Raw genomic sequence first — 72,089 nt, 5'->3', positions numbered from 1 at the left:
AATTCTGCAAAAGGCACTTTACTACAATTTTATTCGCATAAATTTACAATGGAAAAGTACTTTAGACCAGATAAACTAGAGGTTGATCCAAACTGTCAAACTTCCACCAAAGAATTCAAACATAGGTATATAACATTCAAGAATTTCTTAGAAAGCAATTAATTTAAAGATAAATCCCTAGAAGGTAAAGATAAGTATATGTTTTTAATAAATTTAGTCTATGATTACATAAGCGAAGCAATCAACCTGGAAAACCAATTGCTTTTTTCACACGTGCCCTCACAGATTCTGAATGAAAACATTATGCAATTGAAAAAAAATACTTTTTCACTTATTTACATGGGCGAAGCATACACAAGAAAAATGACCCCGGTAAGAATTTACTGCTAACATTTTATATGGTTGCCGTTAGCGTTTAGTTCAATTTGTAGATTCTTCTTCTTCTTTAGATGCAAATCCACTAATGGATGTTAGCGATCACATTTTCCATTAATTCTCTATTTCTTGCAATATGTATCAGAGATTGTATGTCGTTAATCCCTGTCCATTGCCTTATGTTTCGGAGCCAGGACATTTTCTTGCGTCCCATTCCTCTCTTGCCTTCAATTTTACCCTCGATTATAAGTTGGAGGAACTGGTATTTTTCATTTCGCATGATGTGACCTAGATACGACGTTTTCCTTTTCTTGATGGTTTCGAAAAGTTGGCGTTCTTGGTTTATTCTTTTAAGGACATCTATATTTGTGACTTTCGCTGTCCATGGTATTTTTAGGATACGGCGATCGAGCCACATTTCGAAAGCTTCTAATCTGTTTATATCCCTCGTTTTGAGTGTCCAGCCCTCTACGCCATATAGCAGCACTGACCACACGTAGCACTTAGTAAACCTTAGTCTCAGTTGAAGATCGAACTCTGAACAAGTCAGTACCTTCTTGAATTTTACGAAAGCTTGTCGAGCTTGCTCAATGCGACATTTTACTTCCCTGTCCGATGCCCAGTCTTCAAAAAGCCACGATCCCAGGTATTTAAATTTACTCACTCTTTCAATGGACTTAGTATTCAGTGTTATGGTGGAGTTTTCAAGTGCATCCAAGTTTCTGGAGATGATCATAAATTTGGTTTTTTTGGTATTAATCTCTAATCCCATTCGCTTACTGTATTCTCCGATTATAGTGACAAGTTGTTGAAGATCGACTATGTTGTCACAAATTAAGACACCATCATCAGCATATCGTATGTTGTTGATCAGTACTCCATTCACTTTGATTCCCATCTTTGCATCCTCCAGAGACTCTTGAAATATGGCTTCCGAATAAATGTTAAATAAAAGAGGGGAAAGCACACATCCCTGTCGAACGCCGCTTCTTATATGTATGGGTTTGGATATAGAATTGTCTATTTTTAACTGTGCCGTTTGATGCCAGTACAAGTTTTCAATGCATCTTATGTCTTTTTGGTCTATATCAACTTTCTTGAGGATCTGCATTAACTTGTGGTGTTGGACACGATCAAACGCTTTTTGGTAATCTAAAAAGCATAGGAACACATCCTTCTTCTGATCGTAACAATTTTGGACCAGCACCTGTGTTGCTACTATTGCTTCTCGTGTTCCTAAACCTTGCCTAAACCCGAACTGGGAGTCACTGATGTCCCATTCACATTTTTTGTATACTCTTTGATGTAGTATTTTTAAGAATATCTTTAAAGTGTGACTCATCAGGCTAATGAGTCTGTGATCCTCACATCTTTTTGCATTGACTTTCTTGGGCAGGGGAATAAAGGTAGAGCGTAACCACTGTTGAGGATAGCAGCCAGTTTCATAAATTAAGTTAAATATTTTGTGTAGTGCTGAAATTCCCCTTTCATCCAGTAATTTGAGTATTTCTGACGGGATTTCATCTGGTCCAGGTGCCTTATTGTTTTTTGAATTGAATATTGTATAGTCACTTTATATTGTATAGTCCTTTATTTGTAGATTAGTCACTTTTAATTGAAAATTGTTCAACTATAAATCAAAATTTTTTTTTAAATATGGACAAAATTCCTTTGGTTGTGCAAGATCTGATCAGACACAATGATGTATGGAAACTCTTTTAAAATAGTAAAAATGTTTTTTTATTTAGATTTTCATGCCAAAAATGGATTCATTTAATCGTTTAAAAGAATTTTTAAACATATTTTCAAATGTTTGTTCAGATTACCTCGCTGTGAAAATTGCTTAAGACAAATTTCACACTTATAAGGTTTTTCCCCAGTATGTGTTCGCAAATGTATTTTTAAATCATTGGCTCTAGTAAATGTCTTAAAGCAAATTTCACACTTGTAAGGTTTTTCCCCAGTATGTGTTCTCAAATGCATTTTCAAATTAGCTGCCCCAGTAAATGTTTTAAAGCAAATGTCACACTTGTAGGGATTTTCAGTATGATTTCGGACATGAATTTTCAAACAATATGCTCTGGTAAAGGTCGCAAAGCAAATTTCACACTTGTAAGAATTTTCCCCAGTATGTGTTCGCAAATGCCTTTTTAAATCACTGGCTCTAGTAAATGTCTTAAAGCAAATTTCACACTTGTAAAGTTTTTTCTCAGTATGTTTTCGGACATGAATTTTCAAATAATATGCTGTAGTAAATGTCCTAAAGCAAATTTCACACTTGTAAGGTTTTTCCCCAGTATGTGTTCGCAAATGCTTTTTCAAATGATATGCTAAAGTAAATGTTTTAAAGCAAATTTCACACTTGTGCGGTTTTTCTCCAGTATGTCTTTTCTTATGTTCTCTCAAATGGTTTTGCTGCGAAAACTTCTTAAGACAAATTTCACACTTATAAGGTTTTTCCCCAGTATGTGTTCGCAAATGCGATTTCAAATTATATGCCGAAATAAAAGTTTTAAAGCAAATTTCACACTTGTAAGGTTTTTCCCCAGTATGTGTTCGCAAATGCATTTTCAAATTATATGCTGAAATAAAAGTTTTAAAGCAAATTTCACACTCGTACGGTTTTTCCCCAGTATGTCTTTTCTTATGTCCTCTCAAATGGTTTTGCTGCGAAAACTTCTTAAGACAAATTTCACACTTGTAAGGTTTTTCCCCAGTATGCGTTCGCAAATGAATTTTCAAATGAATTGGTTTATTAAATGCCTTAACGCAAATTTCACACTTGTAGGGTTTGTCTCCAGTATGTGTTCGCAAATATATTTGTTGATGATTGTGGTATGAATGTTTAGGTGATGTTTTTTTAGTTTCCATTTTATTGCTGATTTGGGGAAAACCTAAAATATAAAACAAACTATAAAACTTTGTTTTTTTGCTGCAAGGAAAAATTTTTTGTAGAAACTAACAATAGGAATAAAAACAAATGTCTATAAGAAATAAACATAGTAATATGCAATCTAAATTAAGCAAGTTTACCTTTTACAATTTACTATTTTAAGATATAAGCAATTATATATTCACTTAACAACATACATAAACAATATAAAATATTTGTCAATAAAAGATTAGATTACTGATTGTCAAAATTTAAGTCATAAACGTCATCAAATGAATAACAATATTAAATCATCTGTTTAAATTTTTTACATACTCCTCATTTTAAAATAATATATAAATACAATCATTATTTTTAAATATATTATTTAGTTTGTATAATAGTTAAATTTATTATCAAATGATATTTATACTCAGTGACATTCGAAGTGTTACACCCAAAAGGAATAATTACTTGAACTTAATTTTTTGCAACAGAATGACTATATTTAAAATATGCTACGATAACACTATATATATATATATATATATATATATATATATATATATATATATATATATATATATATCGTAATATTTAAAGTCTTGGTGCGCCAAGCAATAATTAGCTAATTAATTTTTTAATTTTTTTGATTAATTAAAATTATTTAAATGATATGATTATGACTCTATCACAATTTTTAATTCTTTTATCTCAGGGTTAAATTCGTGCTTCAATATCTATGCTATTACATGTGAAAGGTAAGGTCCAGAGAATACCGGAATAATAAAAAACACATATGATCTAACACTATATATTGAAATAAAAATAATGAAATAATTCACACTCAAAAGTTTTCAATAAACAAATCTCATATAAGGATTCTCAAAATTTTGTTCTCCGTACGTGAACAATCAAAATTAATGGTACAAACAATATTAATTGAAATCTCAAAATCCCAAACTATTCTAACTCTCCTAATCAAAATATTTATATCCTTTCTAAATTACGTGTAAAAATTGTGTTATCAATAAAAGAAAAAACTGCAGAAAACAAAAATATCTCTCTCTGATGATGAGTGGTCCAAATCCTTGTTCCTTGTAGACTGTATTATCTCCTCTCAACCGCTCCCTATGTAATCAGCAATCTTACAACAGATTGTTGCAAGTATATCGTCCTTAATGATCTCCTTCAAAAGCAACAATCATTCAAATTATGATAGCCTTTCTCCTCTCGATAAACTGAATCTTTCGTTGGCCCGAGTGAAAAATGACTCTTGGAATATCTTCTCTTTACGATAAACTGAATCTCTCGTTGGCCTGTACAGTGACTCTTGGAATATAAGTAGGAAAATATGACTTACAATATTTTGCTGCTTCAGCTTCTGTCAGATACACTAACTCCACAAAAACTCACTAACATTCAACACTACTGCTTGCTACTTCTTGGGAACCACCAGAGAACAATCACTGTTCGTCTTACAGACTTGGAAAACCAACTGATTATCTTTTTTCTCTCCTAAATCTAGCCAAACTCTCACTCCTACATACCTATCCCACCTTTTTCAATCTCCGCCAATCAAAACTCGTCACAATTCCCCCATTTTTTCATTTCGATAACAAACAAATTTTTACCTATAATTATAAATTTCCTAAAACTTATTTACAAATAATATTTTTCTATAATTCTTAAAAACTAACAAAAACCTCTTTCTAAAATCCCTTCTATTGTCTTTAATCACTGCATTTAATGTATTTGGAAAAACCCGGTTCAATTGTCTTTGGATTTCACTTAAAATTATGCGGGTCACTCAAGTATAACAAAGAAATAATTTATGTATAGCTTACATTTTGTTTAGTACAAGTAATCCAAGAATTTAATAACTTTCCTTCTTCGAAATGTTTGTTGTTTATTATCCTACTTATCTGAATTATTTTAATGTTTTTGAACTTTGAAATATTTTAATCAACCCAATATTTTTCTCGATTTTACATATCATAACAATATATATATATATATATATATATATATATATATATATATATATATATATATATATATATATATATATATATATATATATATAGCTACCAAGAATCGAACAACAAGCAAGGAAAACATTCATGAGCATGAAAACATTTTTTACAAGATCAGACCTTAGTCTGTAGCTTAGAATCAGAATGATTAGATGTTACGTTTTTTCTGTCTTACTGTATGACTGAAAGTTGGACAATGGACTCTGAAATAGAAAAAAGAATAGATGCCTTTGAGATGTATATATACAGACGAATGTTGAGAATTCCATAGGTACAAAGAGTTACTAATGTTGAGGTACTTCGTCGCATGTGTAAACAAAAAGAATTACTAAGAATAATCAAAGAGAAGAAAATGCAATACTTGGGTTATGTGTTTATAGACGAAAGATACGAATTACTTCAAGTTAGACTGAAAGGAAAAGTACAGGGCAAAAGATCAGTAGGAAGACGCCAGAACTCATGGCTGGAAGACCTGGATCGCCAACCTTCGAAAAGAGACGGCGCCATGAGAAGGAAAAGCGATTTTGACAGGGGTAGAATTATTGCGTATAGAGATATGGGATTGTCGTATCGCGAAATTGACAGTCATGCGTGTCTGTCGTGTGTTGACAAACGAAGGTAGTGGAACACGAAGAAGACGCAACCGAGGCGTACCACAGAGCGTCAAGATAGGCGCTTTAGATTACTGGCTCTGCGAGACTGTTTTGCTACTACGCGTCAAATTGCTGACCAATGGTTTGGAGTAGTAGGTAGACCTGTTAGTATGCGTACACTATACCGTCGCATTCGAGCCTTTGGACTGGTTTCATTCCGTCCACGACTAGTGCTTCCTTTGACTGCGGACCACTGTCATCACCGTTTGAATTGGTGCAGAGAACGGCAGCATTGGGTGGCAGGAATGGCGTAACGTAGCATTCAGCGATGAATCACGATTATGTATAGGAATGCATGATGGTAAGACGCTGCCGTGGAGAGCGACGAGATATCGGGTTTGCTGTTGAGAGGCATGTACACAGGAGAGTTGAAGTAATGGTTTGGGGGGCTATTGCCTAAGGTAGCCGATCACCGTGTTTATTCGAGGCAATATGACAGCTGCGCGTTATGTATGTATGTATGTTTAAATTCTATCGAACATGTATGGGATATGATGGGAAGGAGACTGTCCACTTTGCACCATTCTCCACAGACTATGGCACAGTTAATACATGAAGTTCAAGTTGCTTGGAACGAGGTGCCACAAGCAGACATCGATCATCTCATTTTGTCAATGCCTAAACTTGTACAGGAGTGTATTCAGCTACGGGATCGGCAAACACATTATTAATTTTTTTGAAGTTATACTTCTATACGCGCGTTCGACGTTGGAAATTTGTATGGGAGTGAATCGGCAAAATCATTACATATGTACGATATAGGTAAGAGAGAGACAGAAGATATATTTTCTCTCTCTTTCACGAGAATAAAAATGTTCCTTAAATAAATATATTTAATCATGGTAAATTAAATATATGCGTAAGTAAGTTATGTAAATTGTCATTTTTTAAATACTTATGAATATTGCATTTTAATTTGTATTGTATTATTATATTTAATTATATTAATAACAAAATAAACAATGAATTTTACTGCAGAGTATGTGTAAAAAAATTTTTTTTCCTTCAACTCCTTTCATACATATATGAAAATAAAAAAATACATTTTCATCAAAATATTGATTCAATCTTTCATTTACTATACTCCTATTACAGGTCAAATGTTTATATACAGCAAACGATGCATCATATATCTATATACCTAATTCTGTTTCTCTTTCTGCTCTCTCTTACCTATAGCATTACATATATAATGATTGTGCAGATTGACTCCCAAATAAATTTGTAACGACGAACGCGTGTATAGAAGTATAACTTAATTAAGCTTAAATTAAGCTCAAGAAATTATTCCTTCTGGGTGTACCACATCTAATGTCACTGAGTATATTTATATTATTTTATTACAATTGAATATAAAAGGCTATGATAACAAGTCACACCGTTTGTCCAGTAAGGTAACGCCACGTAGGAAAGAAATCTGAACTACCAACATTTGTCATTTCAATCATATTTTGTTCTTGAAACAAATTGATGATTCAAATATTAATCAGAAATTTTACTACTTCAGAGTAATTAATTTTTTCGCAAAATTGCTAAAAGTATATGTCACTGTAATGCAATATGTGTAATATACGGTGTAGGTAAAAGTTTATGGTCGGTATAGTAGAATTTAACAGGATATCTAACACAGATATAGAATCATATTTTCAGCGAATACACAAAGATAACAATCATATTTCTCCTTGTTCTCCCCTCCACATTTCTCATAGACGCCCATTAGTGAGACGATTATTTCCGATCCAGCTTATACCTAATGTTATGCTTTTATTAATTCTAATTTATTGTTTTTATTTATTTATTAAAGGTTCGACACTTATAACACTTAAAAGTTTATTTAAAGTCTTTATTTGTACTAATTTATTTTACAATTAATTTATTATAATACGTGCGTTACAATTTAAAAACGCGGCGCGCGATGTTCAGAAATTAACTAACTGTTCTTTAAAAACTTTAGTATTTATACAGGGTGTCCCAGACTAATTTACCCACGCTATATCTCTTAAACGAATAGAGATTTTCGAATGAGACAAAAAGTGGTCTATTCTACTTTTAATACACTTAAATACGGCATAGAAAAAATCATCCCCTAAATATTAGTCCCTCAGTTACAACCCCTAACTTTAATTTTTTTAATAGCACCCTGTATATTTTTTTATAGTTTTGGATGTGGTCTTCTATCGTCTATTCAACAGATTTATTAAAAATAAAATCGGTTTGTAAATAATCAAGAAATCAATATTTTTTATTTTTGTTAATGAAGTGTCCCAGATTAATTTATCCAGGCTATATTTATTAACAAAATAGAGATTTTTTTAAAGGGACAAAAACCGGTCTATTCCATTTGTAATACACTTTAATGTGGCGAAGAAAACATCATCCCCTAAATATTCATCTCTTAGTTACAACCCCTAACTTAAATTTTTTAATGGCACCCTGTACATTTTTTATAGTTTTGGATGTGGTCTTCTATCGTCTATTCAATCGATTTTTTTTTAAATAAAATGGGTTTGTTAAGTATCGAGAAAATATCAGTTTATTTTTTATTTTTGTTAAAATATTCAAGATAGCGTTAAAAAATAGAATAGAAAAGAAATATTATGCTTTATTATCATTGAAAATTTTACTATTTTAACTACGTAGTATAACTTCTGACGTGCGTACGAAGTACACAGTCTTTTTATTTAAACGTTATTTTTAATTTTTCAAAATTTAACTAACTAATCTTATTTACATTAAATGTTCGAATTCTACCCACCTGCTGCAACACACATTTCGAATCGTTCCAGAAGATTTCTGGTACATGTGGCTCGAATCATTTCTGGAGTAATTTGGCGACATGCTTTTCTTATTTTTTCTTTTAATTCCTCTAAATTTTGCGGTTTTGATTGACAAACAATATCTTTTATCGCTCCCCAAAAGAAAGAGTCAAGAGGTGACAAATCACATGAACGTGCGGCCCACATAATTTCTGGAGAGTTGTTTGCTATCCAGTAGTTATCAAAACGGTTTTGTAGGTGGTCGCTAACGATTCTCGCATTATGTGGAAGAGCTCCGTCTTGTTGCCACCACATTTCTTGACGCTCATGAAGAGGAATATCTTCTAGCAAATCGGGTAGAATATTTTCTAAAAAGTCTAAATATCGAACACCTGTTAGAGTGCCGTTAAAAAAGTAAGGACCTATAACACGGCCAATAAATAAACCGCACCACATATTTATACCCCAAATATTCTGAAATCTTGTTTCTATCATCCAATGTGGGTTCACGGGAGACCAATAATTGGAATTGTGATGGTTGATAACACCATTATTGTAAAATCTAGCCTAATCACTTCACAATATTTTTGATAAAAAAAGTGGATCATCACTGATTTTTAACATCATTTTTGCAATAAACTCAGGACGTCTTTGGTCATCACCAGGCTGTAATCCTTGAACTAGGTGCACTTTAAAAGGATGGTACTTAAAATATTTGAGAATTCTATGCACAGAACTTTTTGGAATGCCACATTCACTGGCGAGGGTTCTAACAGACACCTTGGGATTAAAATTAACATATGCTAGTACATTAATAAGGTTTGGGTTACATCTTACTGTGCGTTCAATTGTACCTCTTTTATTATTAGGAAAATGTCCCTGTCTAAGTGAGCGTTCCAAATTCTTAAAGGTTTTTTCGTTTGGAATGTTTCGATTTGGAAACCTTTCTTGATATAATTGTCGGGAAATTCTCCTATTTTTTAGGCATTCTCCATAAATCAAAATGATATCAACGTACTCGTCAGGCGAAAATAAATAAGGCATATTGAAATGTTATAGATACAGAATTACAACAAATATAATTATTACTGGTCTAATATCAAACGTCAAAAATAATAATTGTTGATTTGACAGATCAAATCATGGCAACCTGAATTAAGGGTAATATCCAAGACGTAAAATAACCGCAAAAGTTTTTCAAATATTGTATTTTGTTAATTTTTGCACACTGGAAGATAACGTATGCTCCTACAAAGACCAAATTTTGAAAAATTAAAAATAATGTTTAATTAAAAAGACTGTGTACTTCGTACGCACGTAAGAAGTTATACTACGTAGTTAAAATAGTAAAATTTTCAATGATAATAAAGCATAATATTTCTCTTCTATTCTTTTTTTTTTAAGGCTATCTTGATTAATTTAACAAAAATAAAAAATAATTTGATATTTTCTTGATACTTTACAAACCCATTTTATTTTTAATAAATCGATTGAATAGACGATAGAAGACCACATCCAAAACTATAAAAAATGTACAGGGTGCCATTAAAAAATTTAAGGTAGGGGTTGTAACTAAGAGATGAATATTTAGGGGATGATGTTTTCTTCGTCATATTAAAGTGTTACAAATGGAATAGACCAGTTTTTGTCCCTTTAAAAAATCTCTATGTTGTTAATAAATATAGCCTGGATAAATTAGTCTGGGAAACTTAATTAACAAAATTAAAAAAAAAATTGATTTCTTGATTATTTACAAACCGATTTTATGTTTAATAAATCTGTTGAATAGACGATAGAAGACCACATCCAAAACTATAAAAAAATATACATGGTACTATTAAAAAAATTAAAGTTAGGGGTTGTAACTAAGGGATGAATATTTAGAGGATGATTTTTTCTACGCCATATTAAAGTGTATTACAAGTAGAATAGATCACTTTTTGTCCAATTCGAAAATCTCTATTCGTTTAAGAGATATAGCGTGGGTAATTTAGTCTGGGACACCCTGTATATAAAGCACCGTTAAACTAGAATCTCGTCGAAGGATGTCGACCTGACCCTTGGCGAATAGACTAGAAGGGCACGCCATACTGGTTTTATTCGGCCTAGGGAGACCCGTCGATCTTCTTACTAGAAAATACTCGAATGAATAAGCATATTAGTAATAAACATGTTTACAGTTCTGAATCATACGACACGTCACCATATATCGTAACACTAAGAAACAGCGGCAAGGTTGCCTTATTAGATATTTTAATTAAAACACTAAATTAATTCAAAAAATTGGCGATCAGTGGCGCGGTTATATTGCAATTCAAAACTGGATGATGAATTTAAAAACAAATTGACACAAATACTGGTACAAAATTTCTTAAATCCATGAGAAATTTACAGATTCGCATTATTATTTGACGAAATTGTAACAATTTCTAATAAAACAAGATAATTTTTGCAACATCGCCATTCATACATCCTCTTCAACGGTAAACAGAGTTAAGAGGCAGGTTGAACGGTATGCTATGTATTTTAGAAGTGAGTCATGTACGTTTTTATCGTTAACGAAACTGACTAGACTGATTTCGGTCTAGTACAATTACTAAAATCGGGTTTAGCAGAAAGATTTACAGGGATAGAACAGAGTGGCACATTGTCATTATGTACATTTATGGATTCGCGGTTTAAAATGCAGGGATTTTCTGATAAAAATGAAGCTAAAAAAACAAAAGAAAGAGTTAAGAAACTGGTTACTTCTATAATTAAAGAAAAAGAAGATTGTACTATTGAAAATCAACCCGTACAAGAAAAAAAAACCGATAAAGATGACGTAAGTGGTGTATTTTTGACGAATTAATTGGACATGACTCATCTAAACGTACACCTGTATCGAGAGATGCATAAGAAGTCGACATGTATTTGTCTGATGATATATTACCCAGAAAAAATTCGAACGGAAATTGGAACTGTCCATTACAGTAATGGAAAAACCAACGCCATATATATCCTAACTTAACTACTGTATTCATAAAATATTGTAATATTGTAGCCATCTGTTCCTTTTGAACACATGTTCAAAATCTGATTTAATTTTAAACAAAAGAAGAACACGGTTAACAACAAGTAAAGTGGAAAAACTTATGTTTTTAAATGTCAATTTAGCCGATTCGCCATTTAATAATAATATGTAATGTAAATTTAAGTACGATTTACTATTTGTATTGTTTAATTTATTTTTCAAGTTATAATAAATATATCCTTCATTAGTTTCTTTCACTTCAATACATATAAACATAAACGATAATAGCCACTATGTTTGTTTATGTACTCTTTTACTTGAAACTACTGTTAAACAATCAACTAGTGGAATAATTGAACGTTACTTGTTTACGGAAAACGGTTCAGTTGCGTTAACGCTAAAAACGTCAACTACCCACCTCTACTCGTTAGCACAGTACTAAAATCAAAAGGTCCTTACTTTAACACCGCGACGTTGCCAAATAATTATGTATGAAGCTTTTTTATTGTGGCGTCATAATGCAGTTTATTATTTTTATTGCGAATAAGGCACAAAGTGACTTTAAAATAAGCTTATTTTGATGTTTAGATTTCCAATTCGGAAATTGTACTTAAAATACGAAACATGAATAAATTTTATTTATATAAAATATATTTCCGAAGTGGAAATCAAAATATTAAATTACACTTCTTGTAAAGTAAAATTGTGGCATATTTCCAATAAAACACAGTAAGCTGACATTTAAATAAATTCGCTCAAATTTGATTATCTTAGAACATTGTTCAAATGCTAAAAAGACAATAGGTCAAATAAAACCAATAAGTTTGGCAACGTTGAACTTCCCCTCTTTTATTATTTCCACTAATGCATTTTCGACGATATAAAGGGCGGACCTAATATACCTCTCTCTTTTTAAACAGATGTTGCTCACTCCATCTCACGTAAGGTCCACACCGACCATAAACTTTACCTATACTGTACAATAATTATTAATGAATATACACTTCCTATTATTCATGATTATTCTTCCTTTTTCAGTGAAAGAAGTCTGAATAGTAAGTTTATTTGAGCTGTTAATAAGGTGTGATAGAAATTTTGAAATGGGTAGTAGTGTATTAAGGGGGTATGATTTCTAGGGAAATGAAATCTGTATCAATGAATTCTGCGTTACTTACTGACAATTGTACAATGTTTATTTTACAAATGTTTTGTGCTTGCTCCAAAAAAATATTGATAGCAGTAATATACACAATAAATTTGTCAAAGTTTGGACATCAAGGAACAAAAATTTCACATACAAGAGACATTAAAGTTGCATGAAAATTAAAACTGCAACTAGGTAAAGTATCTTGTTTATATTTGACGTCACATTTCTCATGTTTAATTTAGTGTCTCACCTGAATCATTGTCTTGTGTTTCCTTTTTAACATCTTTTATATCTACTTCTGTGGATAACTCACTCTGCATATATTGTATGTCTGTACTATTAAATCCATTATCATGTTCCTCAAGTTCTTTCTTAATTTCTACCTTAATATCCAGTTCCATTATACAGTTATGCGGTATTTAGTACCAATTACCAGTGTAGTCAGTGTAGTGTTTAAAACAAAATATATCTATGGTCTGACTACATAAACATAACCTACTTTATCTTCTTTTGCTTCTTCCTTTATTGGGTAATATACCAGGGGATAATTTGCCCAGCTAATTCAGGGGGGATATTCTCAACTTGCTCTAGACAATCAAATATTCCCATATAACACTAAACTGAAATTATTTTATATTTAATTGAAACTTCTTCTTCTTGGGCCAAACACTATAGGAAATACAATAAAACACAGGATAAAACTTTTCTCGCTTGGGGGTAGCAACCAAGCTGGATACATACCAGAAATGATAGTCAGAGAACTCAGGTCTAAAAAAAAGAGAGGAATTTGTAAGGTTATGTTATAGTAGAATATAAGAAAGGAATATATATTATAGGTTGATTTTGGCTAGATTAAGAAAAGTAATCAACAAATTTAGTCTTTGAGGATTAAGGTTGGATAGGAGAGAGCAAATCTCTATAGGAGTTTGTAGCTTTGTTTTAACCAATTCTTTGTAGAGCTCAAAATTTGGAGAAACATTTATTGGACACTCTAGGATAATATGATTTAGAGATCCAATTTGACCACATTCACAGTATGGGTTGTCCAGAGTACCTATGAGGAATAAATGAATGGAACAATGTCCTGTTCTCATCCTAAGGTGATATGCCATCTGTCTTTATAAGGAAATTGACTGAATCATGGTGATTTGTTCCATTTATTGACTATTTTACTATAAAACGACCCTTTTGATCTTTTTAAATTCCATTCTTGTACCCATCGAGTCCAAATTAGCTTTTTAATAGGAAATAAATAGTTTGAATAATGCAATTTAACTTTGGCCGGCATTTTTAGTGATCCTCCTATGTTTGCGAATTTGTCTGCAACAAAATTGCCTTTAATATCCGAATGCCCTGAAATCCATGCCAGAATAATACTGATGTTCTGTTGATTGGCTTCTATAATGCCCCTTTTGGCCATGATAGAGGTGTTTAGTTTCCATTGAGTAAGATTTTTTCTCTATCTTTTGGATAGCACTCTTAGAATTAGACAAGATTAAGGCCCTTTTGATATCCTTCTCCAAGATAAATTGAACCGCATGATTAATTGCAATACTAGGTTATGAGTATTCAAAGTCAGGATAAAAAACACCAAATCCTGCTGACATGTACTATCAACTGACCCATCTGTAAAGATTATAGTGTGAAGTGGATTGTCAAGTGAGATTCTTTGAAATTGAATTAATGCATGTTCATCACCTTTATTAGATTGCACATTCCTAATAGGGATAGAAGTTAGTTTATATTCTAATTCAAAATTGTGACATGGAAATAAGGCACTAGAAAATAAATTTGGTGTATGCTGGAATTCATTCATGATGGAAAGTAAGAGGGGAATACTTTTTTGTTCCAGTAATTATGATTTGATTGCATTGATATCTGTAATTGATTTAAATAAGATTTTTTAGGAGAAATTTAGAATTAAGCCATTCCCATCTGTACTTGAGAGGAATTTGACCACTTTCACCTAACAATGAATGAATACGGGTAGATCTCATACATCTTGTTATGATACAAATACTTATATTGTAATTTATCTAACCTGTTGATTAGCGCCTTGGGACAATCTGATAATATTGACATCCATAATCTAAATGACTCTGTATCAAACCATTATGAATTATCTGGAGAGTTTTAGGATCACTACCCCAATATGTTCCACATAGAGCTCTCATTACATTCAAGCTACAACTTACTTTTAATTCTATTAAATCCACATATGATTTCCACTTTAGGTTTTTTTGAATAACTACCCCTAAATATTTCACTGTATCCACCCATTTAATTGCATGACCTCTAATTCTTATGTTCAGAGGATTAACTTTACCATTTCCTTTTTAAAATATAATTGCTGAGGACTTATTGTAAGATATATTAAAGTTGTGTTCTAATAACCAGAGATCCAACTTTTCCATTAACAAGTTCAAAGAATTAATTAATTTAAGTAGATCAGCCCCACTAACCAAAATAACCAAATCATCTGCATGCATTATCAGATTACAAACGTTGGGAATAATCTCATATAAAAATAGAGAATAAAGATTAAATAACATTGAACTTAGAGGGGAGCCCTGAGGTAAGCCCTGAGTAGTTTTTCTTGGACCATGAATTTGACCAGTTTTAGTATGTTGACACTATCATAAGCTGCTGAAATATCTAGGAAAAGTTCTACAGTAAATTGATTCAATGAAAATCCATGTAGTATTTTAGAATTTACTTAGTAATGAAATGCATTCCATGCAACCTCTACCCCTTCTAAAACCAAGTTGCAATGGATTTAAAATATGAATATGTTCTAAAAACCACTCAATTCAGATTTTAATTAATGTTTCCAGCATTTTACCAACACATGATGAAAGAGAAATTGGTATATAATTAACTGAGTCAGTTTTATCCTTTCCATGTTTAACAATAGGTAATATAACCATTTGTTTCCAAGAGATAGGAACCTGTCCCTTCCATATACATTCATTAAAGAATTGAATTAAGAGTAATGATCCAACATGCAGTAAATTTTTTAACATAGAGTATAAAACCTGATCAGGACCCACAGCAGAATCAGTTTTAGAAAGAAGAGTATTATGATATTCATCAAATCATATGTGATTCTCAGAATACTGCAAGAGGACTGAAAAGTAATTCAAAATCTCCAGAAATAGGTAAGAGAGATGTTAAAATTTACTGGGCCTCATCTCCTCAGATAGCAATTGAGATAAAAGAGACAATTTACTACTAGAAACCTTATTAATTTTATTCCAAATATCTTTAAAGGGAGTATTTCTATTTAGTTTGCTACAATAAGATCTAAAGCTTATTTTTCGCTTTAATTTTAGAAATTTTCTAGCTTTCCCTATGAATTTTTTAGCCTTTATATAGTTTTCAACACTAGGAGAATTTTTGAATGTATTAATAGCTGAAACTCTCTTTTGTATTATATGAGCATATGAATCATCCCACCATGGAATGTGATATTTGTTATTATGAGAGGAGGTCCAAGGAATTGATGTGTCTGCCACTGATGATATATAATTGATAAAATTTTCATTGTCCTCAATTGGAAACGATAAGAAAATATACTCAAGTTTTTTATGGAAAGAAAACCAATCAGCCTTTTTGAAATCTAAGTCCTGGGTTGGGATGTCGACATGGCATAGAATGGGAAAATGATCACTAGATCCTGTATCTGGAATGGTAGTCCATCCACTAATTTTAGGTGTCACATCTATCGAAGCCAATGATAAGTCAACTACTGATTTGCTGCCACCAGGACAAACCAATCTTGTTGGAGAACCATCATTAAGAAAAATTAACTGGAGCTCTTCTGCAGTTTGCAAAATATTTCTGCCATTAACACTATCTCTTGAGCTTCCCCATGCTCTATGATTACAATTTAAATCACCCATGATAAGTAGAGATAACTTTACAAAAGGGTAGATTAGTAGCAGATAACACTTTAATTTCCTCTTCTGACAAAGATATAAAAACCCATCTGACAAAACCTTTACAAGAAATAAGATGAGTGGGAATGAAAACCTCATAACCTAATTCTTCTCAGTCCTTCCTAAGGATAAAGGAATTGGCAGATTGTCTGTCCTTGAATACTACCCCAACTCTATTTTTTCCTTTCTATCAAACTTAGCAATCTTTTTCAAACACTTACTTAGGATATGATAGTTACCCACATTACTATTTTACCCTGAACAAAGACCTCAAAGGGTATTTTCTATTGCATTGTTTTGAGACAGATTTTTACTTATATTAGGGTCCGGATCTGGTGGCTAGTCAAGAGGAATTTCGTTCTCCATAATGGCGAATGTTAACTAAATTTAAATCTACCAAAACGTTTAGATGTGGTTTGACTATATAAAAGATTAGGAAATATGTTAAAGGAATAGGATCACAAAGAAAATGTTAGTAAGGCGCTTACTTGAATTTTGTAGGATAAATCCAGCAATCTCTTCAAACACGAGGCAACCATCCACCATCAAAATTCCAAAAAAGATTCGAAAATTATGAAAAGATCATACAAAATTACAAAATATCAAAACCTGGGACGTCTTTCACATTTAGTATTTAGTCCCAGTGAAGTTAGCTATAATTGAGCTGTCAATTAAATTCACAGAACACATTTTTGACGTTTGGCTGTGTTGTCATGTCTTTATAATGTATATGTTGTAGGCTTCAATTACAAATAGAGAAGCTTTAAAAAATACATTTTTATTATATTATTAGGACGATTTTCACATTTGGTCCCATTGAAGATAGCTATAATTGAGCCGTCAATTTAAGTTCATAGAACAAATTTTTGATGTTTGACTGTGTTGTCATGTCCTATTATTATATGTATTTTATAGTAAAGTAGACTTTACATTATACACACTTTACACTACATGATTTATCATGTGATTTGTCATATGATTTGGTCATTAAGTGAAATTTACATGTTTACACTGTGTGATTTGTCATATGATTTTGTCATAAGCACTGTCATGCGGCTCGTCATAGCTTGTCACAGGAGAATAGGACGGTGCCTATTCCGCATGATAAAATCATATGATTTTCGGTAATAATACGGGTAACATTAACATATTTGAATATCGCGCCTTATTCTTATGTCAATTCAGCGACATACCTCTTACCAAGAGACAACATTCTTTATTTATTTATTATCTAATGTGTGCTATTGTATCGTATTTTTCTTTTATTATTTATTTAGTTTATTTTATTCTTAGTTTAGTGTTTTATAGTCTTCTTAGTCATACTTTTAGTTTAGTTTTTTTATTAATTATTTTTAATTTGGTATAATATCAACAATAAATTTGATATACCCTGTCCACAATTTTTTCGTAAGAGCCACCTGCAAGCCCAAAGGTGTCTGATCTTTTTCTTCTTACTGCTGTAATCTGTACGCAGTTGTTGCCGGCGTGTTATTATTAAAAGTCGGGAAGCCAATGCAATCAACGATTTATTTTCCATTATAATGGTTTCAAAATCTAATAGTTGATACCTATACTGTGTCTAATGTCTCTATGACCATAAACAAAAAGAAAAATCAAGAAAACCTCACTCATTGTCACTCATATCATAAGTCATAACTTATCATGCAGTGTAAACACGATTTTTTAAAACATCATAGAAACGAGAAATCATAACAAATCTCATATGATATTGTCATATGATAAAATCATGTAGTGTAAAGTCTACTTTTTACATGATTTTATCATATGACAATATCATATGAGATTTGTTATGATTCCTCGTTTCTATGATGTTTTAAAAAATCGTGTTTACACTGCATGATAAGTTATGACTTATGATATGAGTGACAATGAGTGAGATTTTCTTGATTTTTCTTTTTGTTTATGGTCATAGAGATATTAGACACAGTATAGGTATCAACTATTAGATTTTTAAACCATTATAATGGAAAATAAATCGTTGATTGCAATGACTTCCCAACTTTTAATAATAACACGCCGGCAACAACTGCATACAGATTACAGCAGTAAGAAGAAAAAGATCAGACGCCTTTGGGCTTGCAGGTGGCTCTAACATTAATTAATATTATATCGCATGCTCTTTCGTGATATGGCAACACTGCCAAATACAAATCTGTCCCTCATTTGTTGCTAACTTCATCGGTCCAGATCACATCACATATTCATTTTCAAATTGTAAAAATTTGACATTGTCAATTTGCTTGGTAAAGGGATGGTAAAGGTTAAAGTGGGTAAAGTTCACTTAACATTTTAACCTCAAAATTCTGATAATCATTTTGGTTCAAGTTCGAGTTATTATATTTTTTTCAAATTTAAAAAAATTCTAAATATTCAGTGTTCATTTTATTGGAGATAAAAAGTGAGAAAGTGAGCTAATTACGTACCAATAATATTTTCACCAAAATTGGAGCATAAATTGATTCAAAATACATCTCTAAATATACATGAGTGTTTCAAAAAGCCTTGTCTACAAAATCACCATTAATTGTAAATTGTAGATAATAAGCCAATCAGTTCTGTGAATGAACTGCATCTGAAGAGTTTGGAGAAAGAAATAGCAGCCAATTCAATGAGTGAAAATATAATGGATATTAAGATGGAAATTAAGAGAGAACTTGAAGAATATGATAATGGATTTAATAGTGCAGACATAGGATATATGGAGAATGGGTTATCTACAGAAGTAGATATAATAGATGTTAAAAAGGAAGAACAGGAAGATGATTCAGGTGAGACACTAAATTAAGCATGAAAATGTAGAGCCAAATATAGAGATGAATTTCCTAGTTGCAGTTTTGAATAACTTCTAATATTTTATTATGTCCTTCATAAGTCCGTATCAGAGTAATTGGAAAATGTGACTTTAATTTTAAACATAATAAATACAATATAATCTGCAATAGTATGTCTAACATCATTCTTGTATAATTTTATTGTGTAATAAGGGGGTAGGACCTCTACAAAATTAAAATTTATGTCAATGGATTCTGCTTCGGTTAGTGGTTATGTACAATGTGTTTGACTGTCTGCTCAACATTTTATATGATTAAGGTTTAATGATCTAATAGTTTTATTTCCAATTATCTGTAATATGTGAATTTAATATGGACTTGATGTCAAAACTTTGTCAGATATATTATATTTATTACTACTGCCATCAATAAATTTTTGTCCATATACAAAACAGTTGCAAAATAAGCATTTTTACTAAAGATTGTTAATCATAAGAAGAATAAAATATTTCTAGACTTCAGTTATAAATAATTATTTTTATAGTCTGTTCGCTTAGCTTGGTAATATTTTGACAGATTCATTGTTGGAAACATAAAACACAGAAATTCCTACCACATCTAATTAATAGCTCAAATAAAATTACTGTTGCAGACATCTTTCATTGAAAAAAAATCGGTTGCCTGTAAAGTCGGTTTTACGGGCGAAGATTTTACGTGACAACGTCTTTTTCTCGGAAGAATATTTATTGATATGAATATTATTAAATTGCACAATAGGAACAAGGAATTGAATGAAAATAAGAATTGCACAAATTTTAACTATAGAAATATATTTTGTCTACTAAAACATTGTACATGTAAACTTAAACTTAACTAATTTCTATTTGAGTGATTTTGTTGAGGATAGGACGATGATAGGAGAAATATGAAATGAAAGGAAGTGTTTCTGCTGTAATGTGTCTTGAACGCGAAGAACGCTCGAGAAAGACAGAGACACAAGCACGGAAGCACGCACCGATTCAACGCGCCTAATTCTCTAGTGCTGCGCGCGCAGCGGACCGATCATGTTTGAGTGGGAGAGAGACGCAAGGCATTCGCCGGTCCGGCGGGCCTCTCTCTCGTTCGGTGACTCACTAACAGACGTGAGCGGGCGTTACACTTTTTCATGAATGACTCCGAGCCACAACCTAATTTAAGACGTTGTCACATCAAAAGGAAGAATAATCGTGAATAATGGGAGTATATATGCATTACTTTTCATTCAAAACTTTTCATTATAAATACCAATTTATGTACAACTATACAATTTCTATATTAATTAATATATATTAATATATAATTAATACAGTTTAATTCTTTAAGGTACAGAACTCATTTTTTCTTTTTAGGACAAATATTTTTTAAAATTGTGAAATCAAATAGAGGTTAATAAGTTACCTGACCCATTGTTTGTTTTGTGGTTTGTTTGATGTCTTCGTTTTGGATGCTTTTGTTGTCCTGTTTTAGGCTTTGCCTCTTCAGCACGTGGTTTGTTTTTTTCTGTTTGGTATTGGCACTGGAGTGTTTGTGGGATCCCTGGTGTTTGTGTTGTGGTGACCTGGTCGTCGGAGGAGCGCCTGGACAATCAGAGGTGAAAGGTAATGGCGAAACGGTTCTTTGCAGAATTTTTTTGATCTAAAAAATAATTAGTATATATGTGAATTTGAATTTACTGAGTTTATGAATTGGTAAATTGGTAACTGTGTAAACCGATCCTCCCCCTGTCTAGAGCAAGCGCGAAGTGAGCATTTAACGTTGATGGCGACGGCGATAGTAGAGGGGAGTTCGTTGCTGGTGAGTGCCAGTAAAGTGCGTAGGAAAGGAAGTTTGGATTTAGATCTTCTTCTGAATACATTGCTGATGGATGAGCAGGTAGTTTTCAGAATGTTTTTAGCTCTGAGGTTTTGGCCCTAGATGGTGTTCATTGTGTAACTCCTGCTCAGAGAGGGAAGCCTCTCATTGATAAGCTGGATATTCGACAGGTGATGTATTAGGGCGGATCGGTAATCGTGTCGCTTGTAGTTTGCTCTATGCAGGATTCTCCTCTACAACGCAAGCAATCTTTTTATGTTGTGGTCGGGCAACATAGTATAGATATTGAATCTATACTCGATGACTGGCCTGATAAAGGTTTTTTATGTGTGTCTGAGTGATAGTGTCTATGTTCTTCTGAATTTACCACAAAGAGCATTGAGTAGTCCGAGTCGGCTCCTGGTCTTATTACAGGCTTTATCCAGATCGACCGCCCAGTTCAGTGTTTGAGTAAACACTACACCGAGGTACTCGATCCGGTCACGGAGCTGTAGTTGGTCCCCCAAAGTCTTAGATTGTGCCTTGCAGAACTTATGGGTGTGATAGATTGGCTTTGCTTTGGATGTCTGAAGAGAATCATTTGTGTTTTGTCTGGGTTGGGTGTTACTCTCCATCTCCGACACCACCTGTGGACCAGGTTAAGGTGATTTCGAGCAAACCCAAGTGTTGAATCAACATCCTGCACAGTTGTTATGCGAGCTGTGTCGTCTGCGTAGATCAAAGTGGTTGTTCTTGTGTATCGAGGGTTAGGGAAGTCACTGTTGTATATATGATGTATAGTATTGGAGCTAACACAGAACCCTGAGGTACTCCTGCGGTGGGAGTAAAAGAATCGGAGGAATGACTCCGTTCCTTCACTGTAACTTGACGATGAGAGACATATGAATAGATAAGTCTGACGAATGAGAGTGGTAGGCCGATTTTCAATAGGCTGAAGTTACCAGCTGAAGTCCGTTAGAAGAGGTCTACCCTCCGGACGCTGGTACTCACTTGAGGCATGGTTATATGTTGCCTGAAGTTAAATCTAATAAAATATTAAACATCATTCATTTTTAACAACATGTACATTTTTTATTTTTGTAAAGGGTTGTACCCTAATATTTGGTGACTAGGCATGTTAACCTGCTTTTAACCTGATGATGGAATTATTTTTCCGAAAACGTTTGTTATTTTGATGTAGCCCTTCTAAGGGTTTTTTAAATATACTTACATACAAAGATTTAAACCTCTTTTAGTTAATTTTTAGTATGTAATGAATGCTAGATTTTCTGTGTGTCTAAATCAATAATTTTCACTAATTACATGTAATTTCCACTAATTTTTACCTCTTGTTCAAGCTCTTACTCTTTACCAAATTCAGCATATTTTGTTTTACAATCTTAATCACTATTTTCTTTTTAAATCGGTATTGTTTTCTGATTATATTTCCAATTCCAAATCTAACTTTATTCAAACAAACAACAATAAATAACATACAATAATAACACCATTGACTGACAACCTGTGACTGAAATAATGACACTTGATATAAACATTTATTTGAAGTCAAAGAAACTTTTACGTCCAAGAAATTCACAAATTTATTGACACAGACATTCATTAACTTCTTCGTGAATTTATTTTTGGTGTAAAGTCCGCACACACAAAACCCTTATACAACCAGTGTTAACATATGGATCAGAGACATGGACCACTTCCAAGACAGATGTAAACCTCCTGCTTATATTTGAACGAAGGATCCTGAGAAGAATATTCGGTGGCATCTGTGAAAATGGTGTTTGGAGAAGGAGGTACAACTACGAGACATATCACAGATATAAACATATCTTCCGTGGTAAAGACGTAGTGTCCCTTATAAAAATCGGAAGAGTAAGATGGGCAGGACATCTGGCAAGATCACAACAGAACAACCCTCCTAGAAGAATCCTTATGTGACAACCTGTGGGAAGTAGAAGTAGGGGTAGGCCAAAACTCAGATGGAGGGATGGTGTAGATGAGGATGGTAGAAAAATAGACACAGCAAACTAGCAACAGTTGGCAATGGATAGAACTGACTGGCGTAATAGACTTGGGAAGGTCGAGGCTCTTTTATAGGACTGTAGCATCAATGATGATGATGTAAAGCCCGCATTAGACCATAATATATAACTACTTAAAACTTGGTTGTTTTACATTGTTTATTACTATATTTATTTGTTTTTATTCCTGTTGTTGAATTTTTGCACTAATTTTTCCTTGCAGTAAAAAACAATTTTTTTAGTTTGGTTTATGTTTTAGGTTTTCACCAAATCGACTATAAAACGGAAACTGAAAAAACATCACCTACACATTCATACCAACTAAGTCAACACGCTGAAGAAACCATATTAAGCAAAAGAGTAAAAGGTCAGATTGGACAAAAATCACACAAGTGTGAAATTTGTTTTAAGACATTTACTACAGCATATTATTTGAAAATTCATGTTCGAACACATACTGGGGAAAAACCTTACAAGTGTGAAATTTGCTTTAAGACATTTATTACAGCAGATAGTTTGAAAATTCATGTTCGAACACATACTGGGGAAAAACCTTACAAGTGTGAAATTTGCTTTAAAACATTTATTACAGCAGATAACTTAAAAAGGCATTTACATTCACATACTGGAGAAAAACCTTACAAGTGTGAAACTTGCTTTAAGACATTTACTGCAGCATATTATTTGAAAATTCATGTTCGAAATCATACTGGGAAAAAATCTTACCAGTGTGAAATTTGCTTTAAGACATTTGTTTCAGCAGATAGTTTGAAAATACATTTGCGATTACATACTGGGGAAAAACCTTATGAGTGTGAAATTTGCTTTAAGTCATTTGTTACAGCAGAAAACTTGAAAAGGCATTTGCGGACACATACTGGGGAAAAACCTTACAAGTGTGAAACTTGCTTTAAAACATTTACTATAGCATATAATTTGAAAACTCATTTACGCACACATACTGGGGAAAAACCTTACAAGTGTGAAATTTGCTTTAAGCGATTTAATGGATCAGATAATTTGAAAAGGCATTTGCGAACACATACTGGGGAAAAACCGTACAAGTGTGAAACTTGCTTTAAGACATTTACTATAGCAAATAATTTCAAAATTCATTTGCGCAAACATACTGGGGAAAAACCTTACAAGTGTGAAATTTGCTTTCAGCGATTTAATGCATCAGATAATTTGAAAAGGCATTTGCGAACACATACTGGGGAAAAACCGTACAAGTGTGAAACTTGCTTTAAGACATTTGCTATAGCAAATAATTTCAAAATTCATTTGCGCAAACATACTGGAGAAAAACCTTACAAGTGTGAAATTTGCTTTCAGCGATTTAATGCATCAGATAATTTGAAAAGGCATTTGCGAACACATACTGGGGAAAAACCGTACAAGTGTGTAATTTGTCTTAAGCAGTTTCGTCAGCAGAGCAATTTGATAAATCATGAGAAAGTACACACTGTAGAAAAGGATCACAAGTGTCAAATTTGTTTTAAGCAGTTTTCTCAGAAAAGCGATTTGATAACGCACAAAAATGTGCACACAGTAAAAAAACTTTACAAGTGTGAAATTTGTCTTAAGCAGTTTTCTCAGAAAAGCAATTTGATAAAGCATAACAAATTACACACTGGAGAAAAGGATTTCAAGTGTCAAATTTGCTTTAAGGAGTTTTCTCAGCAAAGCAATTTGAATAGGCATAAGAAAGTACACAATGGGAAATAGCATTAGTAGTACTATGAAATTACATTTGCGAGCACATACTGGGGAAAGCCTTACAAGTGTGAAATTTGTTTTAAGCGGTTTCACAGAACCAAATTTGAAAATACATGTTTAAAAATTGTTTAAACAATTAATTGAATGCATATTCAGCTTGTCCAAATTTAAAAATTTTTATTCAGTTTTATTCGGGTCTCGACATATGGCCGAACAGCTTTTTTTTTATTTAAAATGAAAAACTAGTATGGCTAACGAGTTATATTAATTACTTTAATTAAAATGAATAAGAAGTGAAGTGCGGGAGTGATAATTTGGGGTAGAACAGAATTTAGTTTATTCAAAACCAGCTTTAGTTGTTAGAAAAACATTAATCACTATAAGGAATCATACATAAAATTATTTTATGACAAATATTTAAATTCATTGAATTCCTGTATTCATAGAAATAAAGTAATTTAAAAATTTTTGAGTATTAGTTAATATTAACCTGTGAGTGTATAAAGTTCTAGAGAGATCGTTTTAATACCTCAATAATAATTTACATTAACTAGATTTTAAACAATATACAGGGTGTTTCAAAAAGGTATGTCATAAATTAAGTCACGCATTCCGGAGACAAAAATAAATTGGTTGAATCCAACTTACCTTAACAAAAGTATACACAAAAAATGTTACATCCCTTTGAAGTTACAAAATAAAAATTGTTTTTTTCATTATCTCCTAAACTACTTGATATTTTGTAATAAAAATGGACACGCTACTTTCTTGTTCTGAAAGCATTTTTCATAAAAAGAAACAACAAAATCTAAGGGGATTGTGCAGCCCTAAATCCCCCCAAACTTTTGAGTACGTTCAAATCAAATGAATTTTGTGGTATCATTAGTTTAACAAATTATTTTTAAAACTTTTTGCCTCTTCTCACTTTTTCGAAAAACTAGTTCTTTCCTAGTTGGCCATAAAATTACAATTAGTTTCTACGGATACAATAATTACAAACAGTTTTATCAATAATAGTAAATAATTTGAAGCTATCATTTATTGTGTGAGTAAGATTAATATTAAAAATTTTGATATTACAATGGCCTACACATTTCGGGAAATGGCAGATATGCATTTAACTTTTGGGTAAGTTGGATCAGATTAAATTATGATTTCAATAAACTATCGGGAATATCGTAGGTGAATGTCAAGGATATAGTGCAGCAGTCGTAAGGCGTTATGCAATAAAATACCCCAATCGAAATACACCCGATAGACGATTATTTCTGACCACTGAAGAGAGTAAAGAATGAGCAAAGAGGTTACAGCGACTCATTTTGAATTTTGTCTTAATATCAAATAGACGTTTTGGGAGCAAAAGCAGCAAAACAGATTATTAGCAGTTGGAGAGCTATCGAATGTTTGATTTCATGTTGTGATCAATTCATAGGAATTTATAACAACAAACGAACATATTAGCCTGGAGTTATTTTCAACTACGTATCCTGTGGCTTTTCTATTTTTAAGTTGTATTAAGTACTATTTCTAATGCCATCGCGGTTATGTTTTCTTTATTATTGGAATTGATTGTCGCATTCTGTTCTGATCTTAATTCACTTGTAGTTACATGTTCTTCTTTTGTATTTCTTATTTTATGGCTAGGTTTATTTTCCATTAAAAGCATACTTTTTGAATTTTGCCGCCTAAAATACAGAGCCTACGTTTTAAATTTGTAGCCAAATAAAATTAGTTTCGGCCCGTCCGCATTTGGCGCTAGAACCTCTGCCAAAACTTTAGATGGGACTTACCTTACTAGAGGGCTTATGTACTCTGCTGTGCTTCTGTTTGTAATTGTAAAGTTGGGTTATGTGTTATGTCATTAAAGATGATTCTTTCTTTAAAATAATAAGAGTTGGCACATGACTATAATAATGGATATTAAGGTAGAAATTAAGAAAGAACTTGAGGAATATGATCATGGATTTAGTAGTGAAGACGTACGATATATGCAGAGTGAGTTATCCACAGAAGTAGATATAAAAGATGTTAAAAAGGAAACACAAGACAATGATTCAGGTGAGACACTAAATTAAACATTAAACATATGTATTTGACTGTGTGCTCAACATTGTATGTGCTTAATGATAGATTACTGATCTAATAGTTTTATTTCAATTGTCTGTTGTGTGTGAATGTTTATGAACTTGATGTCAAAACTTGACAGATTTATTTTTGATATGTACTAATACCAAAGGAAAGAATATAGACGCTAATACCAAAGAATATAGACCGGGCAAATGTTTGCCCAGGTACCAAACTTTTGTAAAATTCCAAAATAAGCATTAATAATAAAAATCATAAATTATAAGAAAAAAAAAATGTTTATAATCTGGACTTTAGTTACAAATTGTTGTTAACAGCATTGTTTATTTCTCATTCACAAAATAGGAAACATTAGCTTATTCCCAATAAAAATAGAATGGAAATACCAAAAGGGGAACTTGCTTGTTTTAGATTGTTTATTGCTATAGTTATTTCTTATTGATTCATTGCAGTAAAAAACAAATTTTTTAGTTTGGTTTGTATTTTAGGTATTCCCCAAATCAACAATAAAATGGAAACTAAAAAAATGTCACCTAAATGGTCATACCACAAAGAACAAAATATAAGTCAACATGCTGAAGAAACTATATTAAACAAAAGTATAAAAGTTCAGATGGGACAAAAACCTTACACATGTGAAATTTGCTTTAAGACATTTACTGCAGCACATAATTTAAAAATACATTTTCGCGCACATACTGGGGAGAAACCTTACAAGTGTGAAATTTGCTTTAAGACATTTTCTACAGCAAATAAATTGAAAATTCATTTGCGAACACATACTGGGGAAAAACCTTATAGCTGTGAAATTTGCTGTAAGCAATTTACTGTAGTAAGTAATATGAAAAAGCATTTAAAAGTGCATACTGGGGAAAAACCTTACAAGTGTGAAATTTGCCTTTCGAAGTTTTCTCAGCAAAGTAATTTGAAAACGCATAAGAAAGTACATACTGGAGACAAATGTTACAAGTGTGATATTTGCATTAAGAGTTTTACTGCAGCCAATAATTTAAAAAATCACTTGCGAGCACATACTGGGGAAAAACCTTACAAGTGTGAAATTTGCTTTAACACATTTACTGCAGCAGATAATTTGAAAAAGCATTCTAGGATACATACTGGTGAAAAACGTTACAAGTGTGAAATTTGTCCTAAGCAGTTTTCTCACTCAAGCAATTTGATAAAACATAAGAAAGTACACACTGGAGAAAATCCTTACAAGTGTGAAATTTGCCTTAAACAGTTTTCTCAGCAAAACAATTTGATAAATCATAAGAAAGTACACAGTGGAAAATGTACACTAAACAGCATTTGAAAGCACATACTGGGGAAAAACCTTACAAGTGTGAAATTTGTCTTAAGCAGTCTTCTCAGTCAGGCAATTTGATAAAGCATTAGAAAGTACACTTTAGAGAAATCATAAACATGTGTCAAATTTTTTTTAAGGAGTGAGAGGCAAGATATTCCTAGTTGTAGTTTTGCATAGGTTTTAATATTTCTTAATAAATTTCCAATTGTCTGTTGTATGTGAACTTTTATGCATTTGATGTCAAAACTGACACATGTATAGTAATTACTATTTAAATGGGAATAAGCCACAATTAAAGGTTAAAGTATGTTTATTTTATGTTTCAATTTCCACTTCGGAAATCGTTCATAATTTATTTTTTGTCCCTCATAATTTAATATGGAATCACTAACAGGAGAATTTTATTGTCATCATGGCATGTATTTGTCTTTTTAAAGACGAATTACATGCTATGATCTTTTCTGACGGATATTCTCAAGTTAAAGTTGATTTCATGTAATCGAATGAACTATCTTATACGTAAAGTCGTCCCAGGAGCGCAACTCAACAATATTGACAATATCATTTAAAGTCGTCTACTTTAAAATGTATAATGTATGTCATATAAATATCAATGTAAATATATATATCAATGTAACATTTATAGGTCTTACTGCTTATATGCCTGGATCGTATCAGTACTTTAATAATATTTAGTTTCATTGTAATATACTTCAAATTGATGTTATTACTATCATCCATCAACTCAGCCAAATAGCAAATCGCTTGACCTAACTGATAGGTTCCTGAAAAAAAAAAAAATTTTTGGGTCCCTTTCAGTCATCTCTGGAAAGTTAATTATTTCTTGCCATGTCAGCTTGGTCGTTGTAGTAGGACGTCTTGACCACCTGGGTGTCTCAGTTTCTAATGCTAAAGTATCCTCACCTTGATTAGATTTTAACATTCTTTTGATTATTGTATCCTGTAACCCATCATTTTGATCACTATTCAGACACTAAAACTCAAATTCTTGATCTTGTGATAACAAAAACAATATATAATTACATGCTCTAACATAGGCTAGGGTAGCGCCTTATACTTACTGCAATTGATATTAGTAAGTAAGCACAATTTAACTTTCACAGATTAACCTCTGACGATATCTCAAAATTCACATCTAGTATGATGCACAATACTAAATGCGACACTCTTCGTTTCCTTAATGAATCGTTAATCACTCGATCGATACAAAACATTGATACATATTGCACTTTGATAATTTGAGTTTCAGAATTTCGAAAATGTTTATACATATTCAAATACAACATGTCCTTTAATATCAAAACGCATAACTACTAATACCAACAGAAAATGGGTCAATACTGAAATTCTTCAGCTTAGTAAAAAGCTGAAGGATTTATTTTGGCTAGCAAATGTTAATGGTAATCCAGATTTAATGTATAACTATAAAATACAAAATGCCAACTTTAACCGTAAGGTAAAGGATATAAAAAAGCCTCATATCAAAGTTATCTACATAATCAAAATAATAATAAAAGAAGGAAGGAGATATGGAAAACTGTGAATCGTTAAACGGGTAAAAATAAAAACAATTTTGAGTGGAGCATTACTGACAATAATAAATTATTGATATATCCAGAACACATAGCAAACAAATTTGGTGAGAATATTTGTACATCAGTCAAACGCACATTATTAAAACATTTCAATAACTATACCTTTAACGATTTCACAACTATGATAATTAACAACACATTCTTTTTTTCTGAGGTCTCACCATTTGATATTGAAAATGCTATATCTTCCTTAAACTATACCAGCTCAATAGGTATTGATCAAATCCCCACTAAAATAATTAAATACATTTCTTCATATATATCTCCTGTTCTGTCTCACATCATCAACCTATCTGTCAAGGATGGCAAGTTTCCAAGTGACCTTAAAACGGGAGTAGTTAGTCCAATTTTCAAAAAGGGAGATCCATGTTTGGTTGATAATTACAGGCCAATCACCGTAACAAGTGTACTCTCTAAGATTATCGAAAAGTGTATTTACAGTAAAATGTTAAATTTTCTAAATAAATATGATATTTTAAATAAATGCCAGCATGGGTTTCTTCCTAATAAATCTACAGAGAGTGAGTGCTTCTATTTCATTATTTAATTATATCCACGCTGCTTTGGATCGAAAAAGGTATGTGGGTGCACTTTTTTTGACTTAACTAAGGCTTTTGACTCTATTGACATTGAAATTATACTGTATAAATTAGAAGCCCTTGGTTTTCGGGGTCATTTCTTGAACTGGTTAAGGTCATACTTACAACATCGTAAATTCCTAGTAAAAGTCGATAATAAGAAGTCATCTATTTTTAATCTTGATCAAGGTGTACCGCAAGGCTCCGTATTGGGACCCTTAATATTTCTTTTATATGTCAATGATTTGAAAATTTTTTTAACTGCAGACCATACAGTTCGTTATGCAGATGATTCAACAATTGTAGTTTACGAGTCAACTGAAGTCGAACTCATTTCAAAAATGAACTTAGTAGCACAGGAATTTACAACCTGGTGTAAAAGGAACTCTTTAATGGTAAATGCAAAGAAAACTATTTGTATGCAGTTCTACTCGCGCTGTAAGCCATCCCATGGTTATAAAATCACAGTCAGTTCTGAGGAAATACCCTTTAGTGATACAACACTATTTCTTGGTAGCATTCTAGAAAGTAATATGAAATGGGATGAAAATGTCACTAAAGTCTGTAAAACAATGAATAAGGATTAATATGAGATCCTTCAGTTGAAAACTCTATTTAACACCAATCAATTGATAAGTGTGTATTATGCATTGGTTTATTCATATATGGCCTATAATGTTGTCTTTTGGGGAAACTGTAGAAACTCTTCTAGAGTTTTTATAACTCAAAAGAGAATTCTTAGATTGATATTCAATATTGATAATAGACAATCATGTGGTAAATATTTTATTGAACACAGACTGTTGACTTTTCATGCTTTATATATTTATAAGTGTATTATTCACGTCAAAACTAAATTTCAAAATTTTACCCTCAACTCTGACTTTCATAATTACCCGACAAGACACGAGAGGTTGATAAGCGTGTGTAAACACTCCACAACTATCTTTGAAACTAGCCCTGATTTTGCAGGATCTAAATTTTACAATTGTTTGCCACTTAATATAAGAAATGAAAATAATATTCAAAAATAAATTAAAAGCATGCTTGATCCAATTATGCATTTACAACCTAAATGATTATTTTGACTTAATAAAAGACTACAAGGAATGAGGACCGACGGGTTCAGAGACGCTCTATATCGCATATCTTTCTTTTATATTTTATTGATTTTGTTTTATGTAATTGTCCTATATAACTTGTTGATCATGCTTTATTTACTATATGACTTGTCCTATATCACAATGTGATCTGATGGGATTAATAAAGAATATTCTATTATATATATATATATATATATATATATATATATATATATATATATATATATATATATATATATCTTTGGACTTATGCGTTTTTATTCCCGTTGTTGAGTTTCTGCCCACATTTTTCCTTACAGTAAAAAAAAACAAATTGTTATAGTTCGTTTTATATTTTAGGTTTTCCCCACACCAGCAATAAAATGGAAACTAAAAAAACATCACCTAAACATCCATACCACAAACAACAACAAATAAGTCAACATGCTGAAGAAACTATATTAAACAAAAGTGTAAAATTTGAGATTCAACTTTACAAATGTGAAATTTGTCTTAGGCAGTTTTCTCAGAAAAGCAATTTGACAACGCATAAAAAAATTCATACTGGGGAAAATCATAATAAGTGTAAAATTTGCTTTAAGACATTTACTACCGCAAAAAACTTAAAAATGCATTTGCGAACACATACAGGGGAAAAACTTTACAAGTGTGAAATTTGCTTTAAAACTTTTAGTTCAGCAGATTATTTCAAATTTCATTTGCAAGCGCATACTGGAGAAAACCCCTACAAGTGTGAAGTTTGCTTTAAGACATTTACTGGAGCAAGTAATTTTAAAACACATTTGCGAATACATACTGGGGAAAAAGCTTATAAGTGCGAAATTTGCTTTAAAACATTTACTACCGCAGATAGTTGTAAAACACATTTGCGAATACATACTGGGGAAAACCTTTATAAATGTGAAATTTGCATGAAGGCATTTACTACAGCAAATTATTTGAAAGTACATTTGCGAATACACACTGGGGAAAAACCTTACGCGTGTGAAATTTGCTTGAAGGCATTTACTACAGCAAATTATTTGAAAATACATTCGCGAATACATACTGCGGAAAAACCTTACAAGTGTGATACTTGCTTTAAGACATTTACTAGTGCAAGTAATATGAAAATGCATTTGCGGACACATACCGGGGAAAAACCTTACGAGTGTGAAATTTGTCTTAAGCGGTTTTCTCACCAAGGTAATTTTAAAAGTCATATGCGAACACATACTGGGGAAAAACCTCATAAGTGTGATTAAGGCATTTACTACAGCAAATAATTTGAAATTTTTTGAACTCAAAAACTTTTTTTGTTTCATTGTACTACTCTCCCCTACATAAATTTTGGACAACTAAAAGTGTCAACCATGTAATTAAATATTTGGGTTTGGTAGTGTTGGCTGTTTTTATAACGCATTGTATGCTTCAAATATAAAGAGATAAATCTTTTAAAAAGTACATTTTGATTATACTATTTTATGAATTCTGCAATTTTTAATTTATATGAAACAATAACAAGTAAATATTTGTCTCGTTCGAGATAATTGCAAACATCTGGCAACTGCTGGTTTGACGATTGCCTAATCTATCAAAGCGCAATTGCCAAACAAATTTCTAATAATTAACTGCAAATGTCAAACAAAGAAACAAATATTTACTCATTCTTGTTTTATATAAATCAAAACTTGCAGAATTCTTAACATAATATAATCAAAATTTACTTTTATAAAGCCTTATTTTTTTTATAATATTGGAAGCACATACGTCATACATTATAAAAACATGCCAAGACTGCTAAATCGATTTTTTTTGTTCCTTGTTTGACATTTGCGGCTATAACTATAATCAACTAGTACTTTCGGTAAATCAACCAAATATTTTTTATTTAATAAAGAAATACCATTGCTTATAAACTAATAAAGACGTTAGAAAATTTATAAAATAATATATGTTTTGTCTTTAAATGATTTAGAGCGTATATCACAACAATATCGCTTCGTTTGTTAGAGGTACAAATTTTAACATTGATAGAATAAAAAAATTGATTTGCTAATTGTGATATTTTATTTTTTTCAATAACCAAATGACTTTCTTTGGTATGTTTTCTTTTAATTATCTATATTATTTATATTACTAACCTAACTTGTTTGTTTAAAAAATGGCCGACACTAGTTTTTTGGCGAAAAGCCATCGAGTTAGCGAAAAGCCCTATGGACTGTAACAACAATTTCTTATTTGTATATAAAAAGGGGTAAAATCGGCCTTTGACCTTTCTAGTTCACCTAGCCCAAACTTTGTGTAAAATCACTTTGTATTCGCCGCGCGAGGTGAAAAGTGTATTTTCTCTATCCTTCCAAAATATATAAAATCAAAATAGAAACACAGTATAGATAACAGTTGTTGTCTATACTGTGATAGCAACAAGCAGGTCAAGTAGAATATTGACTCGGTTGTCTGTGTATCGTGGACTCGGTTCGCGGTTCGCTATCTCCAGTCCGAACTGTCTAGTGAATTTAGTAATTTTTTTTTGCGAAGTTAGTTACTTTTTGACAGACTAAAAGTGGCTGGAAATTACTATACAACCAAGCACCCGTACTTATAGCCAATATTAATAGTAAACAAATTAAATAGTAAATAAAATAGAACTTTGCGAATTACCGACAATCAATATTTATTTATCTGCACCATATAATAAATAGTTATGTTAAATTATAACAATTAAAATATATATTTTAAATATATACTATCCAAAATGTTATGGGTTTAGTATACACTTCCACTATTTAGAATAATTCTTCTTTTTTAAAGAAAGAAGTGTGCAATAGTAGGATACTTGAGATATTAATACTGAGAAGTAGGAATTGTTGTGTTGTAGGTTTCCGACAATGAATCTGCCGAAATATGTCCGAGCTAAGCGAATGGAGTTTATCAGTCCTTCAATATGCACGCAAATAGATCCACAGAATAAATAACAATTGCTTATTATTCTGTGGTATAGCTGTGAAGGAAACTAACAAATGGAACTCACTGGATGTTGATGTTAATAGACAGGGGCAGGAGGCCATTGGCAATATGTTGTATGCTTCAAATATAAAGAGATAAAGCTTTTAAACTCGGTTCGCTAATCTCAGTCCGAACTGTCTAGTGAATTTAGTAATTTTTTTTTGCGAAGTTAGTTACTTTTTGACAGACTAAAAGTGGCTGGAAATTACTATACAACCAAGCACACGTACTTATAGCCAATATTAATAGTAAACAAACGAAATGGTATATAAAATAGAACTTTACAAATTACCGACAATCATTATTTATTTGTTTGCACCATATATAATAAATAGTTATGTTAAATTATAACAATTAAAATATAAATTTTAAATATATACTACCCAAAATGTTATGGGTTTAGTATACACTTCCACTATTTAGAATAATTCTTCTTTTTTTAAAGAAAGAAGTCTGTAATAGCAGGATACTTGAGCTATTAATACTGAGAAGTAGGAATTGTTGTGTTGTATTAATCTCCAATGAAACAAATAGTTACGCATTGTTGTTTTATATAAATCAAAAATTGCAGAATTCATAACCTTTTAAGAACAAAATGTACGCTTCTAAAGCTTTATCCTTTTATATTTGAAGCATACAGCATCGTCAATCTACATTATACAAAACATGCCAACACTGCTGTACCGAAATTTTTGTTCTATGTTTGACATTTGCGGCTATAATCAGCTTGTACTTTCGGTAAACTGAACGGTTAGTTTCCTCTCGTTTCTCATTTTTTTAAAATAGGAAGGAATGAATTAGTATATGACTGTGATGGATATTAAAGTAGAAATTAAGAAAGAACTCGAGGAATATAATGGATTTAGTAGTGCAGACGTACAATATATGCAGAGTGAGTTATCCACAGAAGTAGATATAATAGATGTTAAAGAGGAAACACAAGATGATTCAGGTAAGACACTAAATTAAGTACAAGAAATCTGATGGTAAATATAGACAACACACTTTTCCTAGTTGCAGTTTTGCATAGGTTTTATTGTCATTGTCTTTTGTATGTGAAATTTTTTGGGCTTATATGACAGTTGACATACTCTTAAATGGTGTCAGAGTTGCCAAGTCTCCAGTTTTTTCATACTCTCACATAATATAGAAATGCATATAAAAATTAATAGATTTTAGTTAATTAAAGATAATCAAATGCATACACAATAAAATTTATTAAAATGATATAAAAAATTAATAGTAATAATTAAATTACCGTATATAATAGAAATGCAATGAAATTATATAAAAATTCATAGATTTTAGTTAAATTAAAGATAATCAATACCTAATAATAAGGTTCTAATAGAGAAGATTTGGAAAGTGCTAATTTACAATATTTAACTGCATTTAAACAGAAAATATTTGTTTTATACTTATTTAAAACTTGTAGCTTCTCATAACACAAATTATTATTTCGTAAAAGTAACTTTATATTTGTAACATTCATATACATATTTTACTAAAATAAATACGGCAACACTTTGACGCGGTGCCTTGAGGAAATATATTTGGTTAGGTTGCACTAAAATGCGAATTGCCCCATAATTCAATTATTATAAAACATAATACAAAGTTATTTTATTAAAAAAATCTCTAATGTCGTATCAAAGAATATAGACGCTATATTCTTTGAAGCGTCTATATTCTTTGGTCGTATTATCAAATTAAGAAAACCACAGCCACAACAAATCTGAACAGACACTTTTATTACTTATGCGACATGCTAAAACGATCCTACTATATAAACCATTTATAGTCCATTCACTCAGTTTGAGAATATTTTAAGAGATTCATTGTAGGAGACATAATAATATATATTAGCACTTAAAGCCAAGTAGGCTCATGGCTTGGTTTACAATCTTCCTCCATCCTTGTTTGTTCTTTGCTTTTGCTTTCCAATTGAGGTAACTCAGGTCATCTTTAATTTCATGACTCCATCTGGTCATAGACCTTCCTTTTTTCTTTTTACCACCTATTGTAGTGTTTAACAAGATTTTTGGCGTTCTAACTTGGGTCATTCTTTGGACATGTCCTTTTTGGAAAAGCTTTCAGAGTTACAGTTATATATATTAAATATGGATACTGGAATGGAGAGAATAAAACACATCTTCACTTGGGCAACACAGAATGACAATTCCTTTCTTGTTCTGTCAAGATAGCCAAACTGATTTACATAGTGTTTAGGGATCGATAGCCAACATTTCAATAGTCCTAACCATCTTTGTGCTCTTTCTTACTACTGAAATTATATTATGCTCTTTAGATAATTCTTCTAACTGTTTGTTCTTTGTGTCCACTTGTGTATGATTTTTCTACCAAATATCCTTTGAAGTATTTTTCTTTCTCATACTTGTAGCATTGATCGCTCAGTTTTTGTCATAGTGGTTTCTTAGGCATACGTAACTATTGGTCTTATTACAGTTTAATATGTTCTTAATTTAGTTGCTTTGGATATATTTTTGATTCTGAGTATTCTATTGTGTGCATACATGCAACAATTTTCTAACCTTAATCTTTTGTAAATTTTCTCTTGGATACTTGGTTTACTAAAAATAAGTCAAATTTAGTTTACTCAAAAAATTATACATTTTTCCTTTATGTATTCCATATTGTCCCTGTATATTATAAAACGTTGGTTGTACTTGACAAGGCCTATCACCACATCATTTGGCTTAGATCTGGTTTCAACAAAGGATGTAAATATAAAGTATTCACACTATAATCACAGGTTCACTACTCAACTAGAAGATGACATAATATATGTTTGTATGATATATCATTCAGCAATTATGATAGGCCTCTGACTTACAGAAAACTATATTCTTATCTATTCTATCTATCTATTCTATCGTATCAAATTAAAAAAATAATTTCTCCAATGTATATTTAAATACATTGTATATGTATATTATATGTATATTATAAAATGCAAGCCAAATGTTTGAAGTATTTGGTTACCCATGTGATTTTTGCAAGAGGGTGATGTGCAAGGAGCTGTGCTGGAATTAGTTAAACGGGATTAATTAATATGTTCATTGTTAGCTACCAGAATTATTCCTTTCTTTTGTAAGGATTGTATATGTGGGATTATGAATGCCCTAAACCTAAACAATCATGTCAGTGCGCTTGAAAACAGTTTAAGTGAAGTGAAAATTGCCAGCACCCAGAATATTATTGGAAATTGGTAAGATAAGCATGAAGATGAAAAGTTTTAAAACAATCTATGATGATCTAAAAAAAGCTCTTAGTATTATTAAAAATATTCCCCTGGCAACAAATCTGTAAGTAGTGCTGGAAATGGTAACATTCAAAATTGTGCAGATGTCAAGTCTACATCATAGAGTCAAAAATATTATAGTATATTATAATGTACCTGAAAACCATTCCAGTGAATCTAACATATGTGCTAAACATAATAGAAATGAGGTCTAAGGAATTCTCAATAAAATAGAGAGAGAGCTAGAGAAATTTATTGTTTTTAAAATGAGTTTACATTTATAAAACTCAACATAGTATAGTACAAACAAGGCACAAGATACAGTAAAATACTAATTATAAAATTTCCATAATTAAAAAAATATATATCAAATATCCTCAAAAAATTCCTCTATACTATAGTAACATTTAGATAAAAAAAACTTCTTGATTGCTCTTCGGAATACAAAAATATTGCGATCTTCTATCAAGTTGTAGGTGCACTTTCTTGCCAGTGTAAATAAATGATTTTTTAATTAGTGTAGAAGAGGGAATTGGAAGCAGAAAATAACATAATTTAGACAAGTGTTATAAGGAGAAATTGTCCGAATATCCTCTTTATGTTTTTTAAAAATTAAACAAGCTAGTTCAAAAATATACATGCAAGGAAGTGTCAAGATACCATGTTTCCGGAACAGAGGCCTGTATGATGTACCAAACTTGACCTTACATAAATATCTGAGTGCCCTCTTTTGTAGCATAAAATTTCTACTGAAATGATGAAGATAACAGCTACACCAAATGGCAAAACCATATCTCAAATTAGATTTAATCTGATTTAGATTGAAATCTAAATGGCGAGCAACTGATTTGACCTCAAAAGCAACCCGATGATATCTTTTTGCTTAAGCATACAGTGTGTTACTCAAATTTAAGTTTATTATCAATATAGAGACCTAAAAATTTGTTTACGATATCAGAACAAGTGCCTTCATTGCCCAGAGTAATGTTGTTGGGATCATTCTTAAAAGAAATGAATTTGGTTTTTGAAAAATTTAATGTCAAATGATTAGCTTTTCACCACTTGATTTTTAGCACATCACTACTAATAATCTTGTTCAGTACCTTAGAGTCCTTGTTTTGCCATAAAATTGTGATCATCATTGTGATGTCATCTGCAAATATAGTAACCAGGCCATTAATGTGGAGGTTAGTTATGTCGTTAAAATATATAAAAAATAAAAGATAGGACCCAAGGCAGAGCCTTGAGGTACTCCACAATTAATAAAGATATTACTAGAATAGGGCTCATTGATTGATACAGACTGGCATCTGTCTTCCAAATATGAACTGAACCACTTTAGAGCAGTGCCTCTGAAACCATATCTTTATAGTTTATTAAGAAGTATTTTGTGATTGAAACAGTCAAAGGCTTTAGGTCGATCATAGAAAACTGCGGCAGCAACATAATCGTTATTTAAGTCCAAGTATACTTTTTCCATGAATTCTAAGATGGCATCATATGTACTTTTTAATAACTGGAAACCGAGTTGGAAGAAAGAAAGTAAATTGTGTTTTTGTAAGAAAGTCATCATTCGGATTTTTATCAATTTTTCTACAACCTTTGAAAGCGACGGCAACAAAGAGGTAGGACAATAATTAGCGGGCAAATCGTGGTCACCACCTTTATACCTGAATGACCCTAGCACATTTTAAACAATCCCTAAAGTGACCCGTTGAAAAAGATGTGTTAATTTCCTCCGCTAAAATTCTCAGAATATTATCAGGAAGAAGGGATAAATCTTTAGATGGGATATCATCCCGTCCTGTAGCCATAGGATTTTTAATGGCTTGTATAATATTTTTTATTTCAGCCGAGTTAGTGGACAAAAATAAAAGGAATTTGTAGTGTTCACTCCATTTAAAAAATGCATTGGATCAGAAGAAGAATTAATTTTTCGAGCGAGTTCTGGACCTACCAAGCAGTAATATTTATTCAGCTCACTAGGGTCTAAGACTATATCAGTAATTTGGCGAAATTTAGCTCTAAGATTATTAACTATTCGCCAAGATTCCTTTTGTTTATTATTGGCATTTTCATTTGGCTAATTTAGTAACCTTACTATATATGGACATTTATGTATAGAAATATATCAAAAATTCATCATTGCATATTATATGTTTTTTAATGTAATTTAATGATCTTTATGCAGGAGTTTATGCAGGAAATTCTAATTCCTTTATTAACCCAAGTTTTCTTAATTTTCGATTTAAGAATTCTTTTTTGAAATGCTAAATTGAAAATCTTCATGAGAGTGTGATAAAATTACTGAAGCAATCAGGAACGCAAAAAATATACCAATGTTCCTGATTACATAATTTAATAAACCTGTCAAAATTACTTTGGCTGAAAACCCTACCCCATCTGGCTGTATAAGGTAGATTCTTAACGGGAAATTCACATAAAATGCGATCATGATCTGATGAAAAATAGGAAATCACTCTGCACACAGCCAGATCTGAATGTAGATTAGTACAAATATAATCCAATATGCTTTATCTCTGGTTGGATTGGTAACCAGCATTCTCATATTAAAACCATTAAGTAAATTTGTAATGGCAATGAATGAATGTGTGATGAATCCAAATAATCAATATTAAAGACACTTGTCAATATAATAAAAGCATTTTGTGGAATTTTTTCAAGCAAGGATTCCAATCTTTGAGAGAATAACTGAATAATAAACTTAGGGGGTCTGTACACAACAATGAGAAAAGTATTAAGCTTCTTACTGAAAGTAATAGAGAATTCAAATTCAGATTCAATGCAGAGGTGGTTAAATTTATTGTAGTCAACAAAATTGAATTTATACTGAAACGTTGTATTAATTAAAATAAATGTGCCTCCATGGATGCTTTCAGATCTGCAATATTTGGATATTATGGAGTAATTGTTAATACAGTAGACTCCCTCTATAACGAGAACTGAAATGACAGACTAATTACCTCGTTATAAGCCGATCTCGTTATATCAGACAATCATAATACTGTGCATACATATGAATCTGTAGTTTTCTAAAACATTAACTTCCTATAGTGAAGCCATTCGGAGCAATATAAGATGCTAATAAATATTGTTTGAATGGCGTTTTTGAAAAAAAGTTATTTACTTTTATTGTCAATGAAATATATTAAAACATAAAAGAGTTGTTTACTTTTATTATCAATGATATACGTTAAAACAGAAAAGCTGTACTTATATTTTTTTCCAACTACATAATGCATAAATCGTAATTTCAAAGATAACATAAACTATTGCTTCTGCAATTTTAAGAACTCTGTTATTTTTAACTGCTTTAAATGGTCCAGTATCATTCTATCATATATTCTCTAAAGATGTGAAACAGTTGTATTTATTCATTGTAAAGAAGTTTATTGCGGGCTGCAGTTAAGTTTATTGAGGGGCTGTTTGAAAGGGTATTTATTTATAGCCACGACCGGACTAAAAAGGTAAAAAAAAAACGTTTTTGGATCTTATTATCTCTTGTTATAACCAAATTTCCCTCTCTATAGACGGTTATAGTTCAATAGAAATTTCACGGGACATCTAATGTATCTCGTTATAAGCGAAACCTCGTAATAACCGTGTTCGTTATAGAGGGAGTATACTGTACAAAGTGTTTCCAGAGGATACAACCAGTGCTCAGTTAAAAGCACAAGATCTGGCCAATCATTTTCGCTAAGAAATACTTCTAGTTCCTTAACTTTATTGCATACAGAACATATGTTGTATAAAATAATAGAAAATATATTAACGATATTAGATTTAGATGTACTGGTATCAAGTTTATCACCTACCACACTTACAATATTATTTATGTTATTTTTGTGCCCTGTATTGTTAAAGATCCTATTTGTCCTGGTTGGGACATACTAATTCCTTTCTTATGGGAAGGCCTTCAAAAATCCTTATTGCTTATCCTTACCTTTTAAAACCGATTCCTTTGGACCTCGTAGATTGTTTGTAGATTTGATCTTTGTATTTTCCGCCAATCCCAAACATAAAACACTTAATTCGGTTTTCCTTAGTCGGTAGTTCCTTTACAATATCATCCGCGTCGGAGAATTGTTCTTGATTTTTTACGAACTCTTGGATATTTTTAAGTTCATTAGTATTTAACAGTAATTTATACTTATCTTCTTTTTCCTCCAATAAGTGCCTTAGCATTTTCTTTTCTAACTGCAATAGATTCATGGATTCAGTAACATCAGTTTGTTTTTCGAAACACCATACGCGTGTCACATATTTTAGAACATTTTAACTTGCTTTTAATGGCATAGGAAATATGATATCTTTTTCCGTACACCACACATACTATCGTTTTATTTGGCTTAGTATTACAACATTTAAATGTTTTATCTTCAAATGTTTCCTCATCTATTTGCGAGAGAAGAGACGGCACATTCACTCCTTCCGCCATGTTGACAATATACCATATATCAATAAAATAAGTGTAACGAACAGTATCTTTAAAGCTTTCATCTTGCTCAACTAACAAATAAATCAAGACCAAAGTCACATTAAATGATTTAGCCCTAATTATCGCATACTTATTTAAAACATCGTAGAGATTTAATGGGTTCTAATTTGCACATTGGAGATGATTCCCAGCCACTGACAGTTGGGCAAAATTTAACCAACACATCAAAAAAATAATTTCTAAACTTTCTAGACAGCTGGGACTGGTACCAGCGAACTGAGTATAACAATATCGTTTATTTATATTGTATTCCTGTTGAGTTTCTACACACATTTTTCCTCAAGGAAAAAAAACAAATTTTTATAGTACGTTTTATATTTTAGGTTTTCCCCAAATCAGTAATAAAATGGAAACTATTAAAACATCACCTAAACATTCATACCACAAACAACAACAAATAAGTCAACATACTGAAGAAACCATATTAAGCAAAAGTGTAAAATTCGAGAGTCAACAAAAATCTCAGAAAAGCAATTTGACAACGCATAAAAAAATTCATACTGAGGAAAATCGTTATAAGTGTAAAATTTGCTTTAAGACATTTTCTACCGCAAACAACTTAAAAATGCATTTGCCAACACATACTGGGGAAAAACCTTACAAGTGTGAAATTTGCTTTAAACAATTTGTTGTTGCTGAGAATTTAAAAAGGCATTTGCGTACACATACCGGGGAAAAACCTTACGAGTGTGAAATTTGTTTCAAGACATTTACTGTAGCAAATAAATTGAAAATGCATTTACGAACACATACTGGGGAAAAGCCTTATAAGTGTGAAATTTGCTTTAAGACATTTGCTACAGCAGATAATTTGAAAATGCATTTGCGAATACATACTGGGGAGAAACCTTACAAGTGTGAAATTTGCTTTAAGACATTTACTACAGCAGATAATTTGAAAATTCATTTGCGAATACATACAGGGGAAAAGCCTTATAAGTGTGAAATTTGCTTTAAGGCACATACTACACCAGGTAATTTGAAAATACATTTTCGAACACATACTGGAGATAAACCTTATAAGTGTGAAATTTGTCTCAGGCAGTTTTGTCATCAAAGTAATTTGGCAAGGCATAAAGAAATTCATACTGAGGAAAAACGTTGTAAGTGTAAAATTTGCTTTAAGACATTTACTACCGCAAACAACTTAAAAATGCATTTGCGAACACATACAAGGGAAAAGCCTTATAAGTGTGAAATTTGCTTTAAGACACATACTACACCAGATAATTTGAAAATACATTTACGAACACATACTGGAGAAAAACCTTACAAGTGTGAAATTTGCTTTAAGACATTTACTACAGCAGATAATTTGAAAATGCATTTGCGAATACATACTGGGGAGAAACCTTACAAGTGTGAAATTTGCTTTAAGACATTTACTACAGCAGATAATTTGAAAATTCATTTGCGAATACATACAGGGGAAAAGCCTTATAAGTGTGAAATTTGCTTTAAGGCACATACTACACCAGGTAATTTGAAAATACATTTTCGAACACATACTGGAGATAAACCTTATAAGTGTGGAATTTGTCTCAGGCAGTTTTCTCAACAAAGTAGTTTGACAAGGCATAAAAAAATTCATACTGAGGAAAAAAAAACGTTATAAGTGTAAAATTTGCTTTAAGACATTTACTACCGCAGATAACTTTAAAATGCAGTTTCGAACACGTACCGGAGTAAAACCATACTTATTGTGTAGTCTCCTTTTGAAGGTTGGCGATCCAAATGGCTATTGTAGCTTTGGAAACTGCTGCATGAAAGATTTTTGTGGATGAGCGGTCAAATCATCTCATCAGGTCTTTCAGCCACAAGTTCTGGCGTCTTCCAACTGATCTTTTGCTTTGCACTTTATCTTCCAATATGATTTGAAGTAATTCATATCTTTCACCTCTCAACACATGACCCAAGTATTGTATTTTCCTATCTTTGATTTTGATGAGTAATTCTTTTTGTTGACTCATGTGCCGAAGTACCTCACCTTGGTAACTCTTTGTACCTATGGAATTTTCATCATATCCTCTGTATATATACATTTCAAAGGCATCTATTCTGTTTCAGAGTCCATTGACAAAACTTTCACAGCCATACAAAAAAAACAGAGAAAACGTAACATCTGATAATACGAATTCTGAGCTCCAGAATAAGAGGTCTGATCTTGTAAAAAATGTTTTTATGTTCATGAGTGTTTTCCTCGCTTGTTCGATTCTTGATAGGGTTTCCTTTTTTTTGGGTTACACTGGCTGTTGATATTTGCTCCCATATATTTTATGGAAGTTACCTGTTCTATTATTTGACCCTTGGCATACACATGTACGTTAATTGGTGTCTTTGAAAATACTAAAGTTTTAGTTTTGGATGTAAACCGAACATTTCGATATGAAGTTGCTTGCTATTAAGACGGTATCATCAGCGTACCTGATATGTTGTCTATGTTCCGTTAATCTTGATTCCACCTTGAACCTCATCTAATGCTTTTCTGAATATAGATTCCGAATACAGATTAAATAATAGCGGCGATAAGGCGCAACCTTGTCGCACTCCTCGTCGGATTCGTATATTTTCGGATGTTGTGTGCTTATTTCAATTGTTGCCGTTTGGTGCCAATATAGTCCTGAGATAATTCGCAAGTCTTATTCGTCAATTCCAGTTGTTCTCAGAATTTCGATCATCTTTTGATGGTTAATGCAGTCAAATGCTTTTCGATAATCAATAAAATATGCATATACACCTACATTCATATCTCTGCATCGTTGTGTTATCACATTTAAGGCAAATTTATATAGTTATAGTTTGGAAAAAATGTAAATGTAAATACTTTTTTCTTTTTGGGTGTGGTAGTCAATAAAAAATAGAGCTTTGCTAAGGCGTACTATTTATTCTGAATCCAAACTTTCGGTGGTTTTTTGCCACCTTTATCAAGGTCTACAAAGAAAATTACTATGTTGTAACAATTTGAATGATGCAATAAAAAAGCTATAAAAAAACTTACCCGAATGTAAGATTCGTGGCATAAACAACAACGTTAAATAACATGATATGTACTGCAATTGCAACTAACTTTAAAAATGTTACTGTTTAAAAGACACTTTGACAATTAATACATACGTTAAAAATTTAAAATACAAAATGAAAGACAACATGTTAAAACAGTCGTCATTGCAAACTTGATTTCAGTCACATTTCACGAGCAGAAAGAGAGAACATGGGAGGACAATTATTGTTTAAATAGTTTGAAGAAAATACAAAAAACAACTTTACTTCATCATAGGAGAGGAGAGATAGATTTTCGAGCTCAAGGACTTTAAAAGGTTTTGGAAAAAATATTCTCAATTTAGAAATTAAGATTACTTTTGCTGATATTAATCATTTAGAAAATAAGCTAAAAGATCTCCAGGCCAAATCAAAATCTATACTTAATTATTACACATATGTTGAGTTCAAACGTAGACAACAAGTCTTTTTCATAAAATTAAGAGAATCAATATCAATAAATTTAATAAGTTCATATTAGATAGTTTTGACAGTATTGGTTTCAGGGAGAGTTGGTTGAAAAACCTCGCTGACTTAGAATTTCCTGTAGAAGTTAAAAAGTTGTTGGCTTTAGGCCCTAAATTCGCTTTGCTTCCTAACAAAAAAGATTTTAAAGTTTCATCTTTGTTGACAGACATCGAAAACATCTTAAGACCAATTGAGAATGTCGATTCTAAGGTCCAAATTCACCAATATAATCACTAACTTGCTTAACAAAGATGAAAAAGACCATTTCTTAAATAAATATTATATCAAATGCAAAACTTTTTGAAACATCACCCTGAGATCAAGATTGTCCAGAGCGACAAAGGCAATGTTACTATAGCAATGTACACTAGAACCAAATATACAAAAATGTGAAGACTTACTCACCGACACTAAATATTATAAAAAGTTGAACAACAATCCCGTGTGTACTTTACAACAAAAGGCTAATAAACTAGTTTCTGATTTGGTAAAGGAGAATCAAATAGATCAATCAGTTGGTAAAACTTTGAAAATTTACAATGCAATTGCTCCTAGATTTTATGCTCTCCCAAAAATTCATAAACCTACTCTGTCTATGAGACCAATAGTGTCCTCAATAGGTACACCTAATGGCCCCATAGCAAGTTTTTTAACTAATATTCTCACAGAAACGTACAGTAATAACAATGAGTTTTACATTCAGGACTCTTTCAGTTTCAGTTCTTTTATTAATAACTTAAAATTACCTATCAACTATAAGCTCGTTAGTTTTGATGTAGTGTCTTTGTTCACCAATTTACCATTACACACAATCTTGGTTAGTGTTGAGAAACACTGGGATGACATATCAATGCACACAACCCTTAACTTAGCTAATATCAAAAAACTCATTTCTTTTGTTTTTGACTCTAATGTTTTTATTTTTAATGATTGTTAATACAAACAAGTCTTTGGTACTCCAATGGGTTCCGCTATTTCACCAATACTGTGCAATTATGTCTTGGACTTGATTAAAGACTGTTTGCAACAAATTAATTTTAAAACTCCGTTCATAAAGAGATACGTAGATGACTTAATCTTGGCACTACCTGCAGACTCTATACAATCTACGTTAAATGTTTTCAACCAACGAAACCCACACTTGCAATTCACGTGCGAGGAGGAGCGGGTGGGATCTTTGCCTTTCCTTGACATGAGATTGCATAGATGTGAGGATAATGTTGTAAAAACACAATGAAAACACACACTATAGCAATAGATTCATAAGCTACCATTCTTACCATCCTCCTAGGATAAAAACTAATTTAGTCCTAGGCGATGAAAGAACGTGTCAAAAGGTTATCACATCCCAACATGATCTCAACCTCTTACGTAATATTTTTGTTGAAAATTCATATCCTCCAAGACTGATTAATAAATTAATTTTTAATGTTCCTTTTGTTAATAGAAATAACATTCTTACTATGTCACAATCAGTGCCCTCAGCACAAATTAATTCTGCTCCAACAAGTTTGTATTTTTATGCCCTTCCATATATTCCGAATCTAACCATTGAACTCACTAAGATTTTCAAAGAATTTAAGAATATCAAAATAGCTAACAAGAACATCAAAACCATACGTCAGCTATATAGCAAAATAAAACAACCCCTAACCACTCTAGAGACTACAGATGTTGTTTATTGCATTCAATGTACTGAATGTCCATCCACGTACATTGGTGAAACTGAAAGGAATCCGTCTAGTCGTATCATTTCTCATAAGAGTGACTGTAGATTAAACAAACCTACTTGTGCTTTGGCAGAGCATACTATCGATCTAGACCATAAGATAGATTTCAACAATGTAAAAATATTAGCCAGAGAGAAAAATAAATTTAAGAGAACTTTCTTAGAGATGGTACATATCAGCAAGAGTGATAATAACAATCTGAATAAAAGATCTGAGATCCAGAATCTTAGCAAAATTTACAATTTTATATTGACTTTTGACTGAGCTATTTTGCATTTCAGAGTTTTCTTTTCTCTTTTTAAAATTTCTTTATTAATTGAATTTTTTTGATCAAACTTCAGTTATTAATTCAGTTTTGTTTTGTTTGGTTGTTTTTTCTAAACCTATTTACTAAATACTATTTTTCTTTTTATTGTTTATGTTGTAAATAATATTTGTAATTTCCCGCTCAATTTCAAGTTAGTAATACAGTTGGTAGTACTCAAAATTCATAAACAGCATTTTGTTAGACATTAGTTTGAAAGTTGTTTTTTGTATTTTCTTCAAACGATTTAAACAATAATTGTCCTCCCATTTTCTCTCTTTCTGCTCGTGAAATGTGACTGAAATCAAATTTGCAACGACGACTGTTTTAACATGTCGTCTATCATTTTGTGTTTTAAATTTTTAACGTATGTATTAATAATTGTCAAAGTGTCTTTTAAACAGTAACATTTTTAAAGTTAGTTGCAATTGCAGTACATATCATGTTATTTAACGTTGTTGTTTATGCCACGAATCTTACATTCGGGTAAGTTTTTTTATAGGTTTTTTATTGCATCATTCAAATTGTTACAACATAGTAATTTTCTTTGTAGACCTTAATAAAGGTGGCAAAAAACCACCGAAAGTTTGGATTCAGAATAAATAGTACGCCTTAGCAAATCTCTATTTTTTATTGACTACCACACCCAAAAAGAAAAAAGTATTTACATATATATATATATATATATATATATATATATATATATATAAAGTATTTATATATATATATATATATATATATATATATATATACATATATACAATAATATACAAATATATATAATAAATGAGTATGTAATTGATGTTGTTTATGGTTTATGTAATAAAACACAATATTACATGTAGTTGTTAATTTATTTCAAAACCTAAGATATAGCAATACTCAGTGAAGGTTGGGTGGGAAGTATATATGTAACTAAATAATACACTACTGAACTTTTGGCAAATGGTCATTCTCAATTAACACTTTTTTTTCTACTTTATAATATAAATTACATGTTACACTACTAATATTTAAAACTAAAATGTATGCATTCAATTTAAATAAAATAAAATATAAAAGTAAAATGGCAATTCACCAAAAAATTTGTTTTATTAATTCCAGACCAATAAACCAAAGAAATTTACTCAAGTATTATTGAACATTTACGAGCAGGAAATTGTCGAGCATTGTCGCATTTGTAAATTCCTTGGTATATATTGAAATCCCCTCGTATATGTATTAGAATACCCAAGAATATTTTCAATGTATTTCGTTTCCTATGAAATGTATTGTCGCAAAATCGACTGACAGCTTTCCGTTAACTATTTTTTGGTAAGGCATTTTGGATTGCAAGAATTAAACATTAAAATACAAAAAAATATATATAAAAATAAAAAATGGTACTTCGGTACTCCCAAAAAATGTTCTTTTCAGCTTTTCAACTTTCAGATCGGCCGACATCCTAAGCTTTTCAAGCATATATTGACATCTGGCTGATGATTTATCCCACAATCCGCCGCTGGGCTGTGTGATACTGCGGATAGGATACACGCCAGCGAATTCGAATTTTAGTGGCAGAGAATAGAGGGGCTTTTTAAACGCCCGATTCTTCTGAGTAGCGCGAATTAAATAATTTCCTTCTCCAAATGCAATCATGGGATAAGGAAACTTGGCAGATGAGCCGGGAGGTGGCAAGGAAGGGTTCTTCACGAATCTACTCGTGGCACTAGTTTTCGGATGAATAGTGTCATGGTCGATTTGGAACGGACCGGGATTGTGCCGGGGGTGTGTATGTCTTTGCGCTAAACACAATATGTACATTAACATGCGAACTGTTTCACTTCCGAGTTTTTTTAAGATATAGGTCATTCAAATCTGCTTTTTTAAAAGTACATAGGACCTTAACCTAAGAAAAATGAAAATTATATATATATATATATATATATATATATATATATATATATATATATATAAATTTTTTGTTTTGGTATCGACCGTATATTATTTAAAATAATATTCTTGAGTATATGTCAGGTTCTATCGGTCTGGAATTAACACAATTCTATTTTCTAGTCACTTAATATTTCGCCAACTGATTGTTGGCTTCATCAGAAGTGCACTACAAATTTATTAAAACAAAGAGATAAACAACATTAAGATAAAGTTACATTAATATTTACTTACAGAGGTAGAACTGTTCACAAAAACTACAAGACAAACATTTGTTTTACACTTTCACAATTAGACTGACAATTTTTAAGTTAATATACACATAGAACAACAAAAAGTGTATAGTGGACGAGATGAGTTTCTTTAAATTTCTATATTATAAAATAAGGTAGCAGGTATGCGGTAAATTAATATTGACTTAAATGAATTGCAGAATATTGCTGTAGATGCTGCTTAGCTGATTCGTATCTGCTTTGTAATTTATTAAATTTAAATAAGACTAGCAAGGGTTCTAAATTCTTTTCATAATTTCAAAATTGCAAATAAAACGGTATTTTCAATAAAGAGCCTTCACACAAAAATAAAAGACAAAACACCTAAGGAGCAAATGTCACATGTAGTCTACAGCATTCCATGCAAAAAAACTGCAATAAAAAATACATAGGTCACACAGAAAGGCATTTAAAAAATCGCATAATTTCACATAAAAGCGACTGCCGATTACATCATGACCGTTGCTCATTAGCGCTTCATGTAGTAAATGAAGGACACCAGATGGACTTTGAGTCAGTAGAAGTTCTAGAAAGGGAAACCAAGAAATCTACTCCTTTCTTTTAACAGTAGACAAACAACATATGAAATTCAATAATTCAACAGATTCCTTTTTAGAATAAGATTATTACATTACCATATTATCACATAGTTTAAACAAAATCATACAGTTTAAAAAATCATACTAAACATTCAATTACAATAATCAAATTTTCTTTTTTAAAATAATGTTAAATACGACATCATCCGATACTACTCTTAAGTTTAATCATATTACAAGTATTAATAATAAACTTAACCATTGCATTACTGCATAGTAATTTGTTACAGACTTAGGTATCATTGAAAAGGAACAATAATCATAACTAATAGGAGTGGTCAGTTGGTTAAAATTTAACTGGGATCAACGAACTGAGTATAACAATATTGTTTATTTATATTATTAGGTGGATAAACAAATGCTTGAAACTTAAAATAGTAAATTACAAAAAGTAAAGTTTTTTGGTTTCAATTGTTTAATACTATATTTATTTTTTATAGACTTATTTGTTTTTATTCCTGTTTCTGCACAAAAATTTTCCTTGTAGCTAAAAAACAAATATTTATAGTTTGTTTTATATTTTAGGTTTTTCCCAAATCAGGAATACATTGGACACTAAAAAAACATCACCTAAACATTTATACCACAAACAACAACAAATAAGTCAACATGCTGAAGAAACCATACTAAACAAAAGTATAAAAGTTGAGATTCAACAAGAATTTTACAAGTGTGAAATTTGTCTTAGGCAGTTTTCTCAGAAAATCAATTTGACAACTCATAAAAAATTACATACTGGGGAAAAACCCTACAAGTGCGGAATTTGCTTTAAGACATTTACTAGAGCCGATCAATTGAAAATGCATTTGCGAACACATACTGGGGAAAAACCTTACGAGTGTGAAATTTGCTTTAAGACATTTACTGCAGCAAATGATTTGAAAAAGCATTTGCGAAGACATACGGGAGGAAAACCTTACAAGTGTGTAATTTGCTTTAAAACATTTACTACAGCAAATAATTTGAAAAATCATTTTCGAACACATACTCGGGAAAAACCTTACAAGTGTGAAATTTGTCTTAGGCAGTTTTCTCAGAAAAGCAGTTTGACAACTCATAAAAAATTACATACTGGGGAAAAACCCTACAAGTGCGGAATTTGCTTTAAGACATTTACTAGAGCCGATCAATTGAAAAGGCATTTGCGAACACATACTGGGGAAAAACCTTACAAGTGTGAAATTTGCTTTAAGACATTTACTACAGCAAATAATTTGAAAAAGCATTTGCGAACGCATACTGGGGAAAAACCTTTCGAGTGTAAAATTTGCTTTAAGACATTTACTGCAGCAAATGATTTGAAAAAGCATTTGCGAACACATACTGGGGAAAAACCCTACATGTGTGAAATTTGCGATAAGACATTTACTAAAACAATTCATTTGAAAATTCATATGCGAACGCATACTGGGGAAAAACCCTACAAGTGTGAAATTTGCGATAAGACATTTACTAAAGCAATTCATTTGAAAATTCATATGCGAACGCATACTGGGGAAAAACCCTACAAGTGTGAAATTTGCGATAAGACATTTACTAAAGCAATTCATTTGAAAATTCATTTGCGAACGCATACTGGGGAAAGACCTTACGAGTGTGAAATTTGCTTTAAGGCATTTACTGCAGCAAATGATTTGAAAAAGCATTTGCGAACACATACTGGGGAAAAACCCTACAAGTGTGAAATTTGCGATAAGGCATTTACTAAAGCAATTCATTTGAAAATTCATATGCGATCGCATACTGGGGAAAAACCTTACAAGTGTGAAATTTGCTTTAAAACATTTACTAGAGCCAGTGGTTTGAAAATGCATTTGCGAACACATACTGGGGAAAAACCTTACGAGTGTGAAATTTGCTTTAAGACATTTACTGCAGCAAATGATTTGAAAAAGCATTTGCGAACACATACTGGGGAAAAACCTTACAAGTGTGAAATTTGCTTTAAAACATTTACTAGAACCACTGGCTTGAAAATGCATTTGCGAACACATACTGGGGAAAAACCTTGCAAGTGTGTAATTTGCTTTAAAACATTTACTACAGCAAATACTTTGAAAAATCATTTGCGAACACATACTGGGGAAAAACCTTACAAGTGTGAAATTTGTCTCAAGCAGTTTTCTCGACAAGGACATTTGACACAGCATCAAAATGTACATACTGGGGAAAAGCCTTACAAGTGTGAAACTTGCTTTAACACATTTACTACAGCAGATAATTTGAAAAATCATTTGCGAACACATACTGGGGAAAAGCCTTACAAGTGTGAAACTTGCTTTAACACATTTACTACAGCAGATAATTTGAAAAATCATTTGCGAACACATACTGGGGAAAAACCTTACAAGTGTGAAATTTGTCTTAAGCAGTTTTCTCAACAAGGAAATTTGACAAAGCATCAAAATGTACATACTGGGGAAAAGCCTTACAAGTGTAAAATTTGTCTTAAGCAGTTTTCCCAGCAAAGCAATTTGATGACGCATAAGAAAGTACACGCTTGAGAAAAATCGTTACTAATTGTGAAATTTGTTTAATCAGTTTCCTCTTAAGTCATTTGCACACATTTAAGCAATTTTCCTAGCAACGTGATCTGAAACAAACATTTGAAAATACGTATTGGAAAAAAGGTGTAAAGATTCTTTTAAACGATTAATTGAATGCATACTTGGCATGAAGATCGAAATAAAAAAATATTTTTACTATTTTAAAGGAGTCTCCATACATCATTGTGTCTGATCAGACCTTGTACAACCAAAGGAATTTTGTCCACATTTAAAAAAGTTCGGTCGGTTTCATTCAGGTATGCAGTTATCGTCAATCAGCTTTTTTATTTAAAAATGAAAAAGAAATATAGATCTTCAAAAAATTAGTGTCGTTAAGAAATTGTATTAACAAAAAGAGAAATCAAACGATTTCTACTTAGCGAAACCGAATTCAAATCTTAACCACTGTGTTTCCTAAAATTTGCGAAACAAACAGCAGTAGAGCAGTGACTATACCGTTCTGAAGAGACTTAATGAGGTCGAAATACGTATCAACGGTTGTTGCTGCACTGTATCAAAACAAAAATCTAATACCGTCATTCTGTGAAATTGTATTAAATTAAAAGGAATAAGTAGGAAGTGCGGGAGTGTAAATTTAAGGTAGAATAGAATTTAATTTAGTAAAAACCAGTTACTTAGTTGTTAGAAAAATATTAATTAGTGTAAAGAACGATATTTATTTGATGACACTACGTAACAAGTTCCGAGAGTGATATTTTGCGAGATGAGTAGGAAGTTTCCAGGACGAGCCGTGGGCGAGTCCTGAAATCCTGGGCGAGTCCTGAAATCCTGCTAGTCTCGTAAAATTACTTTTGGTTCGTGTTACGTACAATATTTTTTCTGTAACCGTTTTATACCTATGTTAAAAAGAATATATTAATAAACTTTACTTATGAACTTTTATTAAACACTTTAAAGTTATTCTCGTGAATTCTAGATTAGAAAAATCTACTTATGAATATTAATAACACAATTATAACAATTATTTACATTAATATTGTTAGGAATATTAACAGAAGTGGCAGTATTGAAATTAATCTTAGACGTGTCAGTACTTTTATTTTACTATTTTTTGAGATATTAACTAGCGGCCATTTTCAATCTGTGTTTCCCTAATCCCATCTGGAATCATTTCGACATCACTTTCACTGCTGATTTCCCTTTGTGCGAATGTTTTGCGAATATGAATATAAGAAAAAAAAATAATTTGATTATGTTAATTAAATAAAAATCCATTCACTTCTCAGTTTTTTTATTAAGAAAACTTTTATTTTTCAAGCTTAAAAAACTATAAAATTAGAAAACAAAAAATAAATGATGCAAAGTAAACAAAAAAAACAAAAACAAATTATTCTCTAAAACTTTTATTAGCCTAAAGTTTTTAATTTTAGACAATCATCTTGAAAAAGCTAAGAATTATTCAACTACAAACTAAAAACAGTCTATGTGTTTTTATGTAAAGAGTTTAAACAAACAAACATAAACAGCCTGTTATTTGCTTACAGATCTTTTCCATAAATATTAATTTTGGGTTAACAAAAATTCTGCTCTCTCTTATTAAAAAATAACAATTCTCTGTTTTTACTTATTTTTAAGTTTTTTTTAACAATAAGTAAAGTTTTCTCCTACAAGTCTGTTTCGATGTAGCGTATAAAGAAGTCCAGCGCCACTAAACAAGCGCTCGCTCGGGACACTCTTGGTGGTATAACTAAATATTGCTGCACTACAGGAAAAAGAAGATCGTACCTTCCCTTGTTCACTTTCCACCATGTTAGAGGGTCGACGTCACCTGGGTGACGGGGAAGATGGACAGGGTTTTGAAAACTAAGAACAGGCACGTCATCTTCACTATCACTCGTATCCATCAGTAAACTCATCATTTCTTTTTAGGACAGACACGCTTTTCATTCGGGTAAACTGAATTGGAAGATATGTCAGTTTGATTGTCTCTGAGCATATCTAAAATATGCTCTATAACAAGCTCTTTAGTCGACGTATTTTTAAAAAATGTAGCTTTATATTTTAGGTCAATGAAGATCGCCGTAGCAAACAATTTCATTTTCTAAACCCGAAAACATGCAAATGAGCTCGTCTTTTATGACGGTAATCGTACCACCAATGTGTTCATCAGATGAATCAAGATCATGAACAACTTTTTCTAGAGTGACTATTAAGGGAATTACAGAAGAAATAGAAACATCGACAGCACTTAACTCTCTGATTATTTCTTCAAATGATCTTAGTAAACTGATAAGTTTCGGAACAATCATCCTTTCTTCAGAAACCAGTTGGGGAATTTTATTATTTACCGAAGCGTAGATGACTCTTTGACTTTAAAAATACGCTCCAACATATAAAAAGTGCTGTTCCACCTAGTAGCACATTCTTGGATAATCTTAAGAGGTTTTTGATTAGGCCTTTTTTGTATATTGGTCAGCCCATCTTGGGCAGCAGTCGAATGATGAAAATAAGTTGACATCTTTCTGCATTTTGTTATGGCAGCCACGACAGATTCTTGAGCCTTCATCCCTGCTTTTAACACGTTTTGAATCTTGTGAGAAGTACAGTCAATATGTTCAAAATTTAATAAGTTAACACCTTTTTTCATGTTAGCACCTGCATCGCGAAGTACACATTTCACTTTTTCTTTGGGTATTTCCCAAAACGACAAGATGTCTTTAAGTTTGTAAGCAATATTTTCTGCAAAATTGCTGAATTACTAAATTTATCTGAACTTATCTAACTACAACATCGCGCAAATGAAACTGCCGGCAGTGCCGGAGACAATTACAATTAATTAAACAAATTAAAAAAAACTGAATATTCGCATTTGCGAATGTCGGTGGCATATATTCGCATTCGCAAATGTTTAAAAAATGACATTCGTTACATCACTAAACTCTAATTTCACTATTTGGGAGAGTGAGTCATCGTTTGAAGGCGTAGAAGTGGGGAAAGACGTATGAAAATCCAGTGGCGTACACTCACTTTTATTTCAACGTTAATTATATTATATTGTTTAAATATTATTGTTCAAAATAGGCCACAATATATTTATCTGCAGGTTTTTACTGAAGTTTCCATCTCTATATCCAAAGACCGTTTTCAAAGATACAAATTATAGTTATTTTTATTTTATTTGTTTATTATTATATATTTATATATTCTTATATTATTTTCTTTTTTTTTTCTTAACTTTAAAAACGATCTCTGTACTAGAGATCGAAACTTCAGTAAAATAAACATGTAAATAGATGTATTGTGGCTTATTTCCAACATTCTCCCTAAAAATACGGAATGCCATAAGCAAAAAGCCACAGAAAAATAAATATTGCTATCATTTGTATATTTGAAAACGATCTCTTTATATAGACATCGAAACGTCAGTAAATTAAACATTTCAATTAAATATATTGTTACTTATTCCCACCATTATTTCTAAATATACAGAACGGCAAGCAAAAAGACATAGAAAAATAAATATTACTATCACTTGTATATTTGAAAACGATCTCTTTATATAGAGATCGAAAAATCAGTAAATTAAACCTATAAATAAATATTATGTGGCTTATTCCATACAGTCTCCTAAAAATACAGAATGACACAAACAAAAAGCTATAAAAAACAAGTAATTTTGCAGAAAGCTTACTGATGCCACCAGGTTGTCGCGGAAGTTACGCTAAAACGTCTTTTGACGTGACCCGTCCTTAAAGAGTTACACAATGAATTTTTTTTAAAACAAATTTTAAGACAGTTTCCCCACCACCCGAGAGGTATGTCTTGTGGCGCGTCACTTTTTAAATGGGTGTTCGCCAAGAGCCATACTGTCCCATTAAATAAAATAAACAAAACACTTAAACAGTATAAAACAAAATAAAATCCTATAAAATAAAATAAAATTCTATAAAAACAAAATAAAAATAATTTTGGATGTAACAAAACATTGTACTATTCTATTTAAACACAAACACTATACACACTTACTATGTTCTCGTTTTTTTTTGTTTTTGGTTTTTTTATGCTGATGCTTACTAAACTATTAGAAAATATTATTCGCTGTCTAAATCTGAAGATGCAGTGCTGCTATCGCTGTCATTATCTTCACCTGGTGTAATTATAATTGGCTCTAGTAAAACTTTGACATGAGTGTCAAGTTCCCACATACGATATTCTTCTTTAATTATGTGGCCTATACATTTAGCCCATTTCTCTGGAGTTACATGGAGGACTGCTTGAATCAAAAGTTCCTTAACTTCGTTTAATTTGAGCGTTTTGTTATTGCGTGCTACTTTTCCTTTCACTTGCGCCCAGATAAGTTCAATGGGATTAAGTTCGCAATGATAAGGTGGTAGACGTAGAACTTTGACACCATAATCTTTTGCAGTTTCATCCTCAACATATTTAAGATATTCACTTTTCCTTAACCGTACAATGTCATGTAGTTGAATTTTGAGCATTGATTCTTCGTATGCAATCCCCTTTTCTGTAAGCCATTCTTGAATTCTCCCTTTCCGCCATGCCGAAGCCATTCTTGAATTCTCCCTTTCCGCCATGCCGTCGTCGGTAATTGTTCTAGTCTGCGGCTATGATATGGCGCATTGTCCATAACAACCACAGACCCAGATTCCAATTTTGGTAAGATTCTCTTAAACCAGCGCTCAAATACTTCGGAAGTCATTTGTTTATGATAATCACCTCTTTTTTGTGACTTAAATTGAAGCAAACCATCATCAAAGAACCCTGTATCACTTCCTATATGGGTGATAATTAAACGCCGTCCCTTTCCTGATGGAGCTTTTAATCCTGTAGACCAGCCTTCTATAAATGCTTCGCGTTTACTTTTGACATTTAAATGTTGCCAAACTTTTCCAACTGTATGACCTTCGTTAATCCAGGTTTCATCCAAATAATATATTTTGCATCCAGTGCTGCGAATTTTTCGTATTTCTTCTAAATATTTTCTTCTCCACAGAATAATTTCATTTTTTTGTAATAGCATACTTTTTCTGTTGCGTTTTACATATCGAAAGTTCATTTCGCGCATGGTTCTGATTAAGACCCTATGAGATATCTTGGGTAAAGAGTCATCGTTTTTGAGCTCTTGAGAAATTTTTTTCAGTGTTGGAATTTCACTTCGAAAATAAAATGAATGAATTTTTCGACGTATAATATTCCTTGTCTCGTCATCGAAAACAATGCTTTTCCTACCTCTAGTTTTACCTTTTTCTTGCTTTTTATTTTCCGATGTATTTTTAAGTACAGGATAAATACAGCTAACGGATACTTTTGTTAAACTGCTACAAATGTCGATCGCTTGGCTAACATTTAATTCCATTTTTCTGCCGACAATTCCTTCATAAACGTTTCGTATCATTACCTTCCCTCGGACGTTAACATTTTCCGTCTCTTTTGCGGCTTTTCATTTTTGGAATCAACATCAGAATTTTGCTGTCTTCTCTTGGAACAACTCGGTTTTTCGTCCATTGTATTTCAATAATCTGTGTATATACTATATATACAATAATTTCAACAATTCTGTATAAGAATATAACTAAAAATTTACTATAAAACGACAAAATATAACACTCTTATTATCAATAACACGTTTTATCAATACTACAATACATTATTGTTAAAACAGTATTGACAACAATAAGTTTACCAACTTATCACATAAAATATACTCACAAAATACATTACCCATAGAAACGCCCATGTAAAAGAACCATTCCTCCGGCGAAAAAATAATAAAAACTAGTTTTTATGGCATGTCTGCGTCCGAATTGTAAACGGAATTTCCTCGCTAATTCCAACATTGCCAAACGATTGAAAAATAATGTTTTAAAATATCGATTTTTATTTTATAAATTTAAATATGTAACGAAACGGAACATATAAATAAAATTTATTTCATTACAATTTTATGCTTAATTTTTACTATTGAAAAAATCATGTTTTTTTGTATTTTTATGACGGTAATAATCGCTGCGTGGAAGAATACAGGTTTTGTATGACCATAATTACTACTTGTGAACAAGATTTGGCTACACTGTACGACAACTCCTGGTCAGTTTTTCTATAGAGAAGCACAAATAAATATACTACTTTATATATTCTGTAATTTCTTATGAGGAAACGCAAATTGCAATCGAGAAAACAGGCAGTTTTCGAGAGCCGCTGTGTACATTTAAATTTGAGGATATTCCGCTTTTAAACTATGATATCACTCTTCTGAATTGAGGGTTTCTACTATAGTTGAGGTTATTGTCAAAGCTGTTACCTAGGTACCCAAAATCGTCCCGAAAGAGAAAAGATTAGTCCCGAAAGTAGATACTTTCGGTACCAGTTGAGTAAAATGGTACTTTCGATTTAATAAATCATACCGAAAGTTTTATTTGCGGGATGACTACAGAAAAAAATATTTAAATTCATTGAATTGCTGTATGCATAGAAATAAAGAAGGAATTTAAAAGTTTCTGAGTACTTATTAGATAATATCAATCTGTGGGCGTAGAAAGTACTAGAGAGGTCGTTTTAAGCTGTGGATGAAAAGCTTAGGTAGTGCTCTCTATTGATATGAAAAATTGATGGCCAAGAATTTAAAAATGGGGAAAAAAGGAGAGGACGGTTTGTTTTTAATTAAAACAAAAAAGAGGAGTTTGTTTTTAATCGAAACTACAAGAAGACTGTTTTGAGAGAGTTGAAGAAGAAGAAGAAAGAAAGTTATGATAGCAGTAGCATATATAGCAGCCTTTTGCAGTAGAAAAAAAATGAAAGATTCGTTTGAGACTAAAATGTATCCTTGGGGAAAAGCAGTTTTCATATAATAATATATTTGATTATATATTATATAATAATATAATATTTTCTGAAGCATACAAATTATTTGTTTTAATTGCTACTATATCCGCAAGTTCAGTTGCCCTTGAACGTAATTTTTCTTGTTTAAAAAGAATTAAAAACTATTTAAGAAACGCTATGTCGCAAAATCGACTGACAGCTTTGTCTTTACTTTCAATTGAGAAGGATTTTGTTTCCAGTTTGTCTAACAACGAACAATTTTACGACACAATTATAAATAAGTTTGCTTCTGCCAAAAACATGCGCATTAATTTAATTTATCGGAAATAAAATCCATTAAACTATTTTTTGGTAAGGCATTTTTGTTTGCAAGAATTAAACTTTTAAATACAAAAATATATATAAAAACAAAAAATGGTACTTCGGTACCCCCAAAAAATGTTCTTTTCGGCTGTTCCACTTTCAGATCGGCCGGCATCCTAAGCTTTTCAAGCATATATTGACATCTGGCTGATGATTTATCCCACAATCCGCCGCTGGGCTGTGTGATACTGCGGATAGGATACACGTCAGCGAATTCGAATTTTAGTGGCTGAGAATAGAGGAGCTTTTTAAACGCCCTATTCTTCTGAGTAGCGCGAATTAAATAATTTCCTTCTCCAAATGCAATCATGGGATAAGGAAACTTGGCGGATAAGCCGGGAGGTGGCAAGGAAGGGTTCTTCACGAATCTACTCGTGGCACTAGTTTTCGGATGAATAGTGTCATGGTCGATTTGGAACGGACCGGGATTGTGCCGGGGGTGTGTATGTCTTTGCGCTAAACACAATGTGTACATTAACACGCGAACTGTTTCACTTCCGAGTTTTTTTAAGATAAAGGTCCTTCAAATCTGCTTTTTTAAAAGTACATAGGACCTTAACCTAAGAAAAATGAAAATTATATATATATATATATATATATATATATATATATATATATATATATATATATATATATATATATATATATATTATATATATATATAATTTTTTGGTATCGACCGTATATTATTTAAAATAATATTCTTGAGTATATGTCAGGTTCTATCGGTCTGAAATTAACACAATTCTATTTTCTAGTCACTTAATATTTCGCCAACTGATTGTTGGCTTCATCAGAAGTGCACTACAAATTTATTAAAACAAAGAGATAAACAACATTAAGATAAAGTTACATTAATATTTACTTACAGAGGTAGAACTGTTCACAAAAACTACAAGACAAACATTTGTTTTACACTTTCACAATTAGACTGACAATTTTTAAGTTAATATACACATAGAACAACAAAAAGTGTATAGTGGACGAGATGAGGTTCTTTAAATTTCTATATTATAAAATAAGGTAGCAGGTATACCGTAAATTAATATTGACATAAATGAATTGCAGAATATTGCTGTAGATGCTGCTTAGCTCATTCGTATCTGCTTTGTGATTTATTAAATTTAAGTAAGACTAGCAAGGGTACTAAATTCTTTTCATAATTTCAAAATTGCAAATAAAACGGTATTTTCAATAAAGAGCCTTCACACAAAAACAAAAGACAAAACACCTAAGGAGCAAATGTCACATGTAGTCTACAGCATTCCATGCAAAAAAACTGCAATAAAAAACACATAGGTCACACAGAAAGGCATTTAAAAAATCGCATAATTTCACATAAAAGCGACTGCTGATTACATCATGACCGTTGCTCATTAGCGCTTCATGTAGTAAATGAAGGACACCAGATGGACTTTGAGTCAGTAGAAGTTCTAGAAAGGGAAACCAATTATAAAAAACGTCTTTTCCTAGAAATGGCTTGTATAGCACAAACAGAGAACAACATAAATAAAAAAACAGTTGACAAACAACATATGAAATTCAATAATTCAACAGATTCCTTTTTAGAATAAGATTATTACATTACCATATTATCACATAGTTTAACAATAGACTCTTAAGTAAAAAATCATACTAAACATTCAATTACAATAATCAAATTTTCTTTTTTAAAAAAATGTTAAATACGACATCATCCGATACTACTCTTCAACCTTTACATAATAACTAGGTCTTGAAATTAACCAAGATCTAATTATCAAACTCTAGTTAAAGTGATCTTCAATCACTCTAACAATTTCAATTTTTAAATAGCTCCAACTTGAGATTCTAATCAAATACAGGTTCAGACACCTAATAAAGACAACGACCACTAAAATCTTCATTCAACTTTAACTATCAAGGAAAGAAGAAGATTTTAGAGGTTAGAGTTTTCAAACCTGCAAATCAACCACATTGGTTGATTCAGGTTAACAATTAAATAAAAAAAGATGTAAAACTCTCCAAATATTGGAATAATAAAGGAAGCTATTCTTTCAACTGTGTTTACCCAAAGAGTCTCAAAGTTTATTTTCTAATCAGTTGATTAACACTACTTATATATATATATATATATATATATATATATATATATATATATATATATATATATATATATATATATATATATATATATATATATATATATATATATATATATATATATATATATATATATATATATATATATATATATATATAAGCTAAAAGCTAAGTTTAATCATATTACAAGAATTAATAATAAACTTAACCATTGCATTACTGCATAGTAATTTGTTACAAACTTATCATTGAAAAGGAACAATAATCATAACTAATAGGAGTGGTCAGTTGGTCAAAATTTAACTGGGATCAACGAACTGAGTATAACAATATTGTTTATTTATATTATTAGGCGCATAAACAAATGCTTGAAACTTAAAATAGTAAATTGCAAGAAGTAAAATTTTTTGGTTTAAATTGTTTAATACTATATTTGTTTCTTATAGACTTATTTGTTTTTATTCCTATTGAGTTTCTGCAAAAAAATGTTCCTTGTAGCTAAAAAACAAATATTTATAGTTTGTTTTATATTTTAGGTTTTTCCCAAATCAGGAATACATTGGACACTAAAAAAACATCACCTAAACATTCATACCACAAACAACAACAAATAAGTCAACATGCTGAAGAAACCATACTAAACAAAAGTGTAAAAGTTGAGATTCAACAAGAATTTTACAAGTGTGAAATTTGTCTTAGGCCGTTTTCTCAGAAAAGCAATTTGACAACTCATAAAAAATTACATACTGGGGAAAAACCCTACAAGTGTGGAATTTGCTTTAAAACATTTACTAGAGCCGATGTTTTAAAAATTCATTTGCGAACGCATACTGGGGAAAAACCTTACGAGTGTGAAATTTGCATTAAGGCATTTACTGCAGCATGTGATTTGAAAAAGCATTTGCGAACACATACTGGGGAAAAACCTTACAAGTGTGAAATTTGCTTTAAAACATTTACTAGAGCCGATGTTTTGAAAATTCATTTGAGAACGCATACTGGGGAAAAACCTTACGAGTGTAAAATTTGCTTTAAGACATTTACTGCAGCAAATGTTTTGAAAAAGCATTTGCGAACACATACTGGGGAAAAACCCTACAAGTGTGAAATTTGCGATAAGGCATTTACTAAAGCAATTAATTTGAAAATTCATATGCGAACGCATACTGGGGAAAAACCCAACAAGTGCGAAATTTGCTTTAAAACGTTTACTAGAGCCAGTGATTTGAAAATTCATTTGCGAATACATACTGGGGAAAAACCTTACAAGTGTGTAATTTGCTTTAAAACATTTACTAGAACCAGTGATTTGAAAATGCATTTGCGAACACATACTGGGGAAAAACCTTACAAGTGTGTAATTTGCTTTAAAACATTTACTACATCAAATAATTTGAAAAAGCATTTGCGAACACATACTGGGGAAAAACCTTACAAGTGTGTAATTTGCTGTAAAACATTTACTACAGCAAATAATTTGAAAATTCATTTGCGAACGCATACTGGGGAAAAACCTTACAAGTGTGAAATTTGCTTTAGGACATTTACTGCAGCAAATGATTTAAAAAAGCATTTGCGAATACATACTGGGGAAAAACCTTACAAGTGTGAAATTTGCTTTAAAACATTTACTAGAACCGAGGATTTGAAAATGCATTTGCGAACACATACTGGGGAAAAACCTTACAAGTGTGTAATTTGCTTTAAAACATTTACTACATCAAATAATTTGAAAAAGCATTTGCGAACACATACTGGGGAAAAACCTTACAAGTGTGAAATTTGTCTTAAGCAGTTTTCTCTACAAGGAAATTTGACAAAGCATCAAAATGTACATACTGGGGAAAAGCCTTACAAGTGTAAAATTTGTCTTAAGCAGTTTTCCCAGCAAAGCAATTTGATGACGCATAAAAAAGTACACGCTTGAGAAAAATCGTTACTAATTGTGAAATTTGTTTAATCAGTTTTCTCTTAAGTCATTTGCACACATTTAAGCAATTTTCCTAGCAACGTGATCTGAACAAACATTTGAAAATACTTATTGGAAAAAAGGTGTAAAGATTTATTTAAACGATTAATTGAATGCATACTTGGCATGAAGATCGAAATAAAAAAATATTTTTAATATTTTAAAGGAGTCTCCATACATCATTGTGTCTGATCAGACCTTTTACAACCAAAGGAATTTTGTCCACATTTAAAAAAAGTTCGGTCGGTTTGATTCAGATATGCAGTTATCGTCAATCACCTTGTTTATTTAAAAATGAAAAAGAAATATAAATCTTCAAAAAATTAGTGTCGTTAAAAAATTGAATTACGAGTAAATTAAAAGGAATAAGAAGGAAGTGCGGGAGTGTAAATTTAAGGTAGAATAGAGTTTAATTTAGTAAAAACTAGTTACTTAATTGTTAAAAAAATATTAATTAGTGTAAAGAACGATATTTATTTGATGACATTACGTAACAAGTTCCGAAAGTGATATTTTGCGAGAGGAGTAGGAAATTTCCGGGATGAGCCGTGGGCGTCTCGTAAAATTACTTTTGGTTCGTGTTACGTACAATATTTTTTCTGTAACCGTTTTATATGTTAAAAAGAATATATGAATAAACTTCACTTATGAACTTTTAGTTGTAGGCTTCTTATTGTTACCGCCTTTTTTTAATTTAAATTTGATGTTCTGTCAAGGTTGTCAATGTGTAATGACAGACGATAAAGACGGTAAGAGATGAAGTGGGAATAAAGTTGTGTGAACCATGTTGGTGTTTTATTTTTATTTCTTAAGAAATTGAAGACATATGAATGTTTAAAAAATAACATTCGTTACATCACTAGTTGATGTTATTGTCAAAGCCGTTACCTAGCTACCCAAAATCGTCCGGAAAGAGAAAAAATTAGTTCCGAAAGTAGCTACTTTCGGTACTAGTTGTGTAAAATGGTACTTTCGATTTAATAAATCATACCGAAAGTTTTATTTTCGGGATGACTACAGAAAAAAATATTTAAATTCATTGAATTGCTGTATGCATAGAAATAAAGAACGAATTTAAAAGTTTCTGAGTACTTATTAGATAATATCAATCTGTAGGTGTAGAAAGTACTAGAGAGGTCGTTTTAAGCTGTGGACGAAAAGCTTTGATAGGAAAAGTAGATGGCCAAAAAATTAAAAATGAGGAAAAAAGGTGAGGACGGTTTGTTTTTAATTAAAACAAAAAAGAGGAGTTTGATTTTGATCGAAGCTACAAGAATACTGTTTTGAGAGAGTTGAAGAAGAAGAAAGAAAGTTATGTTAGCAGTGCCTTTTGCAGTAGAAAAAAGTTGGAAGATTCCTTTGTGACTAAAATGTAATATCCTTGGGGAAGACATTTCCTAACAATATTAACCCTTTATCGGGTACATTCAAAAATATTTCAATAACCTTTACTGGATAATGCAGCCATACTTCTTCTTCAGCCTGTATTCGTGTCCACTGCTCACCTGCCCACCTCTTCTGTGGTCTGCCTACTAGCCTACTCCTCGCCTGTTCTCTCTTGGTCTCCAGCCATACGGTTACGTTAAATTCAAATGTATATGTTACTCAAGCTATGCTTTTCGAGGCTTTCTGTTCAGTGTATGCAGTTGCGGTGGGAGAACGTCATCCAATGGTTAATGTTGCTGTTGTATATGTTGTATCATGGTACAATGAATACACAAGGTATGATACATAATGTTCCAAAATCGGTTCGCTTTCGCGCATGATGTAGTCAAGAACGCTTATTCCCGCAACATTTGAATGTAGTTGTGTAGGAAAGACTTTTAATTTTAAGTTTTTTTTATATAATTTGGCTAATTTAATTATAGTAATTATAAAGAGATGATAAAATTATGTTATTATAATATTTAATCATAAATAAAATTTTGAAGTTTATATAAGTTTATTGATTTTTGATACAGTTATTTTGTTAACATAGATATCCTTTATAAAACAAGTTTTAATTATCTTTTATTACACGTAGGTACAGGTTAATTAACTTATACTCCAGAGTTCGATATTTCAGATGTTTAAAAAGATACAAAAAAGTGGTAGTGAAGGTACACAAAATTTGTACGTATATACCTGCTGAACTAAACCCAAAATTAAACTAAATAATGATAAAGTCAACTTTATTTATGAACGAATAAGCTATTTGGCCATCGAATATGAGTGTAGTGAGGTCACACAATATTGCATAACATTTTACATGACATCTTTTGTAATATTCACACATAAAATTATCTTGTTATTGTTTATAATAATGATAACATATATTTTAATAGTGATAACATGATTTAACAAAGAAAAATATGTTATTTTGGAAGATGCTAAATCGATTTCCTCCGAAACAGTTCTTATTGCAAATTGCATAGCAGGCTGAGGCTAGTTTCTTACTTAACTAATCGATATGAACGAACCATTTAAGGTTTCATGACTAATAATTAATAAAAATAGAGATTTAGACTTACGTCGTTGACCTACTGTCTGTGTCAAGTTAAGAATTCATAAAGGAGCCTTATGGGAAGCGGTGATGCCAGAACTACCGATAGACTGAGATAGGCGAGAGTAGTGGAGTTGCAGCGAAAAAGCAGGGCCGAACTGCATGTTATATTGCACATTAGACGTTTTTTCACTTAGGTAACTTTAAATTTTTTTTGTTTTTTTGAAAAATAAAAATTAAAGACATGTCTTTTTCTCACAACAGTTATTTATTAAATTTCGGCTTAGGTCATCATCAGACTCTTAAAAATATTCTTAATTGTTTAATGAACAAATTGAGTGAGTATTGTGGTAGATATTATTAGTGTCAGTAAAAAACATAAAAAAACAATAAAAACTTCTGTATATTTTAAAAAAAATACAACAGAACCATAGAAATGTAACAAATTATTTGGTTTTTTAGTTTGACATTTATATATTTACAATATTACAATTATCAAAAACTATGTACATTCTTCGTCCATATCCAAATCGGAATTGTCACTACTATCATATAAATCTATAACTATGGGAGTTACGTCTTCCATTAGACCGTCCACTTCCCAAAATTTTTTCTCCAGAGTCATTACATGTTGAATATAGTTTTTCCAGTTATCAGACGTAACATTTGAAAACGCTTTTTTTATGAGGTCCTCCATATCCTTCGCTTTGAAGGTGCTGTTATTTACGGCCACATGCCTTTTTACTTGGCTCCATACCATTTCAATTGGATTTAATTCGCAATGGTATGGAGGCAAACGAAGCACTTTGACATTATTTTGTTGTTTACAAAGTTCTTCAATTTTGTAATTATCAAAATTTTGTTTAAATTGCGCGACTACCTCCAAAAGCTCGCACTTCAGATAATTTTCTTCAAAAAATATGTCTTTTTGTCTTAACCAGTCCATAATGTTATTCTTATTCCACGATTGGTTAGGCAACAACTCGGTTTTTACACTATGATATGGAGCATTGTCCATAACAATAACCGTTTTTCGAACTAAGTTGGGCAACAGTTTGTTTTCAAACCAGTTCTCAAAACACGGACCGTCCATTTCGTCGTGATAATCAGCGCTGTTTTTTTTTGCAAGGAAAAACATTTCAGCACCGTTTACAAAACCATTTTCACTTCCGGCATGGACAAGGATGAAACGTGGTCCACGCTGAGTGGGATGCTTTAGTCCAGTACTTAGCCCTTTTATGAACGCATCTCTTGCCGAGGTGACGGTTTTGTCTTTCCATTCTCTGGAAACCGAGTGCCCCACATTGACCCATGACTCATCCAAATACACAATGTCATAGCCCTCAGCCCGATATTGTTTAATGGCCCTTAAATATCCATGCCTCCATGCAATTATATCAGGACGTTCTATTAGCACGGCACTTTTATCACGTTTTGCATAAACAAAGTTCATGTCTTTTAACAACCTGTACATTGTACTGCGGGTAAAATTTGGCAAGTTTTCGTCTTGGTTCACTTTTGGCAGAAGACGATTCAAAGTAGGAGGAATGTTTTCAAAAAAAAACTATGCACTGTTCGACGAACGCCGATACGAACACCTTCATCGTAAGTATAGTCTCTGGAGTTGTTTCGGCAACGGGTTCTTTTTCTGTTTGTTTTTACCTCAGAAAGCTCACCTTCTTTGTCTTCCTGTACGATTTTTTGAATCGTACGAACTGACACTCCTGTCATCGCGGATACTTTGTCGAATACAATACGTTGACTTTCATCTCGAAGCAAATTAATGTGGTATCTCACTACGTTTAAGATCACTTTTTTAGCACTCAGATGTAAAATTTGACCACTTTTAAACGGCAAAACTGGATCCATTTTAACAATATAATTTTTTACACTTGAGATTTGAGTGCGCGATGGTTATGCCTTAACCCTTGTCCGGGCAGAAGAATTTAAAAACGTAATCGGGCAGTTTGGGCTTATGTATACAGACAAACATATAATCTCCACTTCACCTAATTACACTATTTTGAAAAACATACCGCTCATTTATCTATAACTCATAAATCTGTCTGCTTTCCAAATGTGCTTTCCAAATGACACTATTGTTTGGAATGACTAAGTACATAAAGAGAATTAGAAAACTATTAATAGTCAATTATAAAGTAATCAATATTGTTTACTGTTAGGGCCTGTTAGCCCGGCTTGCCCGATAATGGAAGTTTAAGCACAATATCTTAATTATTATTGCTTTCTATTTATTAACTATTGTGAAAGTAATATTTTATAAATAATTTTGAGAGTTGACACCTAAGCTGTCAGAATTACCTGTGCCATAATAATTAACCAATTGCGTAAAACCTAATATTTTAACCACTAATAAAGACATTTTTCTAATAATCTTTAAAATCACTTCCCTGAAAATGTAACCATATTTATAAGTAATTGTAGTCGTTAAGCTTATTAAATAGATACGTACCTATCTTTTTAAAATAAATTTGATTAACATTGGAAAATATAAATAAAAATTTGAATATAAATAAAGAATGGGTTATTTCGGCCGGCCCTGCATAGTCCCGTGAACTATTGGCAACATACGCCCGTAAGAAATGCACTGGCCTATCTGTTCAGTTGTGAATTCTTAACTTGAAACAGTCTGTAGAAGTAGTAAGAAGCTGCTCAACATACTTTTTGGACTCTCTATGTTCGGCTCTTTGTACATATTTCTTTTGGTTGGATAAAGGGTAGCCAATTTTGATTTAGGCAAATAAAGACTAGGTATTGCTTCAGGTTTGAGTTTTAGACCCTTTTTAGAAACGTAATTTAAAAGTTCCTGTTGTAGATTTCTTTGGTAATCTTCAGTTTTAAAATGTTTAGAACAAATTCTTGCAGTATTACAATTAAAATTATCCTATCTACAACAAGATATAATCCACAGTTTTCTGGTCACACTATCTTTAGGAAATGTATGAAACCTAAAGATTTTATCTTCATTGTCACTATTGCAACAAGCAATTTCACAGCGCACTTTGAAAAAGGTACAAAATCAGATATACAATGGCAAATAAAAACTTTCAGTTTTACAAAAAAAATACTATACAGTATAAATAAACAGTAACTAAACACCACAAGTACACATAAGTCTCAGACACAGCCGCGCCTTACTGGTAATTTTTTACGCGCTCGTCTGGGATACGGCCGCCGGTTAAATTTTACCCATCAAATTTTTTAAGCCCTTGCGAAGTGGATATTTGTATAAAGACAATATGTAAGCATATATCTAAATTATTTTTCTATTATAAAATAGATGACTCAGTCAGTATTGAGTTACTTTAAAATATATTTATTATTTCATAACTTGCAATTTGCAATAGTCACCATTGATAACCAATATTATTGTTGACTTTTGTTTTTATACAGGCTTTCTGTCTTGCCGGTGTTAAGTCGTCTGAAGTCGATATTTATTGTGTTTTGCGTTTGAACTAATTTGTGTCTTATTTTCATATAAGTAAATTTTGCATATAATAATCGATAGGTTATAGTAATGTGTATATTTTTTATTTTACTGAATTTCATTATAACTCATCTAAAAACTGCTTGGAAGTGAGTGACAGTGAATCAGAATAAGCAAATCTACTACTATTTACCTATTCACAGTATTTCCTCTGCAGAAAATTTTTAAATTTCAACGGATTTGCATACAAAAAGAGTGCTTATATTATTAGTATATGTATGAAAACAAAAATAAATATTTCGCCTGAATCCCTAGGAAAAGTAAAGGTTTTACGCTACTGAAAATATATTTTTTATTCAATTATAACCAAAACAAAACATTTAAAAAAAAAATTAGATCATTTTTTGACATAATTTTAAAATTAATGTGTACGTTAAGCTGTAATAATGGGTTCGAGCGGTCTTAACTACGTCACACTCCTGGGCCAGCTGTCAAATGTCATGCGCAATATCATACCTTGTGTATTCATTGTACCATGATGTTGTATGTCTGACTCATGTCATGTCACTTGTTAGTGTTGTATGTCTTACTGATGAATTGTCACTTGTCATGAGATATCAGATTAAAAAAGATACCTCAAGAATACTTTTGTTCATAACAAAGAATAGAAGAATTTTTCACGTTATTTTTGAAAGTCGGCAAAAGGTTACTCAGGTTGGACGCACGTGGTACCACTAAGGAGCGGTTATGTCAGCTCTACTCTATTATTGCTTCTAAAATATGAAAGAGTGGGGCAATAAATGCAACTTTAGATATTTTTATATGTAGATGCCGCGTGGTCGTAGAATAGGATTAAATTTTTGCGTTTTATAAATTTTTTTAAAGAAAATAATATTATTTTAACTTCTAATAAATTAATCTTTTTAGAAAAATTATTATGATTCAAATTTTTAATTGAAATATGTACAAATCTTAAGTATAAATCAGTTTAAGACTATATTGTAATAATTTCACCAATATTCATTCATTGTGAAAATTATGTTTTGTAACTACTAGTTGTTATTTTATAACAAAATTAAATAGTACCCATACAGCGTAAAAACTTTCACATATACCATTCATTAAAAGGTACTGTTAAATATTTCAAAAATAAATCGGGAATGCTTTTTGTTGTTATTAAAAAAATATGGATGAAATGGAAGTTTCGGCGAAATGTAAAATTTCATAATTTTGTAAAAAGTTTTATTGAATACTTTTTTTTAAATTGAAATTTTTTAAAAATGTTTCGTTAATTTCTGGGCAGAAAAACAGTATAATAAAAAGTTATGTGACGGTTTTTCGTTGTGTTGGAACAAACCTATTTTTAATTCAAAGTTATACAATTAAAAAAATAAATACTTTGAATATTGTAAATATCATAC

The 72,089-nt window shown here is 31.5% G+C and overlaps 3 protein-coding genes across 4 annotated transcripts; all 3 read left to right on the top strand.

Moving 5' to 3' along the window:
* Positions 1–15,844: 15,844 nt before the first annotated feature.
* On the top strand, positions 15,845–25,576 carry LOC140450041 (uncharacterized). Its single transcript, XM_072543465.1, has 4 exons — positions 15,845–15,859; positions 15,965–16,010; positions 19,349–19,579; positions 23,711–25,576. The coding sequence occupies exons 1-4, from the start codon at positions 15,845–15,847 to the stop codon at positions 25,177–25,179; spliced, it is 1,761 nt and encodes a 586-aa protein (XP_072399566.1). The 3' UTR covers positions 25,180–25,576.
* A 1,390-nt stretch (positions 25,577–26,966) lies between these two features.
* Positions 26,967–33,616, top strand: LOC140449503 (uncharacterized). Of its 2 annotated transcripts, XM_072542697.1 has the most exons (3): positions 26,967–27,228; positions 27,744–28,087; positions 32,201–32,338. In XM_072542697.1, the coding sequence occupies exons 1-3, from the start codon at positions 27,072–27,074 to the stop codon at positions 32,276–32,278; spliced, it is 579 nt and encodes a 192-aa protein (XP_072398798.1). In that variant the 5' UTR covers positions 26,967–27,071; the 3' UTR covers positions 32,279–32,338. The 2 variants fall into 2 exon arrangements, with proteins under 2 accessions (XP_072398798.1, XP_072398797.1); XM_072542696.1 differs by lacking the exon at positions 27,744–28,087 and having other exon boundaries at positions 26,975–27,228; positions 32,201–33,616.
* Positions 33,617–35,563: 1,947 nt separating this feature from the next.
* Positions 35,564–53,993, top strand: LOC140449500 (uncharacterized). Its single transcript, XM_072542689.1, has 2 exons — positions 35,564–35,801; positions 51,500–53,993. The coding sequence occupies exons 1-2, from the start codon at positions 35,654–35,656 to the stop codon at positions 53,476–53,478; spliced, it is 2,127 nt and encodes a 708-aa protein (XP_072398790.1). The 5' UTR covers positions 35,564–35,653; the 3' UTR covers positions 53,479–53,993.
* Positions 53,994–72,089: the final 18,096 nt, after the last annotated feature.

This window comes from Diabrotica undecimpunctata, chromosome 9 (assembly GCF_040954645.1).
Source record: "Diabrotica undecimpunctata isolate CICGRU chromosome 9, icDiaUnde3, whole genome shotgun sequence".
NCBI lineage: Eukaryota > Metazoa > Arthropoda > Insecta > Coleoptera > Chrysomelidae > Diabrotica > Diabrotica undecimpunctata.
This window is presented reverse-complemented; position numbering and strand designations above follow the sequence as displayed.

Bases quoted from the DNA above. Each gene is read 5' to 3' on its own strand.
- LOC140450041 (XM_072543465.1), top strand. The intron at 16,011-19,348 runs GTAAGAGAGATG...TGTAAATTGTAG, and splicing joins TTCAAAATCTCCAGAAATAG to ATAATAAGCCAATCAGTTCT. The intron at 19,580-23,710 runs GTGAGACACTAA...TTTATGTTTTAG, and splicing joins AGAACAGGAAGATGATTCAG to GTTTTCACCAAATCGACTAT.
- LOC140449503 (XM_072542696.1), top strand. From the start codon at position 27,072: ATGACTATAATAATGGATATTAAGGTAGAAATTAAGAAAGAACTTGAG. The intron at 27,229-32,200 runs GTGAGACACTAA...TTTATATTTTAG, and splicing joins AACACAAGACAATGATTCAG to GTTTTCCCCACACCAGCAAT.
- LOC140449500 (XM_072542689.1), top strand. From the start codon at position 35,654: ATGACTGTGATGGATATTAAAGTAGAAATTAAGAAAGAACTCGAGGAA. The intron at 35,802-51,499 runs GTAAGACACTAA...TTTATATTTTAG, and splicing joins GGAAACACAAGATGATTCAG to GTTTTTCCCAAATCAGGAAT.